Source organism: Lytechinus variegatus, chromosome 18 (genome assembly GCF_018143015.1).
Source record: "Lytechinus variegatus isolate NC3 chromosome 18, Lvar_3.0, whole genome shotgun sequence".
Lineage (NCBI taxonomy): Eukaryota > Metazoa > Echinodermata > Echinoidea > Temnopleuroida > Toxopneustidae > Lytechinus > Lytechinus variegatus.
The window spans coordinates 4,650,810-4,711,714 of NC_054757.1; the positions used below are offsets into that span (position 1 = coordinate 4,650,810).

The window sequence follows — 60,905 nt, forward strand, 5'->3', positions numbered from 1 at the left end:
ACAAAAACTGTTCCTAAATTTGAAGAAATCTCACTAAAGTTGTTATAATGCTGTGATTTGGATGAAAATTTTTACTTCAGATCAGGTGTTGAAGCTTGGGAAGGCAATGTAAATTGTGCTCTTAACAATACCAGAATGTAGCCCATTTCTTACCACTCACAAAACACCAAACATCCAGATTATAATACCCCTATTCCCCCTCTCACTTGACTCTCATTCCTTCTAAATCATCCTGAAGACCGCTGCACACTATCCAATTGTGACCTATTTTTGTTTCCTTTCTCACAAAGCACATTTTACATTAGATATGAAAGCGCAAAACAAGTAAAATCATAGTTCAGAATAGTGCTTGCAAAACTTCAATCTAAAATTTTCAAGCCCTTTTGTCAGAGTAATCAAGTCCAAATCAGCTTCAAATTGAAGCCAGTGACAAGGTCACTGTACCAAGATTTCCCATGCCTGGAAATTGGACAGCAATACCACTATTCAGAACTTTCAATCATAAGATTTTACTGGTTTGGGATGCTTCCTATCAAATGCATGCTATTATTATTTCATTTCCAAAAAGATTGCAAACGGATCAATGTAGAGTGTACACTGGATCTGTGGGTCACTAGTGTATACCAATCTACATCAAACACACATTAATGTTCAACGAAGGCAAATATTCTTTTATATACAGAATACAAATTTACATTTTATTGGATTGAGAATGCACACTGGTGATAACTGGTTTACGACTGGCATTGAATAAAATGGTATGAAACTGAAATACAAAGTAAAAGCAGGCTTGGTCTGAAAACAATCAGTCTATTTAACTTTGAAATGAAGGTATACTAAGACTTCATCTGGCTTCATAAGATCACTCACGAGTCCCTAAACCTCAAAATGTCAACAAATGCTGGAAATAAATCCCTGGAAAGACATATTTCCATGTTTAGACCAGCTGCTAAGCTCCTCTACACACACAATGTCAAGTTGCATTTGGCTAGCAGGTTGCGAGATTGTTTTTATGATTTTATAGAGGTCCAGAGTCCAATAAATCATTGGATATAAATTGGACAACTAAATATCTTTCGTGTTTAAATATGCAGATGATCAACATTGAATTGGTGATGAACCAGTATAATCTCTATCACTAATCTCTGTTAAGGGATACAAGCTTGCAATCAATCAATAACCAATGACAACAGATACCAGGGGGCAGTTTCACAAGACGTAACAACTAATGCAACTTTGTCATAATAGCAACAACCACCATGGCAACAGGGCTCAGCAGCCAATCACAATCAAGGTTTCCATGGTTGTTGCAAAAAATGGCAATAGTTGCAAGTTTTTATGAAACAAGCCCTGATAACCAATATCAAAAAGGAAACTTTGCCACTATGGTAATGAAAAACGGAATCCCCAATAAATATGGTATCTATGGCTTACATTCACACATCAAAATTGATAATGTATTAGGGTTCACTTTAGCCCTTACATGTTCTTTCTATGCAAGCAAGTGAATAGGTAATATCCCGTTTGTTTGACAGATGTATACAAATTGTACACAAGCTACATCACAAGCACCAGCACATCTGGGTTCCGTAACACAAAGGTTTGCGATGGATTGCAAATAAGAACCGTACTGATTGGTCCCTGGTCAGTATTTTAAACCTAATGCGTGTGTAACATCGATATTGATTGGTCAGTTCATTTAGCGATTGATCGCTAATCTTTGTGTTACGGAGCCCTGGTGTGCGAGCCAAGTGCCATAAATGATTACGGTTGTAACACTTCCTTTACGAGTTATTTCATGTATCAAAATGTCAACTGTGGCATCTAAATTCATATGGACATTGAATTGTGACATCTCAGTTCTTACAAAATGTCATCCCATCATATAGGGCGAGTAAATCTTCATTTAACTCTCTTGCCATACCAGGAACACTTTACAGCAAAGTGCATTTTCAAGCCAAATATCTTCTACCCATGTAGAATAATACACACAAATTATATGATTTATTTACAAACATACATCATATTAAAGTCTAAAGAACATCACCCAAAGATTTCTTAGGATATAAATACTTGCAGAATTCTTGATCTAAATTGTATAACCCTTCAGGGGACTTATTCATTGATTTCTGACATTTTACCTCTATCTTCAGAACAAAGGTTAGATGGAGTCAATGTAGTACGTAAGTGGAACTGATGGGAAAGAGACTGAAGCTTCTGGTCTTATGCAAACCCATCGTAACACCTATAAATAGTCAAAATGCATTAAAACCTTAACATTTGACAAGAATATACATATTTGATATAATTGTCTTGGGCCATAATGGACATTTTTGAAGATCAAGGGATTGCCAGTCTCAACCATGTATTTTATTACATGTTAATGCATATCAAAATGCCTATTCTAAGCAAAAATTTTATACTGTGAACATAACCTTAGAAATCCCTCACAGGCATAGAACAGACTCAAAAAGCTCCCCCCCCCAGGTATAATTGATGATTAAAAAAGTTCCAATAAATAAGCAAACCTTCCTGAATCACACAAAATTGAGATTAACCATACAAACTTTAATACATGTGAAAGTTGACCAATGAAAAGTTATCAATTTAATGTGAATACAGGTGTACAAGAGTGAACTGCCCGTTATTTCCTGTTCAATAACATTGACAGAAAAATTCTTAATGTACCTACAGAAAGTATCAATAAAACAGTGGTCACAAAGTTATGTAAAAATAACTTGGGTGGCTCAGATAGTACGAGACTGAAAAGAGTTCATCTAGTTCAAGCCTAAAGATGGTAACCCCTAAAAGTGGACCGGGGCTTGATATGCAGACAATTCATACCCCTTTTTCTGTGAATTCCTAGTGGGAATTCTACTCTCTTCCGTACACGTTGTTCGAGTAATCCCAGAGACTGTTCGAATCTGCAGGGAAATGTTCTTTAGACCGAGGCTGGCTAGCAGCGCTGTACCAGATATCCTGGAGATTGCCTTTGAAATGATTTAATCCTCTTCGATCTTTGGCGCAAGGTAGTACTTGAGTGAACCGTGGTCTCCAATGTCATAGGATACAACTGTTAAGGAGAGAAAAATGGGTATCATTCAGGTAACTACATGTATACCAAGGTCAAATCTTTGGGACTATGAGAGAAAATTAAATTCATGGGTAAATTACACATTTTACATAATCTGAGCCCCATAACACAAATGTAGCAATCAATCGTTAATTTGAAAGAGCAATTCTGATTGGTTCCTAGTCAGTCTACAGAGCAAAATGCGCATGCAACGATGACCTTGATAGGCCATTTCAAACCTTGGCGTTACAGGTCCATTTTCTAAAAATTGGACTTGATCGAGTATGTTTAGGTAAATTCTGGAGTATTTATCTTGCAACTTTGCCTGCTTTCAAAGGCATCACTTAAGGTAGTGCCAACAGGGGGATTTTTTATTTATTCCAATTAAGTTGTCATTTAGAACAAATTTTACAAATAATATAAGTCTACTCGAGACCAATTTCAGTAGCTTCCAACTGAGCAATAAGCTTTATGAAAGGGGGGGGGGTGGGGAGAATGGTCTGTAAAGTGATATTCTGCTGATTAAAACTATCTGCTACTTGGTCTAGAAGCACCATAAAATTGCTATCTGTGGCCCATAACACAAAGGTTAACAATTAACTCATTGAGTGCTTCGTGCATGCTATGTATCCTACTATAACATGCCACACTCGTGCTCGCACGCCTACTATTGATTGCTTTGTGCTTGCATTGTTTCCTACCCTTGCCTGCTTCGTGCATGACTGCGCATTCGGAAATACAATCATTGTTACGCCATTTTGCATTGTATTGCACGTCGCATGCACGCCATAATTAGCACTTGTGTGCAGTGCGAACTCTGCTTTTTGACAGATCAACTTACTCACGCGGTTTACATTCGACTTTTTCGAGTATTTCTACATTTTTTACAAGATATGGCTCCGCCTCTGAGAGGGAAGAGACCTAGGTTTTTTGATCCATACATAACACTCCACTAAATGGAACTACTTGATACAACTCATATTTTAGCGGTAAAGATAATAACCAATCTATATAATGAGGACACCATTATAAGGGGTATGAAATTTCCTACAACTTTACTACACAATATTTTGTGGATAAACTAATCGTTAGAGAGTTATAAGCAATTGTAATCATGACTATTGAAAGGAGTGAATACGACTCGCGATCCCAAAATCAATGTGGCACAGGGGGGTTTTGTGGCTGGCACAGGGGATTAGCATCGGATTAGCACTGTGGCATTGGGTTAGTAGTGTGCGTGGCATGTTAAGAGTTAATTGCTTATTTGAAAGAACAGTTCTGACTGGTCCCTCAACAGTTTAATCAGCAACATGCGCATGCAACAATGATCTTGATAGGCCATTTTATTTAGTAATTAATCGCTATCCTTTGTGTTACCCGACCCAGGTCTTGTCCCAATTGGTCTAATCTTAGATTTTCTCCAACTAATTCCATCTACCGAGTGTTGGTTTTAGCCCATTAGCCATTATGTCTATATGTATTTCATCTCATATCTGCTTGTCCTTAGACCACAAAGCCTATATGATCAGACAAACTGCTTATGAACCAAACTTTCATTTAAAAAATAAGTAAACCATCAGATGAAATAATATGTACACCAAGTAATGCAGAGATGCCAACTTTTGGAAATCAGAATTAGGGAGGATTTGCAACCGACATCAAATTATGTGCGCGTAGCGCACATCTCGAGCGCGGAGCGCTCGACCCTTGCGGCCGGGGTCCAGGGCCCGCCTTAGGGCCCTGGAAGCTCTGGGTTTCTAGATGCTCTCTGGTGCAATCTGACCCTTATTTTGGAGCATTTCACGTTTTTAAAAAATCATTGTTCCCAATTTTTTAACATAAAAAATATCAAATATGCATTTTTACATGTAAAAAAATGAGGGGACAATCAGTGACAATAGAAGAAAAGCACCCATTCAACAATAATAATGAGGAATTATCAGATATACATGTAGGCAGGTTATGTTCCACTATAAATCCAGTAAAGAAAAGCTCAGCGCGGGTAACGTCTACCTGTAAAGATCTTGTCTTCGCAATGTCCGTATGCCGTTTGCTCCCAAAGTGCTTCCGAATAGCATCACGACCTCCGTGCTCAACTGAAATGTCCACGCTGCAAATTGTGCAAAATGCATGGTAAATTCCTCTTTCCGACTTCCGAATACACGGATACTAGAGACTGTATTCAGTCTTATACTTCTGAGACCATTTCTTGGTCTTCTTTTGTTGATTTTCCGCCATTTCGTGTCAATATCAACCCATCAACACGCCGAAATCACACACTGATATTCCACCGCACGACTCGACAAATCCAGCGGCCACGAGCGCACACGGCTCACGAAGCTAGCCGGGCCTACCGGCCTGGTGCACAGTGGATTCCCGTTGGGCATATCACATGCACCAGCTTTTCGCTGCTCCTTATTTGTCTGCCTTTCACACAGAATTTAGTAGCAGCGAACGTAATGGAGTTAACATTACGAAAATTTGTGTTTAAAAATGGATCTCATCTGACACCCCAATTTCAAATTCCAAGCTACTTTCACTCGCCCCCCCCATCCCCAATATCAACAAGGAATGTTTATCCTTAAGTAAACAACCACGCACTCTCCCAGATAATCCACCTTCCCCAAGAAGTGACCATCATAAGGCCTGGCAGAGAGAGAGAGAAGAGAGAGAGAGGGTGATTTTTTAAAACTTATTGTTATTTCGGCAATTGTGGGTCATTTTGCATCGTTCAAAATTTCATGTAGATCTTCATCTAAATTCCGGATTGTTTTAAGATATGCTAATGTCCTAAAACAAATAGAATACAAATTCATTCTTTCAAGATTAATGTCAGCCAGGAAGCTCTGAAGAGTTTGTTTATACTATTACGTAACAAGGACAACTGCAATCCCACTCCATGCTGTTCATCAGCCTGTTGTGGTGGCAGGCATCGGTGTTATCGGCTCTTATCAGCAGCAGCAGTCACCCCACCCCAGTTTAAACGCGAGAAATGCAACTTTCCCCAAAAACTGAAATTGGGGTGTCAATACCCCACTTGAGATCCCATTGACTAACACGCAAGGCATTAGCAGTCAGATGAACCCCACCCCAGTTTAAACGAGAGCTCTCCCAAAATCTGAAATTGGGGTTTCAAATACCCCACCTGATCTCCCATTGACACAACACGCAAGGCAATGGAGTTCCTGTGTTATAAGCTGGTGGGGTATTTTTTAAACACAGGATTCGTGTAATGATACATGCTAAAGTTAGCAGACGATACATGTACTTCCAATCCAATTTGATCAATGCAAAAAAAATCGTAATTTCGGGAGGATAAGGATGGTAATCGTAAGGGCGGGAGTTGGGATGAATTTTCGGGAGCCTCCCGATGAAATCGGGAGGGTTGGCATCTCTGAGTAATGGTTGAACCATGTGGTAATTAGAACAAAGACCCTGTTCTCATTACCACCCTAAAACTAGTTTAGTGGAAACTAGTTTAACATGTAATGAGAATGGGAAAAGTGGTCTTGGAAGCGATCTTCCAAACCACTTTGGAAAACCACCTCACAATGTAGTTTTAAAGATTGCTGATCAAATGGTAATGCTAGCAAAGCGATCTTCCAAACTGGTTTCCGAACCGATTCCCAGTAAACTAGTTTAAGAAAGCATATCGAGAATGGTGTCAAACTGATAGTAGACCAAGCAGGTTTAGCTGTGGTGTAATAAGAAAATCTGAGAATTGGACCATCTGCACGTAGACCAAGAGGATTCAACCAACTAGAATTTGTGACTCACCTAGTGGATTTTCGGGACAGAGCTGAAGTGTGACTGTGTCCGAGAGTGATGTGGCTCTTGTGAAGAAATTGAGGTACCTGCTGGCAAAGGAAAGACTGCAACCTTCGTCCTTCTCCATCTCCACGGATACCTGTCAAGGGATACAATGAATAGATCATCAAATTGGCAAACTGAAAGTGTATTTTTATCAAGCTTTCTTACAGCAGGGCTCGTATTATTAAAGATATCAGAGGGGCAAGGCCATTAAGGAAAGGGGAGGAGGTGCTCACTTAAACGGCCATCCAAGGGCCAAGGTCATTAAAATAAGGCATCAATAGTAAAATGTACTTCTCGATGGGAAATTTGCACTGGATTACCAGAAGGCACCAACGCCATAGGCAAAAAGTGCATTGAAGGTCATGATATTGACTCTGCAAATATGATACTGGAAAAGTAATTGCAAGTCGTTTTTTTTTCATTTTTCCCCTCTGGGTTGACTGCTTTCTTTGATTTCTCTAATAAGTGGTTGGTTGGTCACATTCTTATGTATTTTTTTTGTAGCAGGCACAATTAATCTCCTGAAGCAGGTCTCTGAGAAACCATCAAGGTATGATACAGCAACCACCTATGCGGTACACATATTAAAAATAGATTTTGGATGGGAGAAGTCGAGGGGTATGACATGCCAATCCTTTTGATTTCATTGACTTTCGAAATCAATGTTCAATATATGTATAAAGAATTTGACATGTAGAATATAAAATTTATGACTTTTTCTTTTAAAGTGTTCAAATTCTGACGTTCTTGTATTGGAATGATGGATTTGGATTAATCAAAATCATGGAAGATTTGTCACCATAATGAATGTAATTACCTTCTCGTCATCATCTACGTTTCCACTCTCCTTGAGAGCGATCTTGGCAGATCCGATCTCGCCAGTCCCCGAGAACTCGACGCATGCCTTCTTGACTGCGATAACGATGGTGTCTCCAAACTGACTCAGATCGCGGCAAATCCTTTGGAACTCTCCTGATGGGACTTTGACTGTGGCAGTGTATTCTGTGTCCTGTAAAGAACAAGTCAAGAAAATGCATTGAACAAAACAAAGGTACACCTCGATGGACTACTGGAAAAAGGAGTTTCCTCAGGGGGGGGGGGGATTGGTTGTTGCCCTCATAAGCCCCCAAGTTGGAAAGTGGGTCGGTAGGTCTTCTTTCTTTTAATGGATTTATACAGTCAAACATGTCAAAAGTGCTTTTTAAAGACGATGAATAAACATTTTAGCGAATTCTTTCTTCAAATCTGATATTTTGTCTAAAAACATTGCATTTTAATAATTTGGATCTGCTGGGAAAAAAAGCAAACCTGTTGGCATTTTAGGGTCAGTCAGGTGAGGGCAATATCACACTTTTTTTTAGACCTCATCCTCCCTCCCTCTAGTCGGGGTGCTATAGGACATATTTGGGTATTTGACAATAATCAGAGCAAAAATAATTAGGGTTACTGTCATCTTCATGATTTTCAAAATTTACATGTGTAATTCCTGTTCTATTTCACTCTTCTTCACCTTATGCTAGCATACACAAGGGCTGCACCACCACATGATATTGCACATTAATTATGTAGTGAAATTGGGCATTTGTTATCAAAGAGAATAATGTACAAATTAAAAAAACAGTGAAAATCATACATCAATGAGCAATTATTATCTCCTAGAAATTCTGATCAAGAGTTCTCATGTCCAAGGAAATGATATTAAAAAGATTCAAAGTCCTCTCGATGTGCATAGAGATGTTCTAAACGCTACCATGATCCTATTATCGAAAACAAGTTCAAATGATTTCTAATGTTATTCTCCAGCACCAATTCCTTTAATAAGCTTGTTTCATATCCATTCATTCATTTTGAACAACTTACTGGAATGCCTAGTGTTTCAGCATCAATCTCCATGAGTTTGATTACGAAATCTGATACTTTATCGTCATTGGCAGACTGGAACACAAGGTTCACTTCATCAGGTTCATCGTCGGCTTTAATTGTGATGATGTCATCATTAGCAGCACACTTTAAAATCTTTGAGAATCTGAAAGAAAAAAAAGAGAGGCAAAATTACAATGGCCATCAGATTATAGCTCTAATAATCATTTCCCCAAAACATGGTACATGTATTACAAAGCAATGCCAATCTTATTTCTAAAAAAAGAACAAAATATAATTAACCATAACCAACAGAACTGGCATTTTTTGACATCTTGAATTTATCCAATTTATTTCTGTTAGTATTTGATTTGAATATTAGACATGTCAATGCCCATATCATACCACATGTGGAAAATCTCAGACTGACTTCTTATTCATGTAGACAACTGCAGATTTTAAATCTCATTCAATACAGCAATACAGGAAAATGTACATGTATTATCTCAGTTTTCCATACAAAAATATGAAATTATAGAAAGTAAACTTTGGAAAATTGCATACAGGGCAAATATCCTACTTTTCCCTCAAAACAATGTGGAACAAAGTGTAATTTCTCCATGAATATGTGATATTACAAATGTAGCATCCTCCTACAGTGATGAAATAGATGCTTCACTCTCTAATCTGCCCTGCATTGGGAGGTGGCATTTAAACTCAAGATAGATGTACATGTAAAGGTAAATGTATTTTTGAAATAAGAAACATTTTAAAGGGTGTAGATCTAAACCAACTATTTTACTCCAATAATTATTTTTGAAAGAAACATTTTAAACTTACACTGCATGACCGAGTCCTAATGTAACATTGCGATCACATCTAAATTGGTCAAAGAGATCTTTCTTAAGGGTAAGGGCGGTCAATGCTACGTGACTCGAGTCCATTCCTTGCATGCTGATGCCTGTAAGATCAAGAAATTAGATGAAAGGCACAGATTAAAATAAAGTTACATCAAGGTACGTAAATAAATGATTGCGCGAGATCTAGATAAGAGTCTATCTGCTATTTTTTGCTTATGAAGTTGTGGTGTCTCAAAGAACTCTAGCATTTTTTGAAGTCAGATTTTAATACTCAGTCATTTTATCAAACCAAACAGAAAAATAATATTTTTACAGGTTTAAAGGTCAAGTCCACTTCAGAAAAATGTTGATATGAATCAATAGAGAAAAATCAGACAAGCATAATGCTGAAAATTTCTTCAAAATCGGATGTAAAATAAGTTATGACATTTTAAAGTTTCGCTTATTTTTCACAAAATAGTTGTGGTCGCATGTCATAAGGTGGTCCAATTTCGCGAACAGGGTAAAAATGGTCAAAAATTTTATTTTTTGATATGTTATAGCTATTACCATTCTATAAATAATGAAAAAGTTTTAAGTCTCGACTATCTTTATTTCTCCTTAAAATGACTAATTAACAGCTAATTATTACATAGACATCAATGTAAATGTGAATTTTGAAATGTGTTTTTCTCAAATTGGACCTGCTGCACATAAAATGGTGTCAAAAGTTAATGCAACATTGGATCACCCTAGTAAATTGCAGTTATAATCTTGAAACATCAATAATTAAATCTGTACAAAAAATCTAATAATTATCTATTATTGTATGCATATTAATTATACTAATTAATTAACAGTATTTAATTTCACATTTTTGCCCCTAAAATACCTGTCACTGTATTTATATGCTTGGCAAAATGACAACATCATGGGTAGAAATGTTTGTTGCAATGAGACACAACATTTGTGCTAAAAATTGAGATTAAAAATTAGATAATTAACCAAATCTCTCCGGTTTACTAATTGATTAGGTTGCAGATCAGAGCTGACATACACATGTATTCAATTGCTGCATATTTTCAAAATTGTCAAATTTTTATGACATTTAGTTGTTCCCTGCTTTAAAACAACCAAAACTATGAGGATAACAGTCATATTGCATATTATATTAAGTTGTTAATTACATGTAGGTTTAATTAATATTTTATCATTTACCACATCCACCGGCTCCACCACCCCTGTTACTTCAAACTTAATGTGCTATAGTTTTTGTTCCTGATATTGTATTGATCTAATTCATAGTAATATATTTAGCCTATAGTTTTAGCTTCAAAATGAGATATTACTCAATAAATTTGGTCAAGATGCTGTGATGTAGCAACAATTTATCCATGGCACAGTGTGGAAAATTGTTCATACGCCACCCTTTTTGCATACCCAACTTATGAAATGCGACCATATATGAACTAATCAGTTACATGCAAACAACTGAGAGAGTTGATGTCACTCACTATTTCTTTTGCTTTTTATTGTTTGAATTATACAATATTTCAATTTTTACAGATTTGAAAATAAGGACAAACTTGACCATACCATAAAATGTTAAACAATGGTAATTCCACATATTAAGGAAGAATTAAAATTTTGTTTCAAAGGACAATGTGGAGAAAATTAGAATATTTCATATAATAAAACACAAAAGAAATAGTGAGTGATGTCATCAGTTCCCTCATTTGCATAATACCAAATGGGATGTGCTAAAAACTGTTTTGTGAATCAAAGCGAAAGTTTAAAATGTCATAACTTTCTTGTTTTAAATCCAATTTTGGTGAAATTTTCAGTGTTATGCTTGTTGGATTTTCACTTTTTATTCAAATCAAGTTTTTGTTTGGGTGGACTTTTCCTTTAATTTAGATCTAGATCAAGATCTAACGTACACCTGCACTTTTCTGCTGGTGGGGAATGGTTTTCAAGATTACAAAGTTATATTTCCTAACTCCTCCTGCAGTGTCCTGGCCATTTTTACCCTCCACTTACCACTTTCGTTTCACACATGTCATTATGAAAGTTTGTTTCCCTTTTTTACACAGAGCTAAAAATTTCACCTTTTTCATTGCATGCGCATTCACACAGCCAAAAATGGTCATGGTTATGAGGGAAAAATCAAAGTTCGATGAATTTCCGACATATGATCCCATCATCCAAATTTAATGATTTTGGTACCAAATTAAAGGGAATAAAATGCTCATACATGTAATATTCTACTTAGTTTACATTTATTTGGTGACTGCCATAATTTTGATGTGGCATTAAAAAAGGAAGTTCAAAGTCTTGTATCTTGTACCATATTTTTGTAAAATAGCTAATTTTTGTAGTATTGTCAATGGCAAATCCAGTGGAAATGGTCATTTTGCACCTTTCCTTTAGGATCAAGTAGTAGCCCACAGCAAAACTGCATGCAAGATATCTGCACTCTGCGTGGATTTCAGCTGTGTGTTGGTTGTGACAAAGTCTACGGAGATTAGTAATGGGAGCATTTGGCTGAATTTCATTTGAAAGTCATTTGATTATTACTAAAAAAACGATTAATGGATTACTATGAAATTTGGTAGATTTTTATGTTGCACTATTTTCATCAAGATCTGAAAAAAAAATCAGTTAGGGGCCTAAATGTTAATAATCAGTAGAGGCGCACGGCCAATATTGGAGACTGTCTCCCATGAGAGAGATTATCTCCAAAATCAGAGACTTTTATAAAGAAATTGGGTATCCAATTTCAGAGACAGTCTCTAGTTTGGGAGACCAATTTTCTATGTTTACCTTTGCTTAAAAAGGATTACCTTGGCAGCAAATAAAAATGTGATAAGCAGATTCCTCATGAAATATTACCCCTTTTCACCGTCTACTTTAAAAATTCACCATCTACTTTTGTTTTTATAAGGATTTTTGTTGTCATCCACACACAAAACAAATGGGCTTCTGACGTCGGTGGGACAAAATTTTGGGTGGAAAAAAAATCATACTTTTGTTTGTGTTGTTTCTCTTGTAAAGCAAGTTTCCAATATGGGAGATTGTCTCCCTTATTGGAGAGAGTCTCCCATATTGGCCGTGCGCCTCTACTGTTTGGGCTGTGCCTCTGGCTTTTCACACAGGGACTTATTCACCTCTCTATATCCCATGGCATGAGCAAGACTCAGTCATACTCATACAGGTATTCTGTTTTTCTGGATCTTTTCTTTCCTTCGTTTCTTAGATTCTTCTCCATGCCACTTTTTCGCACACTCATCTTGTTGACAACGCTTCTCTTGTTTAAAAAAAATCTCATGATCTTCACTGGCACTGTGACCATGGTGACTGGTTTTGCCTTCAACAATACTATAGGGCGATTCCACACTAGAACTTCAAAAATATCATAAATTTCAACATGCTTTCAATAAGTCATAAGTAGTGTAATATTTTACTATGATACCTAAATTTTATGAAAATTATGAGTTTTAACCAAAAGTGAAGACAGATATAGTTTTTTGGGGGGAGAACAATGGAATTTTAAATTTTCAATAATTTTGCTCATTGAATAGTCAAGTACAAATTCCACCTGAAACAATTATTTGCAAAGCAGGAGAAGATTGAAAATATTGCAGGTCAATAGAATAATATATCATTGATGGTTCCAAATAATATCTATAACATTTTCATGATCCATAATAGGGGCAGCCCTGATTTTTCTGAACCTATTTTTGGCAATGTCCCGTACGACACATGACAATGCAAAAGTTTTTCCTACAATTTTATTTTTGATGATGCAATTTCATAAAATGAGTTTCTCTTTGTTTGACCCATGGGTGATCGATTTATCCCATAAGGATCTAATTACCGCCCTTCATTTTTCAATTATTGTCCTATTAAAAAATGTCCCGTACGACACACAATATAATAATGCATTTAATTGCAGGATTTCGATTCAGAAACCATAAATAGTAGGCATATTTAAATTCATTTAATTGATTTAACATAAAGTGAACTGAAAAAGTACTTTGTTTATCTCCATAGAACATGAAATAGGTGATTCTAAACATTTTAATTGATTTCATGTAGGCTTATTCTTTTGTGAATCCCTTCAGCTAAACTGGTGATTTTCACTGATCAGAGCAGGTTCATTTCTTTTCATTGAGCATGAAAAGAAAACTTTTATAATTATTTCAACCTAGCCTGGAAGATGACTCCCTCTTGCATGCTAATGTGGAATTATTATAAGATGTAAAAAAAATACATATCAATCATCATGATCATCTATTTGGACTTCCCTTGATGATCACTATTTGTTTATATACAGTATTGAAACTCCTTACTTTTTTCAAGTTGTAAAAAAAATCTGGAAAATAAGACAAACCATATGGTTTCATGAAATGCAGATGGGTTTGAAAAAGCAGAACCGCATTTCTTTAGAAAAAAAAATTGTGACAAAAAAAAGCAAAAAAGTGACAGTTGTGACATGTAGATATACATTTTATATAAAAAATCATAACATCATCATTTTAGCCCCATAATTTATACAAAGTTTCATTCATTTATAGTTTAAATAGTGTTTGGAAATCATCAATTAGTTTCCTAAAATATAACTTCACGCAAACCTGAAGTTTTTCAGCTCGTAAAAATGCTGTGAACACTTGTACATTTCCCGTCATAACATATATTGCCCCCAAATGTATATATTGAGGTTACTTAACTGTATTGTCCTGAATGACTGCTTATTAAAGGATTATTCATAAATAAGCAAGAACTTAGGGGTAATGCTCCTTCTGATTGATAAAAAGTTCATGTTTATTTATTCAGGCTGCCAGTACAACACGCAAGTGCCTGTACAACACAAAAGTGTCCCGTACGACACACAAGTGTCCCGTACGACACAGAAGTGTCCTGTACGACACACAATTGTCCCGTACGACACATTATTTTGTTTATGATATATTGACAGAAATATTCACCTAATAGCGGTTTCTAACCTAATGAATGTCTTAGTTTGATGGGATTATCATTATCATCAGCCAAATAATGTGATTGAAGAAGTCAAAGTGACATAAAGTAAGAAAGTTTGGCTTCAATTTAGAGATGTCCCGTACGACACATTTTGAATGTCCCGTACGCCACAATGTTCTCGAAAATTATAATTTGCTTTATTTATTCATGAATGTTTATTTTGCTTTCTTTTATAAATGTGTTTGTTCTTGGGTAATTGAGTGTCAATTTGAGTTCAGTTTCTATGAAATTTATCTGCCCAACTCACAGACTTTTGAGTACAAACTTGAGGTTTCTAAAAAAGCCACTTTTTCTGCGTCCGTACGACACATTACTATTTTTAATCTGTATTATACAGGATGTGAATTCAAGTCATGTTAAGTCTTGGTTTTTCTTACACTCTGGTAGTAGTTGATGACCACCTATAGTTACTGGAATATTTTTTGTTTTTTCTTGTCAAAAACTGTCAAATGTTCTCTAAATGTCCCGTACGACACGTATGGAATCACCCTATAAAAGAACAAACATGACAAAGCTCAAAGGCAAAGCCATGCCCATGAAAATTGATTCAATGAAAATTATGATTGAAATTGGTCTAGCCAGGCCCTAGAATAGATCTAACTTAAGTCACTAGAGGCGCACGGCCAATATGGGAGACTCTCTCCAATAAGGGAGACAATCTCCCATATTGGAGACTTGCTTTGCAAAAGAACAAAAGAAACAACACCAACAAAAGTATGATTTTTTCCACCCAAACTTTTGTCCCACCGAGGTCAGAAGCCCATTTGTTTTGTGTGTGGATGACAACAAAAATCCTTATAAAAACAAAAGTAGACGGTGAATTTTTAAAGTAGACGGTGAAAAGGGGTAATATTTCATGAGGAATCTGCTTATCACATTTTTATTTGCCGCCAAGGTAATCCTTTTTAAGCAAATGTAAACAAAGAAAATTGGTCTCCAAAACTGGAGACTGTCTCTGAAATTGGATACCAAAATTCTTTATGAAAGTCTCTGATATTGGAGATAATCTCTCTCATGGGAGACAGTCTCCAATATTGGCCGTGCGCCTCTACTGTAAGTTGGATCTAATCAATTTCAATCATAATTTTTATCTAATCAACTTTTAATGAGCATGGCTTTGCCTTTGTCATGTTTGTTCTTTTGACTTTTCTTTCTTGACTAACGTAATAATATATTAAAGTTATACTTATAAAAGAGAAGATTTGAGTGTAATAACTCTCGCCTTGGGCTTGGTCTATGACAATGTCTAACTTCTTAAGTCTTATCTGTTCTGCATACGTGGTCTAATTTCCTTTAAAAAATGATCATAGCCTGTTAAGTTAACTAAGAAATATTAATAAGTTGGAAATAAAAAAGTCTTTAAACTAAAATTTAACTTGTTAATAAATAATGTCAATGAAATCAAGTTTGATTCTTGCCTTCTGATGAACACTCCCAGTTTCCTTGATTGATCAGCTCCCTGATTCCTTCCAGAGCTTTCTTCAGGATAGATCCTTGGAGAAGTTTTGCTTCAAACATGTTGAATACTGATGTGGTTTTTAAGAGCAAAATGCAAGGAAAATTCAACAATTTTACTCGTTTTTCAAACTAGGCAGGACGGGGACGATAGCACGACTGCACGGCTCAGTATTCTCTCACGAAATGAAGACAATTTGACAATGGTTCGCGCGGTAATGGTTCAAGTGGCGGGAGAATCTTTGATTGGCCAAGATCCGTGACCGGAACTGAAAATTGCCCTTTGAACCTAGTTATTTTGCCGTCGATTTGCTGATTCCCGAATAAATTCATGGATCGCATGTAAATGTCACTTATAGAAGCAGCGCAGCGAAATGTGTTATTTATTCTGTAAATTTTCAAGTTCGAACACGCGAGATAAAAACTAGTTCGTTGGTAAACAGTAGTAAGGACTAAGGTGACGTATGAGCTTAAAATTTTAAAAATACGTAATTCGTTTAATATTCTGCGAGGCCTCCTCTGGTGGCCAGAGATATGTGGTTGCTTGTTATCATGTTAATTTTCCCGATCGCGAATCGACTTTATTTGACTTCGAGTTTTCTTTTGAGTGATGCGCTGAGCTTTCTTGAAGACCGAGTCTGAGTGAGTGAGATACGGTAGCGTACGGTACGGTATGCGACGATCTGCGAAGCAAGCTGTGCTGAGCTGTGGCTGTGCTGCCTGTGGATGTGGCTGAGCAGTGAGCACTGCCTGCTGTCGAGCGCAGCCAGTAGCCTTGAGTTGAGGACTTCGTGATGATAATTTGATATTCTCAGATTGGAGGAACAAGTTCTTGAGTTTTCATATAACTAGATCTAGTTGCTTCAGCTTTGGTTTTGAGTCTTGATCGGTGCGAACTTGTAAATAAATGTGGCATAATCGTGATATAGTCCCCAAATCCCAAAGTGGGGATCATTAGAATCACACCTACCAGAACGCATGAAAATCACTTCCTTTCTCCAGAACACAGTCCCCAACTCTCGCACATCAATGTGGCGAAATGATAACACACACAAATGAAACACACAGTATATAAACACTAGGGTTCTCTCCCTATTATATACTCGTGATACAGTCCCCACTCAATGGGAAATCAAGTTCGATTTTCACGGCGGTGGGGACAGTTTAAACAGTATAGTATACTCGTGATCCAGTCCCCACGCTATGGGATACACAGTTCGCTTTGTACGCAGTGGGGACGGTTCCAACAGTATAGCTATACTCGTGATACCATCCCCACGCTATGGGATACACAGTTCGCTTTGTACGCAGTGGGGATAGCTCCAACAGTATGTATACTCGTGATACCGTCCCCCCACAACATCAAAGCGTGCTCGTTCAACAAGAGGATGGGGACAGTTTCCCGATGCAACGTGACAAGGATAAAACACATTTGGGTATGGTTGCGGAAGTTGGGGGGGGGGGGGGGGGTTCCAATGCAATGTGACAAGGAAAAAGCACCGGCCTTTGGGTAATACAGGAGCCGCGATCAAAGGGGGGGGGGCTTTAGCTCCTACCTTTTCCAAAACATATATGGCGTAAAAACCTTATAGGATATGGTCAGCCCCCCCCCCACTTTGAAAACCGTTCCGCGGCCCCTGTATTATTACGATCATTATTATTATTATTGTTATTATTCATTATTACTATCATCATCATTATTTATTGTTGTTATTGTTATTATCAAAATAATGATATCATTATTATAGATATTTTTTATCATTGAAAATATGCCCCTTCCATACTTTCCGTTTCTTGCATTTCATTTAATTCCTTCAAATAAAATCGCTGTAGACTCGTAACGCTTGGTATTATTATCATATTTGTTATCATCATTATTGTCCCTTTTTCTTACTGTCATGTATTTTACTTTGTTATTGTTATTATAATTTCATTTTAGTTAATTCTTACTATCATGTATATTCACTTATTATTATTATAATACTTTCGCTTTAATATTATTCTTTTATTATTTCCTATAACAATGATTATTCTTATTTTTTATTATTATTACCATTGTTATTATTATTATTAACCTTATTTATCATAATCATAATTATCACTATCATAATTATTATCAACATCATTATTGTTATTCTTTATTATCAAATCACCATCATCATTATCATTATTGTTGTTATCATTACCTTGCTTTTCATTTCCCTCACATTTTGTATTGATTCCTTTGTTTTGTGGTTTCGTGTCATTCTTAATTCATTCTTGCCCCCACCCCCACTTCCTAGTTTGCTGTTGGAGCCCTTGCGCTTTCTCCCTCATTGTTGTACTTTCTTCCTTTCCCCTTCTTTCTTTCTCCTCTATTTCTTTCCTTCTTCATTCTTTTTGTACTTTCATTCTCTTTCTTTTCTCATTAAAGCAGGCCGGGCGGCGGAGCGAAGTTGAAGGGGGGGGGGGCACAGCAAAAAAAGTGGGCACCTTTTCTTTCGGGATGGGCACCATCTTAAACATGGCCGTATGAAGAATTTTTTTCGCTGGGGGCAGAATATGTGTAAACTTTTGGGGAAAAAACTAAAACGCGAGGGAGCAAAGCGACTAAGCTTATCATATATTTTCGGAGGGGCCTTTGTATTATGGTAAATGAAATTGATGGATTTTTGTGCATACTTTTAGTGAGTTTTGTGAAAATCTGCAGTAAAAATGTAAGTTTTCACCCCCTTGCTGTGTATAATATACGGCCATGATCTTAAAACAAAAAAAAAACAAATATTATCTAACCCACTCACGTGTCTCATGAAAAGGAACCTAGGAATATGTTTACAATTGTCTATAATTCATTGGGTTCTATGCACTTGCAGATGATAAAGAACCCGGGTGCATTCGGCACGAAAAGCCAGAGTTTATTTTTCAGGACAAATTTATCTGATTTGAAGAACAGGCACCTATCATGCCTATGAGAAGGACAAGGTGACGCTCGTATCACATAAAACAGGTCTCTCTCAGGTGAAAGAGGCTAGAACACGTTCGTTAATTAGGGGATATTTTTTTTTTGGGGGGGGGATAAATTTGGCACTGATACGAGATATGGCATTTGATGACACATAAAAAGGGTCCTTCTCAGGTAAAAAGGGTGTTAACAGGCGGTGAGGGGGCATTTTTGGAAGAAAAGAAATTGGCACTTATACAAAAACGGGCACTAGGTAACACTGAAAACGGGTCATCTTCTGATGAAAGGGGTACAGTATACGTTCGTAAGATTGCTTTTTTCTTGCGTATGAAGTGGGCACTTTTCCAGTGCTTCAAAAAGTGGGGGCAATGTGCCCCCGGCCCCCATGATAGCCATCCCTGCTTTAAAATTTTAATCAACGTCTCCTCTGTACACTTTCCTCATTTTCTTTTCATTTCATCTTTTCTCAATTTCCTTCCTTGTTTACATCTTTTTATCGACAATCCTTAATTTATTTCCATATCCCTCTCATTTCCTCTTCTTACAAATTTCTATCTCTTCTCTCTTTTCACGACCCCTTTCCCCCTCTTTATTTCTCTATATGCTTTCCTCTTCTTTCCCTTTTTTCTTTTCTTCTTTCCTTTAATTTGATTAGTAGCTTTTTCTGTTCAATGTTAGGAAGGGGAATGGTGATGGTATCTGCTCCCCTTTCCCCAGTTGTTAGGCATGTTAGGATTTGCATAAAGGCCATTATCATGTATGATGATTATGTTACTCGGATCATGGTTCTGAAAATACCATACCAATATGTGTTAAGGATAATATTCTACTTTCGAATTGTTCTAACTTTGTTTATTCTTAAGTACCGCCTTACAACTTCATGCTTTTTACCTCTTTCATAACGTTTTTACCTTCTCTTCTTTTCCTAAGACTTTCTGCTCCACTTCTTCCCTTCACTCCCCCTCTCTCTCCCTCCCTATCCACCCCCTCTCTCTATCTGCCTCTCCTTCCCACCTCTCTCTTACCTTTCCAAAATTCCACAACACAAGTAGTTTTCAATACCATTATCCGTATTATTTATTTTTAATTATCTGAGTCATTGTTTGAATATTTTTGTGTCTTTATTACCTTGTGAATACATCGTAATTCGGCCTTAGCCGCGATGATGTCTTGATTTTTATTAATAAACCATCTATCTACATGTATCTATCTAAAAGGGAAGTTTTTCCTCCCCGCATCCTATAAAACCTGATATAATAGGATATTTTTGAAACAAATTCAAGCAGACAACATTGAATGCATAGTGTAAGAGAATATGCGAGAGAGTCAGGGAGAGAGAGAGATGAAGTGAATTTATGCATGACGAAGAGTGACTGTATCATGATTAAGAGATAATCTGTGACCAAAAAGCCCGCAATAAAGATACGATTGACCTCAGATTCTGAGTGTGAGAGGTGAAGATGAAGCTGCAAATAATAATTGTAGTTGTCTATTACTTCTTATCATTATATCTATTATCATCGCTATTAGCTTATTATCATGATTATAATTGTCATTATTTTGTTATAAATTTTGTAGTCATATCATCATCATCATAGCCCATAACAAATTCGTTTTGTAATAATTTTATTCATGATCATATTTACCCTTTTCAAAATATCAAAATTTATAATTTTTTCTGAATATTTGCAGCAAATAATATTTTTCATCATGTATATTTGGTCCAATATATTATATTTAAATTAAATTGAAGTGATTTTATTCTAATTTACTTTTCTTATATTCATTTTTTTTCAGAAGGAATTTGTGAAACCAAATGAAAATGATTTTAAACTAGAGGAGAGAGAGGGAGTGGGTATAGGAAGGGAGATAATTTACATAGATTAAAAATAGGGTAAAAAAGGGTTGACTTTTTTTTAAGTTAGAGATAATCTTTGGATCTTTCTTGGAGTTGTGGTGGCTCTTAGAAGAGCCGTTTGGATAGACGAATCGTCTATTGGAAGTCATCATCTGATGACAATTGGACAAATGCCCCTTTCTCGTAGTTGTTTGGAACGGGCCCCATCTGTGCAGTTGGTGATGCTGGTGGGTTGACGTGCCGATACCCAGCTGGAGCGCAGACACGGCGAGTTGATGGTTTCCTTTTCTTCCCCCTCTTCGAGCTGGGCCCTGGTGTGGAAGAGTGAAGGGGGTGTTGGGGGAGATCAGCATCGACGTCATCGTCCTCTGCGTCGCTGATTCTCTGCAGTGATGTATCAGCGTTACACTTCGACCATGTCTGGAAGAGGGGGACTGCAGTTTCCAGTAGGGGTGGGCCGGTCAGTGGATAGCACTCGCGGAGGAGATCGAAGAAAGCGACAAAGATGTTCTGCCCCCTGACGTGGTTACGCCAGATCACCTCTGCCAGGTGTGCCTCGAAGTTGGAGAGCTTGGTACCATTTATCTTTCGGAAGTGGTCTTTTGCATGTTTCCAAGCTCCCTCGATGGCGTTGGTACATACTTCCATTCTCTCCCGGTAGCCTCATCCTCGAATACCGCCTTGAACTGGTTTTTATGGATCACCGAGAAGTGGCGGTATCCCTCCTCGTTTAACCGGCTATATCCACTCCATCCATCGGTGAAGATTGTGGAACCTGTGACGACGTGCCGTTTGATGATGGACAGCAGCGTCTGTTCCGACCTGTCGTCGACAGGATACAAGATCAGTTTGTTAGTGGCTCGTTCCACCAACCCTACGATCCACACCTTCACCCCTTTGTTTCCATCTCCTCGATGATACTTGCAACGTCGGCCGAAGAGGGACTCGTCGATCTCGACTTCACCCTGGAGTTTGACTGGGTTTTCGACGTTGTAGTGGGAGTCGACGAACTTCTTGAAGAGGTCGCGAGTATAATTCGCCCAATCTACCGAAGTTTTCTTGTAGTCCATCCCGGCTTGAACGGAACAACCCTTCAGCGACCCACCCAGGAGGAACGTCCTGAGGAATTCGAGGAGGTCTTGCAGGACGAAGTGGCTACGATCAAAGAACGAGTATCGCGTTATGCCGTACTCCTTCTCACGATGCCCCTTGCGACGACAACGCCAAGTGAAGCCATGATGCTTGTCCTTCCTCGACGTCCACTTGCACTCACTCCCACATTCTTCGCAGATCATCGAAGCTGCCAGAAGCCGTTGGTTTTTCATCCATTCGAGGACGAACTCGGGCTCCGACAAGAAGAGGGAGTGGAAGCTCCAGGGATTGTAGAAATCTGCGACGGTGCATTCTTGGGCTGAAACTCGTTTTCGAAAGTTGCCGGCCATGATGATAACAAACATGAAACTCAACTAACATCTAATTAAAAAAATCGACGCTTTTATACATTTTTGGAGGATCCAAAACACATCTCTTAAGTTTAGTCTGGCTACATTTTGACCAATCACCTTACCATGCTACATCTAGCCTAATTCTGATTCGTCAATTAGACATTCACCCGTGATTTGCCGCCTAAATTTTGGCCATATTTGCATATACCGTAAAAAGGGAAGGTATCAGAGCTCTGGAGGAAGAGAGAGATGGAGGGGGAAAAGGAGAGAGGGAGGGAGAGAGAATGGAAGGGGGGCGGGAGACTGTCATATGCCTTTCCAGATGAGGCAATGAAAATTGAAAGATAAGCATGGGTTACACCAACGTCCGCATTAAATACTTAGCCATTAAATGAAGAAAGTCACTGAGTATAACCCCTACCCCGTCATCAGTCATTTTGGCGCTGAATATAAATGTATGCAAAATAGGGCCGTATGAGACGAGCCTGACGATCATGATATACACATAGCTCTATGGTATACCCATGACTCTATGATATACACATGGACCCTACATACAGAAACGTAATCACAACCCAGATTTATCATCTTGATGGAAAAAAGAAAGGGAAAGATAAGAAAGAAAAAAACATGAAAGGAGGGGGATAATTGAGAGGCTGGCAAGAAACTTTGTACACCCAGATATTGAACATACAGTCTGCATGGTAACAACAAAATAAAGACAGTAAATCAAGCTCTTATTTGTTATGCATTGACAAAAATAAATGATCACATTCACAATAATTTAGCCTCCACATACCCATTAACTGTACATTCATTCTCTATATTCAATTATTCTCTCAACTCTTCACCATCCCCTCTATTTTTGTGTTAATTTTTTCCTTCTGAATCGTAGTTCCCAGTTCCCGCCTCTTCCTTCACCCCTCCATCATCTTGTGGTTACATAACTCGAGGGAGAAACCGCGTTTGCGGTATATCGAGGAGAGTGCATACGGACCTACTTTACATATTATTTATATTCAGCGCCATAAGGCTAATAGGAACCGATGGGTACTCATTGGATATCATCGTCAGTATCTGACTGAATTTGCATATCATCAAAATTCACGGCAAGGTATATTCTTCGGATGACGCTTGACACTTAACCTCTCATTTTGTTCATTTAGTACGCATGACATTGATGTCTTAATATAACCACACTGTCGCTCGATCTCGATCTTGACAATAATAATAATAACATTCATAATTAGATAATAGAGAGTATACAAACAATAATTATAGAATCAATTGCATAGCATAATAATGATGATAATAGTAATCATTATATTGCCAATAATAAAAATATGAATAATCATAATAATAACATTAATAAAGAATAATTATGATATATGATCATGATCAAGTAATGGTAATAACATACTGACAAGAATAATAATAACAATAATTATTATAATGATAATTAAATTGACAGTAATAATAACATTCATACTATCATATCAAGAAATTAACAACAATAATAAAAACAACAATAAAGAATAAACAATGATAATAGTAATGGTAATTATAATACTGACAAGAATTATGATATATGAAGATGATATAGTTATGATTATATTCACCCTAATAATACCAATTATCATATGATGACAATATTGACAATATAGTAATAATAATAGTAACGATAATATAATAATGATGACTGTAATAATGATGTTGATGGTAATGGGGTTGCGGAATGGTTTTCGAAGGGGGGGGGGGGTGTTACACCCACAAATGTAATGAATTTGAAGGGATATTTGGCAAATTCGTTCCAAAATAAAATCCTTTTGTAATACGTTTGTATTGCAGAGTCATTTTTCCAGACCCGGTTAATTCAAAAGATTATAATATAAGTCCAAAGTCTTTTTTCCAGACCCGGTTGTTTTAAAAAATTGTGATATAAGTTCAAAGTCTTTTTTCAAGACCAGAGTAAAAAAGTAACAAAGGCCCACATGGAAATATAGCGTAGTCTTTCACCCAGACCCAGATCTTTGAAATAAAAATGAATACTACTACTAATAAATTAATAATAATAATGAAAAAATATTTATGTCGAACAACATGGACATATAGTGTAGTCTTTCCTCCAGACCTAGTTAAAAAAAATCGTTAAAAACACGACAAGACATAAACCTCGCAATCTTATCAACATTGAATAGCACGGAAATATGGTGTAGTCTTTGCTCCAGACACAGTTATTTCAAAATAGGAAATCATGGGAAACAAGTTTTAAGATTAAAGTTATGCTTGATTTGTATTTCTAAGAGAACTGGGTGTGGGGTTAAGACAACACTCTAAATCCAAGCATTTTAACTTTTGGGTTTAATTTTCAAGATTGGTCTTATAGCTTTGATGTTTTTTCCAATATTTGTTTATCTTTTAAATAACCAGGTCTATAGACGAAAGACTAGGCATAATACATGTTATTCCACAGGAATAAGGATGTGACAAAGTCTTATGTTTTTAAGATTGTTTAAATTGATTTTAAATAACCGGATCTGGAGGAAAGAGTATGTTTTAAAACTTGTGTTATTCCACAAATAGGGTCTCGCGTTAGAAGATTTTTTTTCATATTTTATGAAAATTGATTAGGTCTGGAATAAAGAAAACGCTCAAAACCTCTTTTTAAAATAGGTTTTAGGTTGAAGGATTGTTTGGTCTTAAATATTGAGTTTTTCTTATTCTTATTATTACTATTAGCGTTATTCTGGAAAAAAATAACTGGGTCTGGCTGAAAGACTATGCTATAAATATGTCCATGTTAGCCAGCATTAATAAGATTATGGGGGGGGGGGGCTGTCTTTATAGTTATACTGTTATTGTTGTTGTTGTTGTTGTATTTATAATTTTGGAATATCGGGGTTTGGAGAAAAGACTAAACTCGATTTTTAATTTTTATTCCACTGGAATATCATTATGGTATCTTAGTTTGGACTTATATTATGATTTTTGAAACAACTGGGTCTGGAAAAAAGACTTTGGACTTGTATTATAATTTTTAATTAACCTGGTCTGGAAAAAGACTTTGCACTTTTGTGCTTCATAATTATGAAGGCATTTGTGGGCGATCAAAAACTATTACATTCATGGGTAAAGTACATTACATTGGAAACTGAAGATGCACAGTAAATCACAATCTTATGGTCATATTTTTACGTTTATGTTTGGAAAAAGGTAGGGGCTGAAGTCCTCCCCCCCCCCCAACTTCCGCAGCCATACCCTAAAATGCTTTATCCTTGTCACGTTGCATCGGGAAACTGTCCCCATCCTCTTGTTGAACGAGCACGCTTTGATGTTGTGGGGGGACGGTATCACGAGTATACATACTGTTGGAGCTATCCCCACTGCGTACAAAGCGAACTGTGTATCCCATAGCGTGGGGATGGTATCACGAGTATAGCTATACTGTTGGAACCGTCCCCACTGCGTACAAAGCGAACTGTGTATCCCATAGCGTGGGGACTGGATCACGAGTATACTATACTGTTTAAACTGTCCCCACCGCCGTGAAAATCGAACTTGATTTCCCATTGAGTGGGGACTGTATCACGAGTATATAATAGGGAGAGAACCCTAGTGTTTATATACTGTGTGTTTCATTTGTGTGTGTTATCATTTCGCCACATTGTTGTGCGAGAGTTGGGGACTGTGTTCTGGAGAAAGGAAGTGATTTTCATGCGTTCTGGTAGGTGTGAATCTAATAATCCCCACTTTTGGATTTGGGGACTATATCACGATTATGCCAATAAAGGCAATTGATGGGAGAGATGCCGCTATGTTTCATCTAATTTTTTTTTTTAAATTTAAGTTTGACGATGTTTCACTTTTTGATATTCACTTCTGTTCGTTAAAAGTAAAACATTTTGGGCCTAGTTTTACATTTAAAAACACCAAATATCATTATGATTTTTGTTAGATGATTGGATTTTTTTTGGTTTGCTTAAACTTTGAACTTTTTTCCTCTTTCAAGTTTCATTTCTATCCTTTCAGCTTTCTTCTAAAAGTTCTATCCTTCCTGCTTCAGTGCTTGCCCTTTTTTGTTCCATCTATCTTTATTTCCGATTTTCTTTCCTGATCCTTTCTCTGTGTTCATTTTTTTCTTTCTATTTATTAAATTTCTGTATTTTTATTTATTTCCTTCATTCTTTCTTTCCTTTTCTTTGCTTCCTTCTCCCTTCCTCTCCCTTAAATTCTTTTTGCTCTTTCTCTGCTTCCATTATTTTCTTTTTTTTTAATTCTCTCCATTCTTTCCTCCCTCTCTTTTCTTTTATTCTTTATTTTATTTTTCCTTCCTATTTTCTATTATTTCTTTTCCTCCCTTCCTTCCTCACTCCGTTTTTCTTCTTTGTTTCCTTCATTCTTTCTTTCCTCCTTTTTTCTTACTTTTTTTATTTTCTCTCCTTTATTTTGTCTTTCACACATTTATTCATCTTCCTTTCTTAATTCATTTCAAAGAATGATGGAAACGTTTTCACTCTCTTTTATTTCTTTCATCCTTTTCTAACTTTCTTTTTTTCCTTTTTCCTTCATTTCCCATTCATTTTTTTTCTTCTCAATTCATCTCTTTTTTTTCTTTCTTTATTTCTTTCTTTCTCCCCTTCATTCTTTCGTTCACTCTCCCAATTCTTTATATTTTTTTCACTAGTCTAACACTTTAGCCTTTTTTGTTGGTCTTTTATTAACATCTGGCTCGGTCAATCTGCTCCCTCGTGCAGCGTGCTTTGTCGATTGTCCCGTATATTATTTTATTAAATCTGGGGAGCGTTTCATGAAAGGACTTGTCGGACGTTTTATCCGACAAGTCCCATTTTATCCGACAGTAACCATAGTAACAGTGCCTCACAGCCAATCAGAGTCAGAGACAGATGTCAGATCTGACAACTTGTCGGACAAAAATGTTGATGAAACACTCCCCTGGTCACCCTGGGTCCGATCATAAACATCAATCAAAATCATCATGGGGGAAGAATGAAAATCAGGTAAAGGGATGCTTGGCCTTTGACCTGTCCCCCCCCCCCCCGCGACCATCACTCTAGTTGGATTTATTGTTAAAAACAGTTTAATGACATTTATTGCGGTGACAGATGACACCTCAAATCTTATCAAACCGTGGGGGGGGGGGGTTATTTACTTAAATGACATTTACTCCATGATTGCATATCAAAAAACTTCAGTTTTTGTTAGTTTTTAAGGCTATTTTCTGAATGGATTACTTTGCTTTGCATATTTTACTTTTGACCAGGTTATTTTGTTTAGGTTGAGTTGACATCAGATAGCATTGTTAACACCAGCAGCACACATACAAAATTTTGTCCATATGTGCGAGAGTTACATGTGACACTTAAAATGATGGATGGTTTGACTTTAAAAAAAATTGAGCTAGAAGGTCACACTTGTCAACTGTGTCTTTGATATGTTACAAAAATGAAGCCCAGAAAAAAATGCGTTCGAAAATAATTATTTAATGCTTCAAAAATTGAATTATAAAGTGACCGGGAACACCATCTTAATTTCATCCCATACACTTATGTGTACTATTTAGGTGTCTATAAGACGCCTATTTACAAAATCGGGGTTTGCCTTGTAGTTTTAGCTTTTCATTCTCAATAATAGTTGTTTTCAGGGTTTATTAGTTTTAATACATGTTTCATCTTGGTTTGAGAATTTTTTAAATCGGCTGCTCACAAAGTTAAACAATACCTTTGATGCTATGTGTGTTAGTTTTCCCCAGCTAGTTTCTCTTAATCAACAGAGCCTTGATGTCACAAGTTTGATCTACTTTCTCCAATGGTGTACCTAATTTGTACGTGTACTTTAACATTGCACTTGTCTGTCCTTTGTGCCTCTTACAGGTTACTTGAGAATTGAAGATGGCAGGCTTCGGACGCGGAGGGAGAGGGGCCGCTCTCCTGAAGCTCCTGGAGGAGCCACAAAGGAGACCTGGTCAAAGTGGAGACGCCGAGAAGGTAAAAATGGAGATATTCCAAGGAATAATTTTGCTTGACTAAAATAAATTTTAATGCGATACGTTGAAAATTATTCCCTGTATTCAATCCTGTATAGGGTCATTCCATCTGGATTCACCCAGTGGTTGCACCCGACCGTCTCAGAATTCGTTGTAAATTGGTATACATAAAATTCAACATGGCCCAAGCACAAAACAGAAAAATTATTCAAATCGGTCCGTCGGTTCTCGCGCTACAGCCCGCCCTTTTCTCCTTGTTTTGACAAAAATGGGCGTGACCTTCAACTTTCAATGGCCATTGCATCATAACGTGTTGACCAATTTTCATGAAAGTGGTACTATTTAATAGGAAATTCAGAGAGGAATCCAAAACATGCATCAAATAATGTATTGGAGCGATTTATAAGGTCGTGACCCTTGACCTATTCTTTGACCTTGAATTTGACCCCCGGACAAATAATTCTTTGACTTGATTTTCGTGTATGTTAATTATTTGTATGATATTGACAAAATATGTTAAAACCAATGATGATATTTTATTTCTTCACCTTTAAAAACTCTTCCAAAGATATCATGAAATTTCACTCTAGTCCCACATACTGATATTCATGTTAGTAAAGTGTTCAAAAGTTACATGATTTCTTCTAATCTTAAGTCACAGTATGCAAACACATTAAAGAAATTAAGCTCATCAGTTCACAAATGAAACATTAAACATTTATGCTCATGAGTAGGTATCTGTTTAGGCATTTTGATGTTCAGCAATATATATCATATATGTATATATTCTTCTTAGTAAAGTGTTTACCCGGTACTTTTATCATCAAATTGTTGAGTATATGCTTATTTAAGGATCCCTAATATACATATATGATATATATTGCTGAACATAAAAATGCCTAAACAGATACCTATTCATGAGCATAAATGTTTAATGTTTCATTTGTGAACTGATGAGCGTAATTTCTTATCATGTGTTTGCATACTGTGACTTAAAGATTGGAAGAAATCATGTAACTGGTGAACACTTTACTAACATGAATATCAGTATGTGGGACTGGAGTGAAATTTCATGATATCTTTGGAAGAGTTTTTAAAGGTGAAGAAATAAAATATCATCATTGGTTTTAACATATTTTGTCAATATCATACAAATAATTAACATACACGAAAATCAAGTCAAAAAATTATTTGTCGGGGGTCAAATTCAAGGTCAAAGAATAGGTCAAGGGTCACGACCTTATAAATCGCTCCAATACATTATTTGATGCATGTTTTGGATTCCTCTCTGAATTTCCTATTAAATGGTACCAGTTTCGTGAAAATTGGTCAACACGTTACGACACAATGGCCATTGAAAGTTGAAGGTCACACCCATTTTTGTCAAAACAAGGAGAAAAGGGCGGGCTGTAGCGCGAGAACCGATGGACCGATTTGACTATTTTTTTTTGTTTTGTGCTTGGGCCATGGTGAATTTTATGTATACCAATTTACAACGAATTCCGAGAGGGTCGGGTGCAAAATTGCACTTTCATTGGGTGAATTGGCATGGAATGACCCTATACATGTATATTAAGAATGAATATATTTTGAAGAAAAAAAAAGAACTTAATTGTAGGCCCTTCATATACAGTACATTTTGCAGATTACTTTGAAATCTGCCATGGTATTGTGCACTCTGCGCTTGTTTATAACTGCCTTTACATATAGTGTAGGTGAGGATTAAAGGGGAAAATGGTTTTGATAAAATCAAGAAAATGATGGATAGGTGGAAAATTAGTCAAAATTAACTGATTTATAGAATTCTATAATTTTGATTTGGTGATGACACATGTGATCAGCTTCTAGATTGTCATGTATGAATTTCACAAAATGCATTTTCCAAGAAAATTAAAAATGATTTTACCTGTATATTCTCAATTCGGTTCTGTGAGAAATATGTTTCCAGTCATGAACAATAAATAATTGGAATTTAATTTTTTTATACATTTAGCTTTCTTATAAAATGTCACAGAATTTAGAATTAAAAAAATCTATACATGTACCTTAATATTCTCTGATTAATTTTTGTTAAAACCATCTGTACATGTATTTTCTCAATTTGTTGTTCTTCCATAAAAAAGAAACTTATTATTTCAGATGAATTTCCCCCTTAAACCAGCTAGAACATGTATGACACTAAGGGCCTTTTCACACGAGAATCTTGAATCATCATTGCAATTCGTCTATAGAATCATTGTACCAGTCACACGTTTACTCGAAAACTGATTTGAATTCAAATTCCTCAGCGAAGGCAGTATTGTGTCCTTCGTGACTTGTCAATCAAACCCAATCAAAGCACTGCATCGCAAAAGAGAAAATACGATTGAATGCATGACAATTGTGAAAGGTCATGTGAGCTCCTCCCCTCGAAAGATGTTTTGGAGGTTAACCCTGTCAGACGTAAAATTTGTACCGTAATTTGAGTGAAACTTAACTGGAATTCACCTCCGGAGAAGAATTTGAATTTGTGATTCTAGTTTGGTATCACACGTGCTAAAAATTCGTCATTCAAATAATTTTTCGCTGGAATCATCGTTCAAATTACGATTTTGGTACCGTGTGAAAGGGCAGTAATACTCCTGTTCCTGTTCAAGCCTTTAAACAAATATGTGAACCTCGTACCAGGGGAGGCTTTTAAACATTTTTATTATGCTTTGTTATATCTGTAAAGGTCGAGATTAAACCAGCCAGTAGGACCGATGTCCCAACTCCCGGTGCCCCTAAACCGGCATTTGGGAGAGGTTTACAGAGACAACAGATCGAGGAGGAAGCTAAAAAAATTCCAGGTGAATTGTCATACGTTTTGATCATGTTTTGAAGTTATGATCATTATAATTTTTATATACATTACTCAATTATTGTATAATAATAAATATGCAATTATGTTCCATTTATTTGAAGATTTTGTTTCAGTATGTTTTCTCGAATTGTATTTTTTAGTATGATTCATTGGAGCAATTTTGTAATCAGTATTGAGGATGCCAATACCTATTGCGCAATATTCTCTTGGCCTGGTGTGGTGGTGGTGGGTGTATTGCAACATTTCCTTTAGGGGAATACCAAGCAAAGATGAGTCATAATAATAAGCAGGATTTTGCCTGAATTTTTATGTAACCTGTAATCTTACAGCTTTCAAACCAACATAGACACCCTTCTGACAGTTAAGGGGCCAAGTTAGGTGAGCAACCCTTCCTGGTTGCTCTCAAAGTCAGCAATGCTGCTACATGTACATGTATTAAAATCAAATTGTATAATGCAGGCGAGACTGCCAGAGGCGTTCCATTACTGTATATTGTTCTTCCTCCCCCCTCCCCTCTTTTTTCAAGGGGGGGGGATCTGAGAAATAAATTATATTTAAACATTGTTGGTTCCTGGACCTGAATTTTCCCATTCAACAAAGATTCAAACCAGTGCCATACCTGCGGGGGGGGGGGGGTAGTACTATCAAGGAATGTTGTCTTCATATGCAGCCTAAGGCCCCTGCTAATGACTTTTGTATAGAAGGCCTCTTTCATTCAACACAAAATTGTATTTGTGGTAGTCTTATGTAAAGACCCTCTTGTGGATCACAGTTTCAACTAGTGTCTGTGCCTGCAGGCTACAGGAATAGATGACATGTACAGGGCAATGTTCTATTTGCAGGATCTGTGTAATGGATATGGAAGGCCAGTTCTTACATTTATTATAAAGCCCTTGCCATTCACAGAAATATGAAAAATAGTGCAATGCAATGTTGTATTTGTTATTTCTGGGTCATTCCACGGGGTTGGGGCAACAGCACTTTTTTGTGTTCCTTATGAATTGTTAGCTTTATCCTGAAAATGTGTTTGGTGTTTTGATGTTGCAATGTGGTTTTGTTGGAAGGCAGTTATGTAAGCAATTACTTGATGCAGAAATAAAAATGTTGAACTGCAAGAATTATTGATGGTGAGACTTTAAATGATGATGTCCAGACTCTTTTTTGGGGTACCAAGTGTGACATCCAAAATGGTCATTTTCAGTTGAAGATATCTAATCAAAAGATAAACTTAGTCAAATTCAAATGGCCATAATTGATAAAGCAACATTTGTTTAATAACAAAACAGTAATGGGATAGCAAATGAAAAGAGGCTTCATATCATAAATCATTCCTACAACTCGGCATACCACCGTTACATGCGATGTCCGCGTTTATTTTTTTCTGTAACGGCGGTAAAGTGGTAAATAACTAAAAGTCAGATATCATTTTTTCCAAAGTTATGTGTCAGAAATAAAGGGCAGGCAGTAAGCAACTTTTCATCAAAAGATTAGCTTTGAAAACCTATGATAATGTCATTTAAATTAATCGAGTGTCGCCGATGTTTTGGGCGATGTCCGGGTCAAATTTGTAACGGTGGATCACATTTCATCGCGTATGTAAGAAGGAGACACCGGAGAAGAGACCGTCGTTGTATCAGACGGACGGGATGTTAGCCGCGATCCACATGCACATGAACAGCCACGATGTCGGGCGTTTTGAAGCATCGCAGTTGGGAATCTTCCTGCGATGTCTGTGAAACGGTGGATTGGATTTCCACGATGTTTTCCCTTTCAAAGCAACGTAAGTACGGAGATTTATCCCGATACTCGTATTTTGAAATTAGTTAAACCTTATCTTTAAAATGTGGAACTATATTACCATGCAGAAAGTGTTTTTAAGTTTGAAAAATCTCGCTAATTTTCCATTATCTTTCACTTCGGTCCCACATGTAGCTTCTTGTGTAAGTAAAATATGTAAATGAAGACATCGCCGTGTTTGTTTCCAGATTTGCTGAATGGTTCCAAAGAAAATGTTTTTATTACTGTGATTCCGTGCAAACATGTTTTGAATGGTAGCTGACATGATTCAATCGTAATTTAGTTGATTTTTTTACACCGAAATATGTTGATTCAATAGGCCAATGGATAGTCAGAAACAGCTCTTTCACTGGTGATCATGACGATCACGATGAAATCTCAATTTGGTAGAAAATTTCTCCTTGTTTAAATTGGCTCCTACTGATTCTAGGAAATATGGGTATCAAAGACCTGAGGATCAAATTTGAATTTGCAAAAAAATGAGAATTTAGAACCAGTGGCAGCGCCACGGGGAGGCAGACCCCCCCCAAAAAAAAAAATTTTTTTTTTTTTTTTCTGCTCGTCAGCTGATCCCAGCCCGAAAGGAGGGGGGGGGGGCAAAATAATTTTTCTGTTACTACCCCCTACACATAGTAGATGTGCTTTGTGTATGATGAAGCATGGGAATAATTCAATTACTAGTAATTCTTAGCTGTAGGCCTAACCTTCCCAAAACTTTTCATCTTGTTGAATGTTGGTATACTTTTCAGCACTTATTCTTTTTCCCTCATTTCTTTCTCCGTTTTTTCAATTGTATTTTTTTTTATTTCTATATATTCAATTGTTAGGGACTTTTTCAATCGTATTTTAATTTCTATTTATTCAATTGTTAGGAGAGGGGGTGGGTATTTGTTTTATCAGAAAGCAAAAGCCTGTGTGATTGTTTTCAATGTGATTTTTTTTATTGCAATATAATGACATTTTAAAAACATGTACAAGTGAACAAAAGAAAATGTGACACAATCAAGTTTGTTTCACAAGAGTTTATTTGCTGTATCAAAAGGTAAATTGCAGATTTGAATTCCATTAATTCATTTAATTCCAATAAAACATGAATATATTATGTAATTGCTTGAACAATTAAACTTCAGAGATGAAAATTAAATAGGATGGTCATACAGAACTAAATGGAATTGTCAAGAAACACACCTTGATTATAATGCAGAATAAAATTAGATTAAATTCATCCATTGAGAAACGAAATTGAAGTAAAGATAATTTATGAAAAGGTACAGGTAATGGGCAAGTAATTGTATTGTCAAAACAAAGTAGAACACAAAAGCAAATACAAAAATCCTTGTATAAAACATAACTTTATATTTAATTTATGAACTATGAAATGATGAATTCTATTTGCTATGAAAAAATACAAAGTGAGGGTTCTTGTGTATTTTGCAAGAACAGATCAGATTCCTTGTCATTGCCCTAGTAATCCACCCCCCCCCCTTACTTTAATGAGAAAATGTCAAGACATGTACATGAGTAAATGATTTCATATAATATAAAATATCGTGGAAACAATCCAGCAAGTTTTGTTGATTAAAATGTAATAATTTGAATTGTGTAAAAAAAAATAGTCAAACTTCCAAATACTATTTTTCTCAAATAACTACAGGTAGCCTCTGTTGAAGGTTAAAATGTATATCTTCAGTACATGAAGTGTCAATCTGGTGACCTGTACTCCTGGCCTGATGGCGAGGCACAATTCTACCTCTATCCATTGGGTCACCGATCTTCTTGAAGTTCATAAACTTGTAACCTGAATGCAGAGAGAAATATTGCATGTTATTTCCAATAGTCAGGTTTAGTGTACAGTGTAATACATTTTTTACATTTGCCAGTAAGAAGTTTACCATATAGTTTTTAACTAAAGGAAAAGATTGTACTTTGCAGTTTTATACTTGAACATTTATTAGAATAGCTTAGTAGAAATAGTACATTTTACTCTCTCATTCAACTCTATGTTCAAACAACAGGTGTAAGTTTTTTTATTCAATTTGTCCACTAAGTACTTTACAATTGTCCTTTTGGCATGCTGGAACTTAATGTTTTATCCAATGCATCTATTCCAGTGATGACATGATTATATTTTAATTAAAGTCACTTAGAACTACATTACCATGTAACTGAGGTAAAACAAATTAGAGTAAACAAAGTGAACAAGTCATATGTGTAAGGTATTAATGCATTGTCTATGAATTGCATGCCAACTTTGTCTTGTTTTGTCTTGAAAAACCATAGCTTAGAAGAACTAAACTAGTACCTTTTCCCTACATCTTTTTCACCAGAGTATTGTATCAAAGGTATCAAAATTATAATCGTGTACATGTATGAATAAAAAAAAATTTACCTGTTCATTGATATGCATTTCAGAAGCTTGCCTGTAGATGTTGTATTTCTACACTTGAGTAAGATGAGTTAACTCGCATTTAGTGTGTTGATAAGTAGAATGTCAAGTCATACTATTCAATATGACCATTACAAGGACATGATGTCCATGTAACGGTGGTATGTACATTTGAAAGTGATATCTTGAAGGAGATATTTTAAAGTAATAAAAGATTTGGAGATCATAAGCTAGCACTCTTGTTTTTTTCCCTTTAGACAGAAACATATGTTTCAAGAGAAAGATGGAAGTGGAAACCTTGAGGATTACCGTAGTATTATTTTGAATATAATTTATCAATAATTTTGTACATTTTTCCTTGTTTAAACTCTAATTTAAATTGCTTTTATTTGCAAAGAATTTGACATGAAAAATGTTTTTCTTTAGTATAATCAATTGATCTTGTGCAAATATTCTAAGGCATAAAGTGGAATTTGGTGTGTATTGGCCATTAATGGACCTTAACTTAACAATGCTTCAAAGTATACCTCTGTTACTGAGACATGATGTCCATGTAACGGTGGTATGTACATTTGAAAGTAATATCTTGAAGGAGATATTTTAAAGTAAAAAGATTTGGAGATCATAAGATAGCACTGTTTCGTTTTTTCCCCTTTAGACAGAAACATAAATGTTTCCAGAGATAGACGGAAGTGGAAACTTGAGGATTACCGTAGTATGATTTTAAATATAATTTGTTCATAATTTTGTACATTTTTCCTTGTTTAAACTCTAATTTATTTGCTTTTATTTGCAAAGAATTTGACATGAAAAATGTTTTTCTTTAGTATAATCAATTGATCTTGTGCAAATATTCTAAGGCACAAAGTGGAATTTGGTGTGTAATGGCCATTAATGGACCTTAACTTAACAATGCTTCAAAGTATACCTCTGTTACTGAGACATGATGTCCATGTAACGGTGGTAACACCAAAAATAGAAGGTTAGGCCAGAAAGAGTAATTGAGTTTTTCCAAAGAGAATATTCCATTCTGTTGAGGCATGACTTCTCTCAACTATTTAGTTCTACATGCCATCATAAATTCAATTTTCTAGACTGGTGAGAAAAAAGAATGACACAGAACATGGCACTGGTATACACACAGAGCATCAAGTTCCATTTATTGATGCTAAATCTATCAAAATATATATGCCATGTCGGAAAGTGTGGAATAAAGTGACTAACAATGTAGTTAGCAACATATTTATCAAGAGTAATGGAGATCAACCCCTTTATTTTGACAGTGGGAGAGCATAGTCTTAGCAAGGATGATAAATGATGTCCATGTAACGGTGGTATTTTGTCAAATCTTGCTTCTCAGTTTACTCCAATATGCAGGGTGGTATCAAATGCCTGTAAGTGGATTTAGTTGAAGGACTGTCCCATGAAACATATAAGAAATAAAACATTTCATTTATTACATTTCTATTTTTTGACCCTGATGTCACAATTTTTTGCCCCAACCCCATGGAATGACCCTTCTATTTTGAATTGATAAGAAGCTTCATTTTATTTTGCACTTTGTGTACAGTAAAGGATACATACATATGTATGTATGTATGATGTATTTATGTACAGTTTGATGAATATTTTATACCCTAGGTAATTTAAAGAATGAAATAGTTTTTATACACATGGGAAGTATATTATTTAAGGATTACTTTGTATTTAAAAATACAATTGATCAGTTGTGAAAAATTGAAAATTCCCTGAATTCCCAGCAGGTGAAAAGAAAATTCCTCACACTTTCCATGGAAATTTTCAGAAATATCTGGAAAGTTTCCAGCCCTTTGCAACCCTAATCATGAGTTTGATAATGCAGTATACAGTGTAGATCCAATTGAAAGATCAGAATTAAACATGGGTTTGTGAATTACGGGAGTCCTGGGGGTGTTTCACAAAGATTTAAGTATGACTTAGAGTCGCACTTAAATGTCTAGTTGCGTGCAGTATAAAACGCATGACAGCATTGGTCAGATCATGCCAAGAGGACGCGCACTACTGCGTATTGATCAATAAGATTGCGCGTTGCATATCATGTACGCGTCGACATTTAAGTGCGACCTAAGTCATACTTAAATCTTTGTGAAACACCCCCTTGATCTGATTAGACAAAAACATTGTTTCTCTTCTTTTGTTTTTGATTTAGTATAGATTCAACCAGCCATCTAGTTGGAAACTACAGTGTGATTTAGACCTAAGCCTTGTTTTAATCATTGATATTCTTTTTTTTTAAATTGCGTACTTGTTCTTCAGGGGTACAAACAAGTGCGCCACCACAGAAGGCACCCGTGCCATTTGGACGCGGGATTTCGAGCATGCCGATTGGTCGAGGTTTTTCTTCCCAGCAACCCCTATCACAGACACCCTCCCCTCGCCAGACCCCTTCCCCACTTCAGAAACCCCCCTCACCAGCGCGGAAAACCCCCTCACCGCCGCAGGCGTCCCCCTCGCCGACGGGCAGGGGCATGGGCATGATGACCTCCGCTGCATCTTCAGCCGTCTCCAGCCCCGCGCCTACCCCGACGCCCTCCGTGGGACCTGGTGGGGACAGGTTTGCCACGCTGGATGAGAAGATGGGCCAGATGTCTCTCCAAGGGAAAGAAATTCATGGCTCTTCCGGCAGAGAGTAAGTCTCATCACTCATGTTCTCTCAGTCACTTGACTTTAGTCATTCTTGGGGGATTTTTCTCTTGATATTGCCCTTTAAATCGTAGCATGCCAAAGTTGCTAAAATCGGCACAAATGAATCCGACAGATAGTATGCAATTTTACAGGCTTGTTTGGAGTTGAGGAAGTTTGTTTTTGGAAAAAGTTCAAATTCCATCATGGCTTGAGGTGAAATAGTCTACACTGGCAGACCAAAAGCTGCCATGGAGAAAATATTTCAAAAATGAAAAACAGGTAATTCGAATCTTTAGGGATGATAGAAATCTGTTCAACCCAAGTGGGTGTTTCATAAAGCTGTTTGTAATTTAAGAGCGACTTATAGAACATCAGGTGAGCCTTTCTGACGTGCTAAATAATCACTGATGAACATTTAGTGGTGAATATCATTTACCACAAGAAAGGATCACCAGTCGTTCTTAAAGTCACTCTTTAATATGAACAGCTTTATGAAATGGCTCCCCAGAAGAGGTAAACATCAGGGTTTGAAATTAATCCAGAGGACGTCAAAGACCAGCTTCAATGTCGCTCTTATTTGTCTTTGATATTTTTTAAGGCCTGAAAAAGAAGAAGCATAATTGACAATCTGGTTCGAAAAATACTTTTTCTTACACAATTATATTGCTACGCTATGTGGTTTGTAAATTAAATTGGCTGTTTTCAATTCAATTCTTTTATTTCATTTCCATTCAAAACATAATACAAAGTAATATAAAACAATACAAATCAAATACAATTTTACAGGGCATTCTTACTTCGTAAAAAAAAAAACACATTATGATATAGAGCATAAATGGAAATGGAAATGAGGGGTTTGTTTAAAGCAAACCGTTAATTTATTTTTTAAGTTCCTATTTGTGGTAAACAATGACCAACCAAGGAGGCAAGGAAACAAGTTTCCATCAACATTTTGATCTTTCTTGTATTATTGTTTACTGTATTAAGGTTTATATCATTTTTTCATCTTTTTCATCATTGTTCTATAGTTATTTGGTTTTATTGATGCGGTAAATCATGTTGAAAGCTTTCATAGCATAAATTTCGTATTAATGCCCATGTTGTTCTGATCATTGTCTTCAAGGGCTCGTGCAGCCAGCAACTACATTCCAATCCGTTGTTTGAACAAAGCAGTCTGGCAGTATGCGGTATCCTTTTCACCGGAGCTCGATAGCAAGAAGATGAAACTCCGGATGGTCTTTGATCATTCCGATGTGATTGGAGACGTCAGAGCTTTCGATGGAGCCATTCTCTTCCTTCCTATTAAACTACCTCAGAAGGTATGAATCACAAACCTTCCCCCCTTACACAAATCTTTAAAGGACAAGTCCACCCCAGGAAAATGTTCATGTAGACAAAAAGAGAAAAATTGAACAAGCATAACACTGAAAATTTCATAAAAATCGGATCTAAAATAAGAAAGGTATCACAAGTTTTGCTTATTTTTCACAAAACAGTTATATGCACAACTCACTTATATGGAAATGAGAGTGCCGATAATGTTCTTCACTCACTATTTCTTTTGTTTTTTATTGTTTGAATTACACAATATTTCAATTTTTACAGATTTGACATTAAAGGGGAAGTTCACCCTGACAAAAAGTTTATTGTAAAAATAGCAGAAAAAATAATAAAAAATATTGCTGAAGGTTTGAGAAAAATTCATCAAATAATTAAAAAGTTATTAGAATTTCAATTATTTGATTTGTGACGTCATATGCGAGCAGCATTCCTACATAGCGAATGGTAAAAAATCAATGAAATGCCATTTTCTCAGAAAATTGAAAATGGTTTTGCTTATTTTTCACAAAACAGTTATATGCACAACTCACTTATATGGAAATGAGAGTGCCGATAATGTCCCTCACTCACTATTTTTTTTTATTGTTTGAATTACACAATATTTCAATTTTTACAGATTTGACATTAAAGGGGAAGTTCACCCTGACAAAAAGTTTATTGTAAAAATAGCAGAAAAAATAATAAAAAATATTGCCGAAGGTTTGAGAAAAATTCATCAAATAATTAAAAAGTTATTAGAATTTCAATTATTTGATTTGTGACGTCATATGCGAGCAGCATTCCTACATAGCGAATGGTAAAAAATCAATGAAATGTCATTTTCTCAGAAAATTGAAAATGGTTTTCACTGTAACTTTTGTATATCAATAGACAAATCATTTCACACCCGATCATGAAAAGAAAACAAAATTAAGTCATCAGGAACCATACAAAATTTGAATTTCATACATTTTATATTACATAACACATGGGGCAGCTGCTCGTTTATGACGTCACAAATCCAAAATTTTGAACTCTAATAACTTTCTTACTCTTTAACGGATTTTCCTCAAACCTTCACCAATAATTTTTACTATTTTTTTCTGCTATTTTTACAACAAAGTTTTCTTCAGGGTGAACTTCCCCTTTAAGGACCCTCTTGTTTGAACCACGAAATGTTAAAACAATGACAATTGCACATGTTCAGGGAGGAATAAAACTTTGTTTCACATGACCATGAGGAGAAAATTAGAATATTTCTTATTCCATGTAATGAAATACTAAAGAAATAGTGAGTTCATGATGTCATCAGTCTCCTCATTTGCATACCGACCAGAATGTGAATATAACTATTTTGTGAATTTAAGTGATACTTTAAAATAAGAAATGTTATAACTTTCTTATTTTACATTTGATTAGTAGATAGGTCAAAAGTTATGTATTCAGTTTTAGTTTTTGATAACCCTTGATTAAATTTCAAGGTAATAAAGAGCTCTTGTCATTTTCTGGTTTGATGTTTGATGTGACGTTTTCTTGATTGTTGTTCAGGTGACGTTGCTGAAAAGTGTTCGTTCATATGATGACACTGAAATCACCATCAAAGTCGATATGGTCAAGGAAGTCAATCCGATGGAATGCACGCAGATCTACAACATCATCTTTAGGAAGTATGTCTGTCTCTATTCTTTCTTTCATTCTCTCATTCTCTCTCTCACTCTACAAAATGTCAACATTATTACTATACTTGTAAAACAAACATGTTATCACCACTATTTCTGGGTTCCCAGTCCGTCAGGGAAATCAGGGAATATTATTTTACTTTTTTCCAGTCAGGGAAAAATCAGGGACTTTGATTAAAAAAATACCTTTATTCAGGAAAAAAATGCCTCAAATGAGGGAGAATTCAAAGAATCATGATTAGCCCAAAAGTCGAAAGCATGGTAGTCAGTCAGACTCTGTTATATTTTGTTGCATATCAAACAACATCCATTGAATGATTGGTTAGGGAAGTTTTTTTAGTGTAGCCTCTTTGATTGCAGTACAACATTTTATACTGAAAATACATGTAATCCACTGCAACAACTTACAAAACATGCAAAACTGGGAATGGGTTTAAATAATTATCAGGGAATGTTTAACCTTCATCAGGGGAAAATCAGGGAATTTGTTTTCTTGAAAAGCTGGGAACCCTTTATTTGAATCAAACAATTGGATATATATAGTCACATTTCATTGAAACTGTAGGAAAATGTCGTGCTTACGTTTTGGCTCTTGATATTCCTGTCATTCGTTGAAAACCATGCTTAATTTCGTAAATAAACTAAGCGAGACAAGCCGCAGTTATTGGATCCAGTCAAACTTATCACATTAATTAATGCACATTCTTGTCTACTTAGCAATCGTGCCTTCCCATTCATTCAAATTAGGCACCTTGTCAAAAAGGCTGTGCTGCGTCTTTAAGCAGGAATCCTGGGCCCCATCTTAAAAAAGAGTTACAATTGATCCAATCAATCGTAACTCTGTGGAAATCCATCAGTGTCATAATTTTTCCAATATGAAATTTGCACAATGTCCTTTGTAAATAAATAGAAGCACAATAAATTTGAAGGAAACAATGAATATATAAAAATACATCATATTTGGAATATAATTTTAATAAACATGCAGATTTAGACGTTGACGTTGCTGGCTTTCCATAGTTGTGGTTGATCGGATCAATCGTAATTCTTTGTAAGACAGGGCCCCGCTGTTAGGATGACATCCATATCCAGGGCCCTGTCTTACAAAGAGTTGCAATTAACCCAATCGATCACAACTATGGACAACCAGCAATATCAACATCTATTATGCATGTTTGTTAAAAACTATGATGTACATTCATTGTTTTCTGGAAAATTTGCTGTGCTTCTCTTTGTTATAAAGAAGACATTGTGCAAATTTCCTGTATGGCTTTCCATAGACTAAGGATTGATCCGATCAACCTCAGCTATGTGGAAATCCATCAATGTCATAATTTCTACTACAGGAAAGTTGCACAAGGTCCTTTGTAAATCAAGAAAAGCGCACTGAATTTTCAAGGAAACAATGATTATAGAAAAATTCATCATATCTAGAAAATACTTTGAAAAAACATGCAGATTTAGATGTTGACGTTGCAGGCTTTTCATAGTTGTGGTTGATCGGATCAATCGCAACTCTTTGTAAGACAGGGCCCTGCTGTAAGGAGGACATACACCTATTCATTTCCTGCAGTCTCCATTGTTTTGTCTCTGGTGACGCTGATGATTTGTAATAAAAGGCTGCTTGCGAGATTCCTACAAGAAAGACTGGGCATTAATTCTTGACAAGGTGCTTTATTCAATGATTTCTTTATTCCATGTGTTCTTTTTTTAAAATACAGGGTCATGAAAATACTGGAGATGAAACAAGTCGGACGCCATTACTTTGACCCGACGCGACCTGCAATAGTACCACAGCATAAGTGAGTATACCATAAACGAGTTGTATTCTATCTTTTCACAGATGGATTGGGATTTCGTATGTATGGAAAGAATCTCAGAGCACTCAAACTTTAGTTATTGGATATTAGAGGGTTACAAACAAGGATGATATCCTGTAACTTTCAGCCTATTCCATGTTTGAAAAGAGGGAGCAAAACAAGTATACAGATATTCTGTTTTGATCAGGCATCCGATAACAAAGTATAAAGATATAATTTTCCTTTAATTTTATAAAATCGCAATATTGAAAGAGTTAATCTCATTTTTATTTCGTATTTTGCACAAGTGTAAGGGCATAGTCATTTTTAAAATCCAGATTTGAATTGGAATAGTAACATGCACTTTCAAGTAATTTACCTTAACTTAATAGAATACATGTAGATATAAAGCAGAAAGAAATGAAAATTTTGATAACTTAATCGTCATTTTGATATTCCACGGCTGGATCCCGCAAGTCTTTTTTCATATTTTCAATTTACACCCTTTTACTTTGTTCACAAAATGGAGCTGAGCTTTTTCTTGTTATGTTTGTGAATAAAGTCTCATGTCTGGGCATTTGGGTGACCTGTGCACTTGGATCCCATCCATTGTGAAACTAGTCATTGTGCATCTATATGTGCATACACCTTTTTCCATTGTTATGAAAGTGCCTCATATTTTCTTTTAAAGTATTCATTATGATGTCAATTAATGTTGGTAATACTTTTAACCTCCCTTGTATTCTGTTCTTATTATCTGCATGCTGTGGTGCTCGAAAGTAAGCGAACCTCACCAGAAAATGAACATATTTAAAGTGTTCAAGTTCCGCCATATTTTAGATGTTTAATTGTGAAGTCAGGTGATAAAATATTCAATCAAGTTTATTTCTCCGGGCTCGCCGAACATTGTAGTGTTGTCTACATTCAATACTCGGCATGAAGGAGTGCATTTTGTGGTGGGGTTCACTTTTTTTATCACAAATGTATGAGCATCCTGTCATAATTGAAATCAATGAAGTGATTGAACAGGATGTCACTTTTCAGAATAAAGTCTAAATTCAGACGTTTTCAACATATTTTTGGCCATAGAAAACACCTTTTCTTTGAGGAAAGAAAGGGGCCATTCTATGTGACTCTCTGACTTGATCAGTTCTATGTGCCGTCTCTGATTGGTGTATGAAGGAGGCTATACAATCAAATCCTTGTATTGTTTTGTTAAAGATAAATGCCAGTTGTGGTATCGATCTCAAAGTGAGTTCGAACCGAATCCAATAAAAATGACCACCCAAATGTTTAAAATATGTGCCAAATGGCTCAGGAAAAAGCTTGTATAATTGCTGAGAAATTAGCAAAATAAGCATTGAATTCCATTGCATTCCAAATGTCAGGTATTTTTCCAAGCAACACTAATACCCTATTCCACATGTGCCATTTTGCGTTAGTTATCAGAATTATTGGTTTTCAACTAAGATTTCATGATTTCACAAAGATTAGTTTATTTCAGTGTACCAAATTTAGATATTTTACAATGCAGTGGCAGTTAAGCTTGATTTTAAAGACTTTCTGATTGAATAATTGTTTGCTGCAACTTCTTTCTTTTAATTGTAATTAGACTGGAGATATGGCCTGGGTACATCACAGCTATTAGCCAGTATGAAGGAGGTCTTATGTTACACGCTGATGTAGCACATAAGGTCCTCTGCAATCAGACAGTACTAGACACCATGTAAGTATGACACCTTGGGACTCTTTCATAAAGACATGCAGTTGATATTTACAGTCAATTATGATTTTTTGTTTACAATTGATTTTATCTTTCATGTTACAGGGCCCTTATAAACAATCTCTTTGTACATGGTTCTTGAGACTTAATTTTGTGTAGCAGGGCTCTGGAAACTGTTGAAAGATAAATACCAGTGTTGTGGTAACGATCTCAAAATGAGTTCAGACAGAGTCTATTGAAATGACCTACCCAAGTGTTTTTATGTACGATTGAAAAATGTGTGGCTCTGGAAGAGAATGTTTAATTGTTGAGAAATGAGCAAAATAAGCACAGAAGTCCATCAAATGTGGGGTATTTTTTCAAGCAATATTAATTCACTGTCCCACAAATGTCATTTTGTGATGGTGATCATCAGAATTACAGGTTTTGAGCTAATATTTCATGGTTTTACAAAGATAAGTTTACATTAATGTACCAGATGTAGATCAATGATAATATTGTGACCATTAGCCTTTATTCTAAAGACTTTGTCATGAAATAATCGTTTGCTGCACCTACTTTCTTTTACCTTTAATGAAGTTGTATGTAGAAATAGAATTGTCATTGCCTACTAATGCAAATGAGCCTCTTCATGTTTTAACTCGAGCTTTGTTAATTGACATGTTCATATTTCATGCATTAACTCATTGAGTGCTTCGTGCACGCTACGTATCCTACTATAACATGCCACGCTCGTGCTCGCACGCCTACTATTGATTGCTTTGTGCTTGCATTGTTTCCTACCCTCGCCTGCTTCGTGCATGACTGCGCACATTCGGAATAACAATCATTGTTACGCCGTTTTGCATTGTATTGCGCATCGCATGCACGCCGTAATTAGCACTATTGTGTGCAGTGTGAACTCTGCTTTTTGACAGATAAACTTACTCACGCGGTTTACATTCGACTTTTTCGAGTATTTCTACATTTTTTACAAGATATGGCTCCGCCTCTGAGAGAGAAGAGACCTAGGTTTTTGATCCATACAAAACACTCCACAAAATGGAACTACTTGATACAACTCATATTTTAGCGGTAAAGATAATAACCAATCCACATAATGAGGACATCATTATAAGGGGTATGAAATTTCCTACGACTTTACTACACAATATTTTGTGGATAAACTAATCGTTAGAGAGTTACAAGCAATTGTAATCATGACTATTGGAAGGAGTGAATACGACTCGCGATCCCAAAATCAATGTGGCACAGGGGGGTTTTGTGGCTGGCACAGGGGATTAGCATCGGATTAGCACTGTGGCATTGGCTTAGTAGTGTGCGTGGCATGTTAAGAGTTAAGTGGCATGAAGATAAACGTATGATTATATTTTTATTTCCAGGCAAGCTATCTACTCACGTGTTCCAGATAAAAATAGGTTTCGAGACGAGTGCACGAGACAGATCATCGGGAGTGTGGCTCTCACTCGCTACAACAACAAGACGTATCGCGTCGATGACATCGACTGGAATTCCAACCCCCAAACCACGTTCACGTCACACGGCGAAGAGATCTCATTTGTATATTATTACAAGTAAGTTCCTTCCTTCAAATCTACTTTATTCTACATTTCATTCCATAGCCAATGTAGATTGTAAATCTTTACTGTACTTGGGGGGGTTGGGGAGTGGGGGGGAATTGGACACCCCATAAATTTCATGCAATATGCCGAAAGGTAGCAAGAACCACATTGCCTGAGAAATCTTTCTTTTGTATCTTGCTTTAATATCTTTCCTGACCAAATTTCATAACGATATTGCTTGCAATTCCTATCTTACGCAGCGTCTTGTACTTCCACATCAAACTACTAATACAAAGTACCTATCATGATTGTGTAGAAATTAGAAAATTTATGAATAAATCCCCAGAAGAACAATTATTCCTATCTAAAATTCTATTCTTAAATAAACATGGATGTAGATAAATCATTAACTCAACATTTTTTTTTATTTCTTATTTATATTTTTGTGCATTCTCATATTTAGGAAGAACTACAATCTTGACATCACTGACCTGGGTCAACCCTTACTCATCAGCAGAATCAAGAAGAAGCCTCCCCGCGGTCAGGCCAGATCAGGGGTAAGTTATACATACATCATACCTAGCACAGGGTGCTACATAAGCACTTGCCCAATTGCCCGGGGCAAGTTAAAGTTACAGTCGGGCAATCGTTTTGAAGTAAAGACCAAAAATACTTGCCCGAATTGGGCAAACAGTAGAATGACAAAAATTAGGGTTGATATATCATATCGACCCTAATTTTGGTTATGGCAGGTAGATCAGTTCAGAGAGAGAAAGGTCAATGGTTTATAAAACCACAAATCTTTCTTTTGAAGAGGTTAAACTTTTTTCAAGGACTTTTTTCGGGCAAGTATATTCCAACTATTTGAAAATTTACTTGCTGACTGGGCAAGTGCTTCTGAAAAGTTATGTAGCACCCTGCCTAGCATATGATACCTGTAATACATACATCATACTTTACATTTAAACTCCTTTAGAAAGCTAATTTCTTTTTATTTTGCAGGCTAGTGTAACACAAGAGATATGATCAATCGCATTTCTATAAATCTGTGGCAAAAAGCATGCACAAAAATAAAAATCGATTGAAAATATTGATTGCATAAACAGGACCCAACATTGTGTAATGCCTGAATCTGTAAGCTTTCATCACTCAAATTGGCAATTAAAGATAAATGCCATATGTCGTAACAATTTCAAAATGAGTTCGTACAGATTTCAATAAAATGACCATCCAAGTGACTGTATTGATAAAAATATAAGGCAAAGGATTCTGGAAGAAATTATGTAATTGCTGAGAAATCAGCAAAAGCAAAACAAGCATAAAATCAAGTTTCCAAGGACCCGTTTTCATTAAGCACTTACAACTGAACTTGTAACTTTCCTATTATGGTAACAGGACTTCAGTAGCCAATGACAAGCAAGGTTACAATAGTTGCAGCTTTTTGTGAAACGGGCCCCAGATCCCTTTCAAGGATGTTATATTTACCAATATTAGATAGCCAAGACAGATAGCCAAGCGCGATTGGTCAATTGCGCGTCACGTGATATGATCGAAATCCGTGTATTTTCCCAGCCGGTCCACCTTCGATGAATATATTGACCAACCGGTCCGTGAATATATTTTCTACGTGTATGGCGCCCTCTTGTGGATTAGATGTTACCAAGTAAACGGAAATAAAATATGTGAGACTAAAGTATCTGAACTGGAATCTAACTTAGATCTAGGGCTAGGCCTAAAACAAACTTGATTTGATTAGAAAAGGGCCATTCACTGCATTAGAGTAATAGTAGACTAAAGTTACATCTAGATCTATACCAGTTTAATCACTGTGACTATCGTAAACAACAGGCTGCACGCATCGTTATGCCATTTTTATCTACATCATTAAAGGCTATCTAATAATAACAGATATTGACTGATGGGATGTGTAAAAAAATCTTTGGAACGCCTTAAAGATTAATATTTTCCCTCGTGATCATATTTTCCCTCAGCGCTGCGCGCTTCGGGAAAATATAACCCCTCGGGAAAATATAAATCTGGCGGTCCAAAGAATGTTTATATTACACACCCCATTAGTCACCATCTGTATATCTGTATATTGTATTGTAACAGACCCCACAGGAGGAAGAAATCAGATTGGTTCCCGAGTTGTGCAGTCGTACGGGACTCACTGACGACATGAGAGCCGACTTCAGAATCATGAAGGTATTCATCTCAAATTCATAAGTTAATTCACAGAATAATATTCACAAAGCTGTAGTTCGTTAAACATCAGTGTACTAAATATGGATAGAGTAGGGTAAAGACAATTCTCCAACATCGAGACACTTTCATGTAAGTTTTTAGCGCTGACAAGACATGCAATATCCTTTTTTTCCTTTTTTTGTTAATTGTCAGTGTTTGCTGATATCTGTCCTATACACTATAATTCCTGAATACCTTTAGAGATTAGAACTATATCGTCATTTTCCACCATTAAATCCATTCTTAAGACCCACCTATTTTCGAAATGATGATACATGTATGTTGCATCAACCAGATGAATATGATCTGTTTTATTTCATTATTTTGTAATATGTGTTGATGTAATTGATTGAAATTGGTTTCAAGGTATTTTGTATTAATCGAGTTCATGATATGATATTTACTGTATGCACACCTAATAAGCACATAGAGGATCTTCTTGGTTTGTGAATAATAAATTGATTGCTAAAATATAATAATAATGATAATGATTATTAGTGATATTGTTATTATTATTATTAGTGGTAGTAGTATTAGCAGTAGTAGTAGTAGTATTAGTTGTAGTAGTAGTAGTTGTAGTAGTAGTAGTAGTAGTAGTAGTTGTAGTAGTAGTAGTAGTAGTAGTAGTAGTAGTAGTAGTAGTAGTAGTAGTAGTAGTAGTAGTAGTAGTAGTAGTAGTAGTAGTAGCAGTAGCAGTAGCAGTAGCAGTAGTAGTAGTAGTAGTAGTAGTAGTAGTAGTAGTAGTAGTACATGTAGTAGTAGTAGTAGTAGTAGTAGTAGTAGTAGTAGTAGTAGTAGCAGCAGTAGCAGTAGTAGTAGCAGTAGCAGTGTTAGTAGCAGCAGTAGCAGCAGTAGTAGCAGTAGTAGAAGAAGTAGTAGTAGTAGTAGTAGCAGCAGTAGTGACATGTAGCTGGAATGTAAGGATACGTGAGACTGGAAACCCTGGGCAGTCGATACAAATAATTATCCACTGATTTTGGATCATTCCTTCCCAAAACTGCTAGGATCTAGCCACGCATACAAGAGTCACACCCAATCAACGACATGCTGCCATGCGTAAGTTCATCCAGAACGTGTACTCCAATCCGAAAGCCTTGGCTGAGCTCCAGGGATGGGGTCTTGAGCTGCAAAAAGACCTCCTTCAGGTAAAGAGATGACGTTGAGCAGGGGGGTGTTTCACAAAGATTTAAGAATGACCTAAGAGTCGAAACTTAAATGTCTATTTGCGCACAGTCTAAAAGGCATGACCACATGCCAAGAGGACATGCACTACTGCGTATTGATCAATAAGATTGCGCGTTGCATATCATGTGCGCACCGGCATTTAAGTGCGACTGAAGTCATGCTTAAATCTTTGTGAAACATTCCCCTGGCCTATGTATTGTAAAGCTGCTCATAGAGTTGTGCATGACTAAATGCATGACCTTTACATACGGATATACCATTTAGCACAATGATAGGGACACCGGTTACACATGAAGTCATGCATTACTTTAATACAAAAATATTATGGAAAGACTTCCCAATTAATAAAAAAATACTAATAACATTTACCATTTATAAGGTGCTTACTACAGGTGTTTCTCGGCGCACTGTGTTCTGTTTATGGTTTATACTTCGGATTTTTTTTAAATCTGTTTTTCAAGAACTTTTGCACTCTGTTTCCATGTTTGATTGATATTTTTTGCAGGATTTTTTGATGAATTTGTCATTCTGATTGCAGAAAGAGTTATATTTAATTGTAACTTCAAAATCAAACACATGCTGCATTTTTTTAGTATTGATTGATATAAATAAATCAAATGAATATATTTAAAATTTCATACATATTGTGTAGAGTGATACAGGCTTTCTATATTTTTATTCTGTATTCCAGAAAGGTAAAGCTCAAATGACAACTCCAAACAAACATCCTTGAGGAACCCCAGCAAATGTGGAGAAAATGACAATTATTCTGGCCACAATTTTTTATGAAACAGTGTGCCAATAATATTTACTATTATTGTTAGATGTTTAGAACATTCATCGGAAGAAATTAAGTCCATTAGTAATGCTTTAAAAAAATAAATTATATTTCAGTTAACGGCTCGTCAGTTACCGCTAGAGAAGATCGTGCTTGGCCGTACTTCATTCACGGCATCCAAAGAAGCTGACTGGGGGCGTGAAGTCACCAGGCAACACGTCATCACTGGGGTAAGATGTCTTTTTTTATTTTGATTTAATTCCTATACTGGGTTCCAAGCCCATCAGGAAAATCAGGGGGGGGGAGAGAGGAATATATTTTTTTCCAGTGAGGGAGAAGTTAGGGGCCTGTATTCTGAATTCAGGTTTAACTTAGACCATGGTCTAACTCTGTGCTAATATCATGGGGAGCCAGAAATAGAAAATTCTACTGCTATTTTATATTTCTTATCTTTACTATTTTGCTTTCACAATAAAGAAAGATACTTCAAAATACCTCATTTATCATTCCCAGACAATAATGTACAATTTAGGTGTCAAAGTATGAGTTAATAAATTGGATGTGTACTGTTGTGAGTTTGTGCCCCAATTGGCTCTCCATAGTTAAATCATAACTTTAAACCAGGATTTGATTCACACCCGAGTTCAGAATACGGGCCAGGGAGTTTGAGAAAAATACATCAAGTAAGGAAGAGTCAGTGAATTTTGATTGGCCCAAAATCAAAATTAGTCGGACACTCTTATCGCTTGTTGCATATCAAAACAAAAACATTCTTTATTCAATGGATAGTTTACTGCAACAACATACTAAAAAACCCCAGATATATGAAACTGGAAATGAATTGAAATAATCATCATGGAATTTTGAGATTCATCAGGGAAAATTCAGTGGAAAATCAGGAAATTTTGTTTTCTTAAAATCCTGGGAACCCTGCTATGAGAAGATGCATATCAACACATAATGGGGGTTCGCATTACCCCAAGGTGACAAGGCAATTTCCTTGGGTGCCCAAGGCCTTGTTGCCCTAAAAAATCCCTTATTGAAAGAAAAATAAAACACAAATATCCCCATTATCCAATCCCTCCCATTAAGGTCACAGAGATAGGGTCATCAAATTTTTGTTTCTAATCAATATTTTTCCTCTTCTCCACATTGTTTAGTCTAGGAGGGTTTCATGAAAGGACTTGGCAGAAGTTTTGTCCGACAAGTCCCATTTTATTCTACAGTTCCATGCTAACAGCGTTCAGCAAATCAAAATTAGGAAAAGTGATCAGATCTAGCAACTTGTCGGACAAAAAATGTTGATGAAACGTTCCCCTGATCCGAAGAAGCGATCGAAAATTAAAATCCCTGTATATGCAATATCATGTGACCCTAATAGTATGTTATGATTAGTGATTATTATTTGTGATTATATATTGCTTTCTCTGGATAATATAGCTAGGGCCAATTGTGGAAAGAGTTGCCTTTATGTATGCAACAAAAATTCAAGCGCAAGTGTCTAATATGCTCATTTTATTGGTTAAAGATCAAGTTCCTTTCGATGGTACTACATTCCGAAAGCCTTGGCTGAGCTACAGGTGCATTAGATCAATGCACTTTGAGCAGCGGGCCCCAGGTGATAATTAAACACCCAACTATGCAATGTCGTGCACCTCTCTTTGGTCTGATATTCAACTTGGCATGATTTATTCTCCAGGTTCCGCTCAAAAACTGGTTGGTCGTCTTCACAAGACGCGATGCATCGAAGGCAGCCGAGTTCATACAGATGATGAAGCAAGTGGGGCCTCAGATGGGTATTAACGTTGACCATCCCTCCATGGTAGAGCTACAGGATGATAGGACGCAGAGCTACACCAGCATGGTCAAGAAATCAATCAACCCTCAGGTTAGCTGGCTTAGATTTTTGTGATGGTGGTGATGATGTCGAGGAGAAAGAAGATAAAGATGGTACTTTAATGGTGGTGGTGATGATGTTGATGATGATGGTGATGTTGATGTTGATTATGATGGTGAGAGTGGTGATGATAATGATGATGACGACATTGTTGGTGATGATGGTGATGATGATGATGATGACTATGTTGTTGATGATGACGATGATGGTGGTGATGATGATGATGATGAAGATGATGATGATGATGATGATGATGATGATGATGATGATGATGATGATGATGACGACAATGTTGTTGATGATGACGATGATGGTGGTGATGATGATGATGAAGATGATGATGATGATGATTGTGATGATGATGATGATGATGGTGATGATGATGACTATGTTGTTGATGATGACGATGATGGTGGTGATGATGATGATGATGAAGATGATGATGATTGTGATGATGATGATGACTATGTGGTTGATGATGACGATGGTGGTGATGATGATGGTGATATTGATGTTGATGATGATGGTGATATTGATGTTGATGGTGATGGTGATGGTGATGACTACCTTGTTGATGATGATGGTGATATTGATGTTGATGATGATGATTATGACGATTGTGATGACAAAGCAAGTGGGGCCTTAGATGGGTATTAACGTGGACCATCCCTCCATGGTAGAGCTACAGGATGATAGGACGCAGAGCTACACTAGCATGGTCAAGAAATCAATCAACCCACAGGTTAGATAATTTTTATGGTGGTGATGATGCTGATCAGGTGGAGGTAGCGGTGGTGATGATGATGGCGGCAGTTTTGGTGATGAGAGCTGATGATGATGATGGTGGTGGTGGTGGTGATGGTTATGGTGGTGGTGGTGATGATGATGATGATGAGGGTGATGGTGATGATGATGATGATAATGATGATGATGATATGATGGTGAGGATGTTGGCGGCGCTGGTGGTGGTGGTGTTTAAGACAATGGTAGTACTGATGATGGCAGTGATTATGTAAAGGGTTGACAATGATAATGATTATTATTAGTATAGTGAATTTAGTGATGATGGTGACAATAAGGATGGTGAGGGGCAAAATAAAAGAGAAAGAGGATGATCAGGATAAAAGAAAACACACCCATTTCGAAGATGCTTGGTGTGGTATAGCTAATAACTTTGTGATTTGCCCTTTAAATGTATCTTTTCAGCTTCAACTAGTGATCGCTATCTTCCCAACTTCCCGAGATGATCGTTACAGTGCTTTCAAGAAACTGTGCTGCATAGAGGCACCTATTCCCTCTCAGGTAGGCAACAGCACTGCATTGTATTGTATTTTTAAAGGGGCACCGAAAAAAATGCAAATCTCCTGCCATAGACCTATGCACATTAGGATAGTCTTTGATACATAAACCTGTTTATCAAACAATCAAAACATATTGTTGAAATTTGGTTTTGAAAATATAATTTATTTGAACTTTATTTATAAACAGGAATGCGAGGAAGCATGCTTCAGCATTTCATATTTTGGTATGAATGTTTCAAAGAATAGAAGGAAATTTGCATCATGTTTATTGAAATTTCATGGTAATCAGTATTATTTTTCCTGGCCTGTATGGTTGAAATCTGTCATGTCACTATGGGTAGCCTAATGTGTCACATGGCCTGTTAGATGTTTAATTTATCAGCTTAAATAGCATTCACAGTAACAATAATAGATACCTTCACCATTTACTGTATTTTTTTGAAAATAATCTGTGGCCGTGAATTAATGGCACCTCCAAAATCAGGATTTAAAAAAAAAATGGCAGACTAAAGTTATTGATATTTTTGGTAAGCCAATTCCACTGAATAATCATTGAAAGATCAGAAAATATATTATGAATTTTTGTATTTTTAAAAATTGTTACTCAATTCTTAAACTTTCAAGCCGACACCGTAAAAGTTCTGTCACCGGCTTGTGTGCGAGGTAATGAATATGTGAGGCGAAGGTGATCACTGTCCTCGCCGACCTAAGTGCTCTAGTTGGTGTGTACAGATTCAAGCAGTTTATTTTAATACTGTGGAGCCTGTTTATTCAGTGTTTTGTAGACAATCAAGAGAAATTTGAACGTAATTCTTTGTTTAAAAGGAAACCAGTGAAGAGAATTAAAGAGTGGTTGGAAAGGATGAAAGAGTGGTTGGGAAGGATATCACGAATGCTGGTTGAAGTACCGATCTAAATATTATTTTGAACAAACTTCAACAAACTGAAAACCATGGTGTTTGTATGTATGAATAATGATTGAAAACAGATAAGTTTAAGAATATTGAAGACTTCCTCATGAAAACATTGTATCCTGCTACTCCATTAGATTTTTGCTTTAATACTGAAACGATTAAGCTATACACGTATTTGACTATTCTTGGACTTTTAGGTGATCAACGCGAGGACGATCTCACAGAAGCAGAAGATACGAAGCGTCACTCAGAAGATTGCTCTACAAATCAACTGCAAACTGGGCGGAGAGCTCTGGGCTCTTGAGATTCCAATGGTGGGTAGTCTACCAATAATACACTTCATGGAGGCCATTAATAATTCAAATGCATCTGTATTATTCAATATTGTGAATATTAAATCATCTTTAATTCTTCTTATATCATAGTTTACTGGCAATGTGTAATCATGTAATAGCGGTATTTATAAAGCGCCTTTTGCCTGAGGATACAAAGCGCTGCTATTATTACCCCGGCTTTAGCTCGGCGCTCAGTGCATGCAAGGAATTAATCCTGCCGAGTACCCATTCACCTCCCCTGAGTTGAGTGCAGCATATTGCAGATAAATTTCTTGCTGAAGGAAAACACGCCAGAGTCAGAACCACTAGACCACGACGCGCCCGCAATTGTACAATTCAGTCTCTGACTGCCAATCATTTTGGGGGGCAATAGACCATGATTGAATTGAATTGGATTGAATTGAATTGTATTGTATTGTATTGAATTTAAATGCTACACTTCATAGGAGGCATTCTTTCTTACGTCACAAACAAGTTTATAACTCATGATATTTAGTACCATCTTTCTGGAAACTTTCGATTATCATTAATATTTTTTCCTTTTTTTATTTGTTTCATTATACAGAAAAGCCTGATGGTGATTGGTATTGATGTGTATCACGATCCCACCAGAGGCAAGAAGTCTATCGGAGCATTCGTAGCCAGCATGAACCAGTAAGTCTTCCTAGTCCATAGAATTATGGAGATTCTTTAAGGTCTATATAAATTAGCTTTTCCATTTCAAATTGGCAACATTCATCCTTCTCTCATAAATTATTCGAAGAAGAAAAATCACCCTAACAGGTAGTTCTTGGTACGACACTGTTCATCTAAACATATGGGCCTGTCATGTCAACTCCATGGATAACTAATTGTACCACTAATATCTAACAGAAGCGGTTCAGTTTGTCCGCACATGTGGTCCCCATTTCATTCAAAATTGTCTAGGAATAATTTCTTAAAATAGTTTTCCTCACTGTAAAAACATGAAGAAAGAACACAATAATAAACAAATTTTGGCTTCTCATAATTTTAGCACAAAATTAGACCATGGTCACAGTTGAACTGCACATCAGAAATATACACCATTCTTTCCTTTTTCTTGCACTCTAAAATAGAACATTTCTAGACCGACACTGTGCTACATAAATAACCATCCTTATTATTTTTTCTCTTATCTTGCACTTCATTATTCCAGTGACCTAACCCATTGGTTTTCAAGGGTGTGTTTCCAGTCTCCTCATCAGGAATTGATTGCCGGTCTCAAACTCTGCTTCACGTCGGCACTCAAGAAGTTCCATGACGTAAGTGCAACCTTTGCTCAAACTCCTTGTCTCTTGAAATAGTATTTCATGGCCTTGTTGCAGAAAGAGTTGCGTTTGGAATTACACAAAAGAAAAAAAAAATGATCGCAATACCCAGATGATACCTGTTTTTGATTGGTTTAAAATCAAGTTGCGTATGATTTTCATGTCTCTACCTTCTGTAGGTGGTTTGCTGGAGGCATCTTAATTTGGGGTTTTCTGTCCATCCCACTTTCATTCTCGCGATGACCAAAGAACTGTTTGAAGGGTTATCTTCAAAATCGGATCGTGTGTGAATGTAGAAGTGACAGTGATATAATTATTTTGGGGGGTCACGAGGTCAAAGTTCAGAAGTCACAGATGTTATAAACCTTAAAGGTTTTTGTTCTCTTGATACCCCCCTCCTAAAAAAGAATTCAATTTTAAACTTTGCTTTTTTTATGCTCATGAGACTGACATTGATTTGGTGAGATTTGGGGGCCATGAGGTCAAAAGTCAGAGAGGTCATTATTTACCTATAAGTATCTCTTTCTGATGATAACCAAAGAACTGTTTTCATGAGCATTCACCTTCAAAGATAATTCATGTGTGCATAGAGGAATGACAATGATCTGATGAGATTTGGGGATCATGAGGTTGAAGGTCATTTTAGCACTAGTTTAGATGAGTAATATGAAATATGCAGTCATGTTCAAACCACATTACTTCCTCAAAAAATAGATCAACCACTCATTGCCTGAGAAAATTGTTATCTTCCGAGACGGCGTAGGAGACGGTCAGTTGAACGTGGTAGCAACCTACGAACAGGAGCAGCTCTCCCAATGCTTCAGCATGTTCGGTGAATCTTACAAGCCTCAGCTAGCTATCGTCGTCGTCCAGAAGAGAATCAACACAAGGATATTCTCTCTATCGGTAAGCAAGAGTTTCATCTTTAAAAGTAAGGGTACCCATCTTAAAGATATCCTTTTTTATTTCCTTCAATACTTTGGAGCATGTTGGCCGTAGCTGTTGGCTTCGAAATTTACCAGAAATTAACATAAATTGTAAGTCAACACTGTAATATTTTCTATTAGGAAGCAAATATATCATCTTGAAAATCATGGATAAACCTGTTTTATCAATCACTTGTTCCCATTGATTTCCTACCTGATATCCTTCTATATGTTTTTGAGCTTGTTTGTAAATTCTTTTACTCTTGTTGGCCATAGCTGGAAGCTTCTGAACTATGAAGTAATGAACATGCAATAGATTAAACATTAAGACAGGTGCTTTGCTCTGTCAGTATTTTTTTTAAAGTTACTATGGAATAACTGTCAGATAATGTCAACCTGTCAGTGCCGCCAACTTTCATGAAATGGTCCCCAGATGTGCTATCGTCCCTCATTTGATTACTCATCTGATTACTGAATGTTATGATGTTTGATTTCAGAATGGCGGCTACGATAACCCGTTCCCGGGCATGGTCGTGGATCACACCATCACGCGTCAGAAGTGGTACGACTTCTTCCTCGTCTCCCAGCACGTGCGCCAGGGCACGGTCACACCGACGCACTACGTCGTCGTCCACGATGGCACCAAACTCAAGGCAGATCACATGCAGAGGTAATGTCACATCGGGCTACCCTATCCCATTTTTTTGAGAGCAAATTGCAGGTCTCTGTATCATGAAGACTTTGTTTACTTTAACTGTTCGTAAATTTGCAGTTGTTACATGCTTTGTGTAATGAGAGCCCTGGTGTGTGGCAAGGATGAATTGCCATTTGTTCTCATGCTTGTTTGACGTAAAAATGTCATTCTATATGTCTTGTTATTTTGTGTTTGAATGTAAATGAAACTGAAAAAAAATCAAACACAAGGAAAGACATATGATTGACTCAAGATCATATTGCGTTTTATTTTTGGAGTTGGAATCAAACACTTATTTTTTCACTTCTCTTTACACTTCTTTGCTACCTATCCCTATTATCTAACAGTTTCTATATTTTTGATTATTTGTTTGACTTGTGTGAAACACCTTCAGTCTTCTACTTTACTCCTACTACCGGGTATGGAGTAGAAAGAAAAGATAATTGTATTGTCAAAAGGAAGTAGTATCTTGTGAAGATCTAACCCATCATCTTTGCATTTGAAGTGCTTGAAGTACTCTTCTCCACCATCATAATATTAATAATAATTAACATTAATTTTATAGCGCTTATCACAAAACATGTCTGTAAGCACTTAAGGAAAAAAAAGAAGGAATTTCAGCAAAAAACTAAAGTAATTGTATAGTTCACAGTAGACTGTAGACAGATGAGGGGCTTCACATGCGAAGGGAAAGGCTATTTAACAAAAAAGAAGGTTTTCAACATGGATTCGAATTTCTCTGTTTAATCTGCTTGTTTTATACTTCATCACAGCCAAAATGTTATCAATTTACTATCTTTTGTTCATTTTTTCTCACTTTGTTTAATTTAGCTTTCTACCTATTCTTGCCATTCAATAAATGAATAATTTTATCATTTTGCATGGACTTGAATTGAATTATAAGTGCTCTGCTTCTCTTCCTATCTTTAAGTGAAACATCCTTAAATTCCAAGCAAGCTAATTAATTTTTCTACTGTTTTTGTCATTACGTATAGGTCTTTCCCCCCGTTGTATTGTGTATTTTAATTATGTATGTTATTATTGTTATTGTATAATGTTCAAATTGTGATTGATAGCAGGGCTCCCTTGTAAATCAGTCCCCTGGCTTGAATGGGACTACCCTGCGTTTTATAAAGAAAACTTGAATAGAGGGATGTGGCTCTGTGGATAAGTCTTTGGATTTTGAACCACAAGGTCCAGGGTTCAAATCCCACCGCAGCACTCGCACCACTTGACAAGGCGTTTATCTACATTTGCCAATCTCAACCCAGGTGTAGTAAATGGGTACCCGGTAGGAAGGAATTCCTTGAATGGGTAGCCATGCTAAAGCCGGGGTAATAGTATACAGCGCTTAGAAACATTTGTATTAAACGCTATATAAATGTTGCATATTATTATTATCAATTAATAGTAATTAATAATAAATTGTATGATTTATGACAGGCTGGCGTACAAGCTGACTCACCTCTACTACAACTGGCCTGGAACAGTGCGCGTCCCAGCACCCTGTCAGTATGCCCACAAGCTTGCCTACTTGGTTGGACAAAACCTACACAACGAGCCGTCGGTAGACCTGTGCGACAAGCTCTTCTTCCTGTGAAACTGGGGCCAACGCCGACCCTGTGTTTGTCATGACATCGTTCGACTCCGTTTGCATGGATTTAATCGCTGTCGGAAGAACAAATGGACTCTTTGTTGTGATGAGAAAAGGAGATTTAGAAGTGACTCTTCCATTCCAGGTGCCAAAGACTTAGTGTAGAGAGTGTTTTAACAAGCATTGCTTTTAAATTATTATGTTTTTAAAGTGTAAGATGTGCTGTAAATTGGAGAGAGAGAGAGAGTGAATGAGACCGGAGCGAGAGAGACACAGACAGTGACAGAGAATGAGAGAGAGAGAGGTTGTGCATGGAGAATGGTACGAGATATATAGGTTCCGAAATGTTGATTTTATTCACATCTACTAGTTTGTATGTTCCGTTTTGGGTTATTTATGATCAGGTTTGGGTTTATGGTCAAATTCAATTCAACAATCAGTTAGCAAATTCTATTTTAGGCTTAGCTCGAGGATGAAAGGCTCTTTTTTTACAAAGGAAAATGATTACTTTCCACGCTAACTTCTGTCATCTCCACTCATCACATTTGGAAAAACAGGATTGATCCCTTTTCAATTCTTCCATTTGTTTAATTCTACAAGGTGTAATAATAAAAGTGAGAAAACAGTCACTGTATGCTGCATTGGGTGTACTTGTAGGTATAGTTAGACTTGCCATGTCAGATTAATGTGAAACATGTTTGATGTATCAATGTAACTTTTTCGGAAGAATCAGAAATGTTGCCATAAAGAAACACATTGCCTTGAAAAAGTGATGTATGAATTCCACTGCAGTAATTTTGGAATGTTGTGAATGTTGCATCACAAACCTGGATGAAATGTGACTTTAGTAAGCAAAATAAACTGATGATATTTTGAAAGTAACAAGAGAGCAAAGGAAGAAATCACAAATTTCGAAAATTCAGAGAAAGTTTAAAGATTGCAGAGAACATTGTCTCAAATAGCTAAAAAAACTGTGCAGAAATGAACCGCAAATCATGTCATACATGTTTATTGGAGTGAAAAAGGATTCTTGTCTCACCTACAGAGCAGAGTGAGACTAGGTGCTGGTAGCGGCGGCGTCAACATCAAATCTTAACCGAAGGTTAAATTTTTGAAATGACAACATAACTTAGAAAGTATATGGACCTAGTTCATGAAACTTGGACATAAGGTTAATCAAGTATTACTGAACATGACCAAGGTCAAAGGCCATTTAGGGTCAATGAACTTTAGACCATGTTGGGGAGTCAATATCGAAATCTTAACCTAAGATTAAGTTTTTGAAATGTCATCATAACTTAAAAAGAATATGGACCTAGTTCATGAAACTTGGCCAAAAGGTTAATCAAGTATTACTTAACATCCTGCTTGAGTTTCAGGTCACATTACCAAGGTCAAAGGTCATTTAGGGTCAATGAACTTTGGCCAAGTTGGGGCTATTTGTTGAATTACCATGATAACTTTGAAAGTTTATGGATCTGATTCATAAAACTTGGACATAAGAGTAATCAAGTATCACTGAACATCCTGTGCAAGTTTCAGGTCACATGACCAAGGTTAAAGGTCATTTAAGGTCAATGAATTTTGGCCATTTGGGGGGTATTTGTAGAATTACCATCATACATACAACTCTGAAATTGTATTGGTC

The 60,905-nt window shown here is 36.4% G+C and overlaps 3 protein-coding genes and 1 long non-coding RNA gene across 4 annotated transcripts; 1 reads left to right on the forward strand and 3 right to left on the reverse strand.

Moving 5' to 3' along the window:
* Positions 1–679: 679 nt before the first annotated feature.
* On the reverse strand, positions 680–16,280 carry LOC121431754 (proliferating cell nuclear antigen-like). Its single transcript, XM_041629449.1, has 6 exons — positions 16,044–16,280; positions 9,587–9,707; positions 8,747–8,912; positions 7,704–7,895; positions 6,851–6,980; positions 680–3,073 (listed from the first exon to the last, which is right to left on the reverse strand). Exons 1-6 carry the CDS (start codon positions 16,141–16,143, stop codon positions 3,003–3,005), a joined length of 780 nt encoding a protein of 259 aa, XP_041485383.1. The 5' UTR covers positions 16,144–16,280; the 3' UTR covers positions 680–3,002.
* A 5,180-nt stretch (positions 16,281–21,460) lies between these two features.
* Positions 21,461–22,321, reverse strand: LOC121432146. Its single transcript, XM_041630002.1, has one exon. It carries the CDS (start codon positions 22,319–22,321, stop codon positions 21,461–21,463), a length of 861 nt encoding a protein of 286 aa, XP_041485936.1.
* A 5,892-nt stretch (positions 22,322–28,213) lies between these two features.
* Positions 28,214–59,331, forward strand: LOC121431753 (piwi-like protein 1). Its single transcript, XM_041629448.1, has 20 exons — positions 28,214–28,329; positions 31,042–31,156; positions 37,649–38,021; positions 39,141–39,336; positions 40,886–41,004; positions 42,738–42,818; positions 44,428–44,541; positions 45,921–46,112; positions 46,564–46,657; positions 48,213–48,305; positions 49,349–49,489; positions 50,424–50,537; positions 52,007–52,195; positions 53,411–53,506; positions 54,617–54,733; positions 55,320–55,408; positions 55,932–56,037; positions 56,758–56,949; positions 57,467–57,639; positions 59,107–59,331. Exons 1-20 carry the CDS (start codon positions 28,234–28,236, stop codon positions 59,261–59,263), a joined length of 2,847 nt encoding a protein of 948 aa, XP_041485382.1. The 5' UTR covers positions 28,214–28,233; the 3' UTR covers positions 59,264–59,331.
* On the reverse strand, positions 34,627–35,624 carry LOC121431755. Its single transcript, XR_005972157.1, has 2 exons — positions 35,357–35,624; positions 34,627–34,765 (listed from the first exon to the last, which is right to left on the reverse strand). It is a non-coding gene; the product is annotated as an uncharacterized LOC121431755 (long non-coding RNA).
* Positions 59,332–60,905: the final 1,574 nt, after the last annotated feature.

Coding starts and splice junctions, on each gene's coding strand:
- LOC121431753 (XM_041629448.1), top strand. CDS start 28,234: ATGGCAGGCTTCGGACGCGGAGGGAGAGGGGCCGCTCTCCTGAAGCTC. Junction 38,022..39,140: donor CATGGCTCTTCCGGCAGAGA/GTAAGTCTCATC, acceptor ATTGTCTTCAAG/GGCTCGTGCAGCCAGCAACT. Junction 46,658..48,212: donor GCGGTCAGGCCAGATCAGGG/GTAAGTTATACA, acceptor GTATTGTAACAG/ACCCCACAGGAGGAAGAAAT.
- LOC121432146 (XM_041630002.1), bottom strand. CDS start 22,321: ATGGCCGGCAACTTTCGAAAACGAGTTTCAGCCCAAGAATGCACCGTC.
- LOC121431754 (XM_041629449.1), bottom strand. CDS start 16,143: ATGTTTGAAGCAAAACTTCTCCAAGGATCTATCCTGAAGAAAGCTCTG. Junction 8,913..9,586: donor TTAGGACTCGGTCATGCAGT/GTAAGTTTAAAA, acceptor TTTTTCTTTCAG/ATTCTCAAAGATTTTAAAGT. Junction 6,981..7,703: donor ACGTAGATGATGACGAGAAG/GTAATTACATTC, acceptor ATCCCTTGACAG/GTATCCGTGGAGATGGAGAA.